Genomic DNA, 72,089 nt, shown 5'->3' on the forward strand with positions numbered 1-72,089 from the left:
TATAAGAGTGGAGAGTCAAGAATACAAAATATTCAAACTCCAATCTCAACCTGCGTAGTTAAGGCTGGCCGGAGAATATTTACTTACATACATATAATCCTAAGACTAAAGAACTCAAAATAAACCCTAGTTCTCCATCAAAAGCCTCTATGAGGTATAGTAACAAAACATAACATGGGAGAAGTCTATACATATATATATACATATACATAAAACACCCCAAAAAGTAATATCCCACTATGCTACGATAGGAACTTCAGATGCCTAACGAAGTGCCTCTCGACCTGCATCTGAAAAACATAAATATCTATATGGGATGAGAATTGGGGGTTCTCAGCATGGTAAAGGTGCAACATACATAAGATATAAGGTCCCGGAAAAGCCAGAAGTAATCCTAGAATTCTAACACTCAGATTTAAATCTTAAAGTTTATAAATTAAAGACCATTAGTAGGGTAGGTTATCTAAGGTTCTAAATATTATTCAAACTCTAACTAAAAACCCTCAACTCTTCGCCTTCCTCCAAACTATGGTGGAACCTCAAAGACAAACAAAAGCAGACAAAGGCAAACACAAATAGAGTATAGTTATTGCAAGTAGCAAGTGTGACAAATAGCATATTGATTCACAAAGGCAAACCCAATTAAATGCACAAACAAAAAAAGCAAACATATGCATATGATGCATGCCTGTCCTATGGCTGATGAGTCTCATCTGTCGGTTATAAAGCCAACCCGACATGTCCGGCTGCTAAACCCTGGACAGTCTCCCGCGCGTATATCCCCAAGAGTCTATGCAAAGCTTTTTCTCCATCATAGTCAAATTCTATTCATTGGGGGAATTTCCGAGGCATTAAAGTGCCCAGCCACATCTTGCGACGTAGGGCCAATAGAGTATTGAGTCTTGACCTGGAGCACGTGGTGGCAAGCTATTGCATCATACCAAGGGAAACTCGTATCTCAGACAAAAGAAGTGCATAAGCCACTGACGATTTGATTTTTGTCAGTAAAGAATTTTTATAAGAATAATCGTGTTGTAGGTATAGTTTCTAAACCAACAGAGAATCCTTTTGTACAAAAACTTGTTTGTCACTAAAGCAAACCCAATAAAATTAATAACTGAAGTATTTAAACCTCGGGTCGTCTCTCATGGAATTGCAGGGAGGTGTGTTTATTATTGGTTATGGAAAAAGATATATTTTTGGGTTTTTGAAATAGGGAACAAGGAGAAGAAAATAGCAATAAAGTAAATTAATTACTAGAAAAACTCTTGGCAAGGTATGAGAACTAAAAATCCCATCCTAGTTATCCTTATCAGGTGTGATGATAATTGTTTATTGCTCCCACTTAGTTAACCCTTACTAAATAAAGGAAAGTCAATTGGACCAATCAATTTGATCCTCAAGTCCTAGTCAACTCCTGTGGAAAAACTAGCTTTAGAGCGATCCAAATCAATCAGCAGTTTCTAATTCTCAATCAACCGCTGAGTTTGATAACTCAAGTGTTACCAATTACTTAACCAAAACCAAAAGGAGAAAAATCTAAATTAAATTGAAAGCATCATAAATAGAATAAAATAATCATAAATCTGAAATACCTCAAATTATATTAAATAGAATATTCAAACCTAACATGGAAAGATTCATAAGCCAATTTGGCAACATTAACAAGTAAAAGTATTAGAATAAATAAAAGTAGGAGAGAAACATAAATTAAAGGAACATTGAACCTAGAATTGGAGAAACAATCCTAAAACTAAAAGAAATCCTAAATCCTAAAAACCTAAGAGAGAGAAGAGAGCCTCTCTCTTTAGAAACTACATCTAAAACCTAAAATTATGAATTATGAATGTTGTCTTCTATTGTCTTGTTGTGATGAATGTATTTCCCCACTTTATAGCCTCTAATATGTGTTTTCTGGACCAAAAACTGGGTCAAAAACAGCCCAGAAATCGCTGGTTGCGAAATCTGCCACGCTGGTTTTTCTGCAGAACAACGTGTCCGGGTGATTCACGCGTGCGCATCATTTTTCTGTATGGCCAGTATAATGAATTATATATCATATCGAAGCCCTGAACGTTAGCTTTCCAACGCAACTGGAATCGCATCATTTGGACCTCTGTAGCTCAACTTATGGTCGATTGAGTGCGAAGAGGTCAGGCTGGATAGCTTAGCAACTCCTTCAACTTCTTGTATTTCTTCCACTTTTGCGTGCTTCCTTTCCATCTTCTAAGCCATTCCTACCCTATAATCTCTGAAAAAACTTAACACACATATCAAGACATCTAATGGTAATAAAAGAGGATTAATAATTAGCAATCTAAAGACCCAGAAAACATGTTTTCAATCATAGCACAAAATCAGGAAGGGAAATGTAAAACGTGCGAAATCTATGAATAAGTGTAAGTTTAGTGGATAAAATCTACTCAATTAAGCACAGGATAAACCATAAAAATGGGGTTTATCAACCTCCCCACACTTAAACATTAGCATGTCCTCATGCTAAGCTCAAGAGAAGCTATAAAGGAGTGAAGATGAATGGTAAAACTTATGAAATGCAACCTATCTATATGAATGCAACTAAATGCAAAATATTTTCTACCTACTTGGTTAAAAGTAAATAAATCTTTCAAGAATAAATATGAACTATATTTCACTAATTCAAATCATAAAAATGAAGTACAAATAGACTTGCAAAAGAAAATAGCTCATGAAAGCCGGGAACAAAGAATCAAGCATCGAACCCTCACCGGAAGTGTATACACTCTAATCACTCAAGTGTTTAAGATTCGACTCTCTCAAATCTCTACTAACCTTGCTTTCTAAGGCTTGCTTTTCTTCTACCAATCAATAAAGAATTAATGCACAGATACACATATCAAGAGGTCTTTTAAGGGTTGTAATGGGTTAGGGTCAAAGTAGGATTATATTTGGCCAAGTGGACTAAAATCTGAATCCTTAATTAACTTAAACTTTCTACCTAACTTTGGACAATCCATGAAATCACAATAAAACATCTAACTATCCATTAACCATGTTTTCCACATATTCATGCATCCTAATTTCGAGTACAGTACATATGCATTGCTATTACCATTTACTTTGGGGCATTTTGTCCCCTTTTATTTATTTGCTCTTTTTCTTTTCTTTTTCTCCTTTATTTTTCTTTTTTTATCAATGCATATGATTAAATTATTGAATGCATGAACATGTCCTAAATATTTCTTTCACATCTTCAGAAAATTCTAACATACTCGATTTTCAAACCAAATGTTTTCAAACCCACTTTTTCCACACTTAAATCATGAGCACTCTCACTAGTCTAAGCTAACCAAGGATTCAAATTTAAGGACATTATTATTTTCTTCTTAGAGTTAGTGATGAGCTAAAGTAAAGAACAAAGGGGTAAAATAGGCTCAAAATTGGTTTGCAAAGGATAATGAAAGGGTAAGGCCATATGGGTATGTAAGCTCAGTGAAACAAAGACCTCAATCATATAAGTGCATGCATACATCAAACCATGGAAATATAGAATTAATCAAGACAAAGATCACAATTTTAGAGAGAAAAACACACACCAAAAAAATATTGGTTGATTAAATACAACCAATCAAATAGGCTCAAAATCTCACAGGTTTTTTGTGTTCGAGCTGAAAACCATGTTCCAGTATAATATTTCTTCAAACAAGTTCAATAAAAATTTTAATTCAAATTAGTGAAATGCTATAAAAAGTTTCTTGAAAAAGAAAATATCACTTTAACCAAGTGGTGGTAAAATATGCATAAAATCAAACAAATATGAAATCAAACATGCAAATGCAACAACTAACAAGGAAAATAAACCATTGGTGTTGAGATAGAAGAGTAACTAACCCATGGAGATCGGTATCGACCTCCCCACACTTAAAGATTGCACCGTCCTCGGTGCATACTGAGATGTGCAGGTGGACGGGCTGCTACAACTGATGTTCTTTTTTTTTTCCTTTCCTTGCCGGTGGTTTGGGAGTAGCTTTCTCTTTGCCCTTCTTGGTGGCCATCCAAAAAAGGAAAAAAGTATGTAACTTTAAAAGCTTAAGGGTTAGAGCAAGGAAGAGAAGGGTACAAGTGATAATCAATGCACGGTAAAGAAGGATGTCGTTTACACATGGTCGCGAATCCATGTGAAAAGTTCATCAATAGAAATATAGCAAGTGTATGTGAGGGCAAATGAATGCAAGATGTTTATTGGCATACCGGCAAAGGCATGAGTAGCATAGATCAAGCATTCAATGTCCAAGTTAGATTACCAACCCTTTCAAACTAACAATCTATTTGTATTGATAATTATATTTAATTAATAAAATATAAAAGGGGTTTTATGAAAAACAGGCATTAGAGTAGTAGAATAGAATAGTTTAAAATAATGTGCAATGCCATATGGGCTTTTTCACAAACACATAGCATATATGATAAAGATGTTATGGAAGGTATTAAAGTGAACATGTAAGCAATCCTTTTAAGAAGTAATATTAATTGTCAAACAATTCCACAATAACTCACAAGCAAAATATAGAAGTAAATAATCACCCAATTAAATTTTTAACACCAATTAAAGTAAGAAAAAGAAAAGAAAAGAAAAGACATAGATAATGAAAGTAAAAAGAAAGAGGAAAAGAAAACATTAATAAAAATAATAAAAAGTAAAGAGGGAAGAAAGAAAGAAAAGAACCTTGATAATGGATGTGAAAAATAAGGTATGAGAAAGCAAAAAAAATGAGAAAGAATAAGGAAGGAAGAAGAGATAAGAAAGAAATAATAAAGGGAAGAAAAGATTTAGATATTGGAAAGAAAAGATAAGATAGTTGGCGCTGATCTGGATAAGATGTGCGTCGCATGTGACGCGGACGCGTGGGTCACGCGATCGCGTGGCAGACGATAATTTCAGGTGACGCGGATGCGTGGCCTGATTTGTGCTATTGGCGCGAGTGCAGCCTCGCGTTCGTGCAACTCTCTGTTTGAAATGCAATTTGCCAAAAGTATGGGTGACGCGTGGTGCACGAAATTGTGATCATCAATGGCGCCAACAACTTGGTACACACAATTGTAATCTCAACTCTTTGTCACAACTCCACACAACTAACCAGCAAGTGTACTGGGTCATCCAAGTAATAAACCTTACGTGAGTAAGGGTCGATCCCACGGAGATTTTCGGCTTGAAGCAAGCTATGGTCATCTTGTAAATCTTAGTCAGGTGGATTCAAATGGTTATGGAGAATTGATAATTAAAAGATGAATAAAATATAAAATAAGATAGAGATACTTATGTAATTCATTGGTGAGAATTTCAAATAAGCGTATGAAGATGCTTTGTTCCTCCTGAACTTCTGCTTTCCTATTGTCTTCATCCAATCATTCATACTCCTTTCCATGGCAAGCTTTATGTTGGGTTTCACCGCTGTGAATGGCTACCTCCCGTCCTCTCAGTGAAAATGGTCCAAATGCGCTGTCACCGCACGACTAATCATCTGTCGGTTCTCGATCATATTGGAATAGGATCCATTGATCCTTTTGCGTCTCTCACTACGCCCAACACTCGCGAGTTTGAAGCTCATCACAGTCATTCCTTCCCAGATCCTACTCGGAATACCACAGACAAGGTTTAGACTTTTCGGATCTTAAGAATGGCCACCAATAATTCTAGCCTATACCACGAAGACTCTGATCTCATGGAATGGAAGGCTCGGTTGTCAAGCGAGGAAACCATGCGTCATGAACCAGGAGGCTAAGAGATACGCACTCAAGCTATTGCAAGTAGAACGGAAGTGGTTGTCAGGAACGCGTTCATAGGTGAGAATGATGATGAGTGTCACGAATCATCACATTCGTCAGGTTGAAGAATGAGTGTATATCTTAGAGAAGAAATAGGCTTGAGTTGAATAGAAAAATAATAGTACTTTGCATTAATTCATGAGGAACAGCAGAGCTCCACACCTTAATCTATGGTGTGTAAAAACTCCACCGTTGAAAATACATAAGAACAAAAGGTTCAGGCATGGCCGAATGGCCAGCCTCCCAAAGAGGGTTCAATCATCAAAACATGACTAAAGATGTAAAGGTCCTTAAAGGATGAAAATACAATAGCAAAAGGTCCTATTTATAGAAAACTAGTAGCCTAGGGTTACAGAAATAAGTAATTAATGCAGAAATCTTCTTCTGGGCCCACTTGGTGTGTGCCTGGGCTGAGCATTGAAGTTTCCATGTGTAGAGACTTTTCTTGGAGTTAAACGTCAGCTTTTGTACCAGTTTGGGCGTTTAACTCCAGCTTTTATGCCAGTTCTGGCGTTTTGACGCCATAATTTTTATGCTGACTTGGAATGCCGGTTTGGGCCATTAAATCTCGAGCAAAGTATGAACTATTATATATTGCTGGAAAGCCCAGGATGTCTACTTTCCAACGCAATTAAGAGCGCACCAATTGGGCTTCTGTAGCTCCAGAAAATCCACTTTGAGTGCAGGGAGGTCAGAATCCAACAGCATCTGCAGTCCTTTTTGAGCCTCTGAATCAGATTTTTGCTCAGGTCCCTCAATTTCAGCCAGAAAATACCTGAAATCACAGAAAAATATACAAACTCATAGTAAAGTCCAGAAATGTGATTTTTATTAAAAACTAATAAAATATAATAAAAACTAACTAAAATATACTAAAAACTACCTAAAATCAATGCCAAAAAGCGTATAAATTATCCGCTCATCAACGTGTTCGCGTGGGTGATGCGATCGCGTGAATGGCCTAAATTTGTAAAACAACACGGCCGCGTGGGTCACGCTTTCGCGTGATATGGCTTGTGCTTCTAGCAACATTCCAGCCCAACCCCATCATAACTCTCTGCTATACACCTCTTTACGTCGATTTTGCATGGCCACGCATTCGTATGGGTGACGCGGACGCGTGGGTGGCTCTTTTTCAGAATGATGCGGACGCGTCATTGACGCGGTCGCGTGGGCATGTTTGTGCCTAAGGCACGCCTCCAGCCACACTCTCGCGTGACTTTCTATTCAATTCTCTTTTCTTCCGAATGCACCTATGACGCGGACACGTCAGCGACGCTTGCGCGTCGCGTGCGTTTTTTTTATGCAGTATGCATATGCAAATGCAGAATGCAGGTGAATATGCAGAAATCATGAATAAACACTAGTAAAAATAATCAATAATAAGATTAAGAATAAAAAGGAATGATTATACCATGGTGGGTTGTCTCCCACCTAGCACTTTTAGTTATAGTCCTTAAGTTGGACATTTGGTGAGCTCCTTGTCATGGTGGCTTGTGCTTAAACTCGTCTTGAAACTTTCACCAATGCTTGGACCTCCAATAAGCTCTATCAATACCAAGTGAATTCCTCAAGCTTTGATGGAGTTCTTCACAAGCTTTGAGCTCCCAAATTTGATCCTCATGTATGCCTGAATCCCAAATCTTGTTTCTGCACCCGTCTTCAAGTGGAACATGATGATTCCATCTGGGTGGTAAGCAATCCGAATTCTCACTACGACATCTAAACAGCTTCCTAGACCCATTCAATCGAGCTCTACACCAATATTTGCACTTCAACTTGGAGTGTGCAACCGTATTGAACCTTGCAGGACAACTCCTACCACTAACCATTTTCCTCTTACTCTTAATGCCACAAAGAGCTCTAAGTTGACCATCTGTCTCAAGTAAACCATATTCAAGTGGGATGAGAAAGCTAAGGGATATGAATTTTACCCACTTGAATGTTGTGAAGGATGATGGTGACTTAGGCGGAGAGGTCTCCAACAACTTTGGCAAGGTGATTTCAAGCTCCATTCCCTTGAGCTCTTCCTTGACAACTTCCACCTCTTTGCAAGCTTCTTTAATTTCAACCTCTTCCTCTTGGTAGCTTTCTTCCAATTCAGTCTCTTCTTCATTGCTTAACAAGGGCATGGGAGGTTGTGCTTCCTCTTCTTTAATCTCTATCTCTTGATCAACCTCTGCAAAGTCTTCAACCATGATATGCCTTGGAGGTGGTACACCTTCCTCAACATCAACATCAAACATCTTGGAAGGAGGCTCTATGACTGGACTTTTCCATGGAGGTTCAGCATCTCCTAAGCCTGCAACCTCTTCTTCCTCTTTAATAATTGCTGCCTTGTCTAGTTGTTTTAGTATAAAATCATACTCCTTCTTGATGATTTCCTTTCAATGACAACTCCCTTCAACTATTCCTTCATCTTCAAGGGTCTCTTCTACCTTCACCTTTTGGGCCTCCTCTTGCTCTAAGACAAGATCAGACTCCTCCTTGATGTCTTCCTTCACTAATTCTTCAACCATTCCTTCGACTTCAAGGGTCTCTACTACCTTCATCTGTAGGGCCTCCTCTAGCTTCTTATGAAGTATGGATTCGCGAAGATGATTCCTTCTTTCTTGTTCCATATCAATAGCATAGCTGGGATCATCTTGCTCTTGGATTGATGGATGTGGGTGCTCTTCCATGAAAGGTGGTGATGGGATAGGAAGATTATTATGTGGTAGAAAAGGAAGCGCACTAAAGCTTGAGGGTTGAATATTAGAGGTAGAGGGTTGGTCCATGTGGGATATAAGTGTTTGAAGAGTAGAGGTGAGACTAGTGATAGAGGCAAGTGTGGTATGAAGCTCTGTTTGCCCTTGGTGAATAACACCAATGGTGTTGTCATCCAGTGGAGGTTGGGGTGGATATGGGTTAGGGTCATATGGAGGTGAATGGTGTAAAGGGGCTTGTGAGTATGGTGGTTCAAAGGTGTGTTGGGGAGGTGGTTCATAAGCATATGATGGGGCTTGTTGGTAACTACAAGGGGGTCCACCATATCTATCATCTTGGTATGCACCTCGGAATGGCTCTTGACCATAGTAATTTGGTGGAGGTTGGTTGTCACGAAAGGGTCCACCATAACTATTGTCTTGGTATACATCATAGAATGGTTGTTGGTTATAGTGCATTGGAGGGGGTTGTTGCCAAGAGGGTTGATCAAATTCTTGTGGCTCCTCTCATCTTTGATTCTTCCAACCTTGATGCCTATTTTCATTATAGTTTCCATTCCTTACAACAATATTGGAACCAAACTTGAAACCAGAGGGGTGAGAATTCATAGTAGCTAAAGAAAATAAAAACAAAAACTAATAAAAAAATTAATGAAAATAAACTCCTAAAACTAGAAACACTGACAACAATATAAGATAAAGATTTGAAAAAGGTTTAAATTTTAAAATTTAAATTTTAAATTTTGGAATTTAAATATTGAAATTTCAAATTTGATTTTTGAAATAAGATAAGATAAGATTTTGAAAAAGATATGATTTTTGAAAAAGATTTGAATTTTAAAATTTAAAACTAAGATAAGATAAGATAAAAATTTTAAAATAAAAATCTGCAATTTTTTTTTGTAATTTTCGAAAAAAATCAATTAAAATAAAGAGAAAAGATATTTTTAAATTTAATGAGGAAAGATAAAAAATAATAAAATGACACCAAACTTAAAATTTTTAGATTAAAACGAAGAAAACAACCAAGAACAACTTGAAGGTCAAGATGAACACGAAGAACAACTTGAAAATTAAGAAAGAACAAGGAACATTATTTTCGAAAATTTTAATAACTAAATAAAAACCAATAACCTCTTAATTTACGAAAAAGAAAAAATAAAAACAAATAAACAAGAAAAAAGCAAATATTTACAATAACCAATAATAAGGTACACGTTTGCAATTCCCCGGCAACGGCGCCATTTTGACTATTTGATTTCTGTCAGTAAAGAATTTTTATAAGAATAATCGCGTTGTAGGTATAGTTTCTAAACCAACAGAGAATCCTTTCGTATAAAAACTTGTTTGTAACTAAAGCAAACCCAAAAAAATTAATAACCAAAGTATTTAAATCTCGGGTCGTCTCTCAAGGAATTGCAAGGAGGTATTTTTATTATTGGTTATGGAAAAAGATATATTTTTGGGTTTTTGAAATAGGAAACAAGGAGAATAAATTAGCAATAAAGTAAATTAATTACTAGAAAAACTCTTGGTAAGGTATGAGAACTGAAAATCCCATCCTAGTTATCCTTATCAAATGTGATGATAATTGTTTATTGCTCCCACTTAGTTAACCCTTACTAAATAAAGGAAAGTCAAGTGGACCAATCAATTTGATCCTCAAGTCCTAGTCAACTCCTGTGGAAAGACTAGCTTTAGAGCGATCCAAATCAATCGGCAGTTTCCAATTCTCAATCAACTGCTGAGTTTGATAACTCAAGTGTTACCAATTACTTAACCAAAACTAAAAGGAGAAAAATCTAAATTAAATTGAAAGCATCATAAATAGAATAAAACAATCATAAATCTGAAATACCTCAAATTATATTAAATGGAATATTCAAATCTAACATGGAAAGATTCATAAGCCAATTTGGCAACATTAACAAGTAAAAACATTAGAATAAATAAAATTAGGAGAGAAATATAAATTAAAGGAACATTGAACCTGGAATTGGAGAAGCAATCCTAAAACTAAAAGAAATCCTAAATCCTAAAAACCTAAGAGAGAGGAGAGAGCCTCTCTCTCTAGAAACTACATGTAAAACCTAAAATTATGAATTATAAATGTTGTCTTCTATTGTCTTGTTGTGACAAATGCATTCCTCCACTTTATAGCCTCTAATCTATTTTTTCTGGGTCGAAAACGGGGTCGAAAACAGCCCAGAAATCGCTGGTTGCGAAATCTGCCACGTTGGTTTTTCTACAAAACGATGCGTCCACGTGATTCACGTGTGCGCGTCATTTTTCTGTATGGCTACTATAGCGAATTATATATTATTTCAAAGCCCCGGACGTTAGCTTTCCAACGCAACTGGAACCGCGTCATTTGGACCTCTGTAGCTCAAGTTATGATCGATTGAGTGCGAAGAGGTCAGGCTGGAGAGCTTAGCAACTCCAACTTCTTGTATTCCTTCCACTTTTGCGTGCTTCCTTTCCATCTTCAAAGCCATTTCTACCCTGTAATCTCTGAAAACACTTAACACACATATCAAAGCATCTAATGGTAATAAGAGAGGATTAATAATTAGCAATCTAAAGGCCCAGGAAACATGTTTTCAATCATAACACAAAATCAGGAAGGGAAATGTAAAACATGCAAAATCTATGAATAAGTGTGAGTTTAGTAGATAAAATCCACTCAATTAAGCACAGAATAAACCCTAAAAATGGGGTTTATCAGCCACATTATCATTCATATTCATTCATTATGCCCATATTCATCATATATATACATCATATATATATATATATATATATATATATATATATCACATTTCTGCACTTCTCATTTATAATTCATCATATCTCAAGCCTTCTTCTCTTCTAAGTTACCACCCATTTCTAGTTCAAACCCTTCACAAGCATTAGAAAACTCATGTTTAGAGGTTTAAAGGTTTAGAGGATCAAAATCATGTTTAAATCATAAAACTCAAGTTACTGAAAAACAGGGCCCCACGTATGCGAACCATGTCCCGCGTACGCGGCAGTGTGATTTTTCCCGACTCGCGTATGCAATCTTTGCTCGTGTACGTGAGTACTCTGGACAGAGGTAAATGACCGCGTAAGCGGCCGTGTCTCTGCTTACACGAGTGCCTCATTTTTCCATGCCGCGTATGCAGCACTTTCCCGCATACGCGAGTGCACCGAAAAGAGACGAATGGCCACGTGCGCAGCCATAAGTCCGCGTACATGCCCACTTCATTTTCTTTAAAAAGCTGCTAAGTCTTGCAAAGTTGCCTTTCGTACACCAAACTTATAACGCGTATAACTTTTTCGTAAAAAATTATTTTTCATCCGTTCTTCAAATGGTGTAAACTTCACGGACTCAATTTTCATATGAAATAAATTTAAAAAGGTTTAAGGGTCCGGAAGTCAAGTTATGGCATGCCGAAGTTTGGTCAAAAATAAGTTTTTCTCAAAAATTCTCAAACCTCTATTTTCACCAATTCCTTTTACAAAATCCAAATTCTTACCATTCAAAATGACACCAACCACCTCCAACATAGTCCATGTCCTATCACATCCATCCACACCTCAATTTAATCAAATTCATTGATGCATGAGATAAGGAAAGTGATGCTGAAATTATGAATGGTTGTACGATGATATGACAGGGTACTAACCCTGCGAGAGATACAGGCCTGTGTGTCTACAAGGTGTACAAAGCACTTAACTCTGTGAGTTTCCCTCTATTTGTGAGGTGTACAGGACACTCACCCTGCGAGATATACATAGTATTAACTCTGCAAGGTGTACAGGGCACTTACTCTGTGAGGCTATGCTATATAGCGAGTAAACAGCAGAGAGGACAATGTCCAGGTTAGCTACCGAATGTGTCGAGTGTTGCGTGAGCATCCTGAATCCATTTTCCCCTTGTTTTCTAGTCATTTTTAGTTAGAATTTATTAACTTTTATTATATTTTAGTGAAAAAATCCTCTTTGGATGCTACTTTGAGCTATTTTAGTATTTTTATTATTTCAGGTGAAATTCAGGAGAATTTGGCAGAGTTTTATGTAAAAACAAAGGAAAAAAGTAGATGTTATCAACCCTGATCTCCTTGCATTTCAACGAACATAACTTGAGCTACACAGGTCTAATTGATGCGGTTTTGATAGCGCTGGAAAGCCAGCTTCCAGAGCTTTCCAACTATATATAATAGTCTATACTTTTCTTTTGAAATCACTACAAAAAGGGCACTAAATGCCGAGCCTGGCGTTTAGCGCCCAGGAAGGACAGAACAAGCGCCCAAACACTGCCAATTCTAGCGCTGAACGCCAATTCTGGCACTAAACGCTAGCAACACGGGTCAACCTCACCCAAAGGAGCATCTTTAGCTAGATTTAGCTTTTAATTATTATTTTATATTTTTGTAATTTTTATTTACAAACAAAATCTTTTAGGTTTAGAATTGATTATTTTATTTTAGTTTCAAATCAAATTAGGTTAGATATAAAAGGAAAAAGATACACCCTTTAGGGGATCTTGCGACTTTGGAATCTTTTCTCTTCGACACTTTTTCAGAACCCTAGTTTTTCTTTGTAAGTCATGAGCCACTAAAACTCTTTGGTTAAGGTTAGGAGCTCTATTTATTTCTATGGATTGAGAATATTACTTTTCTATTTTAATTAATGTACTGATTCAATTTCAAGGATTACTTTCGTTCTTAATTTTATGAATATGGGTGGAACTAGAGCATGACCCTTATTCTAGATGAGTTCTTGTGATCCTCGAGAGAGGTCTCTCACATGAACAACAGCTTGAAAGTAAATTTCTCCTAAATTACTAATTACTTGAACTAATCTGGATACGTGACATATAATCTGTTTAGCTTTAAGTAATCAGGGTTTTTGTGGCCATAAACTAGCTTTGCACTTAACCCTCTAATCGAAATCAAGTGACCAAGAGATTGGCAGTTGATGAAGTTTAGAGGGGACTCTTAGGGTTTGGTAATTACAGTTTGCCATGAAATGAATCTTGCATGATTAAAATAGTTAGTAAAAAACCTTAATCCAGAAAAGTAAACATCTCCGATACCTTAACTATTTCTCTCGTTTATCTCCACACCAAACTCACTATTTGATTTCTTTACTCTTGTTTTATTGTTTAATGGTTTTAAAAACCCACACAATCAACTTTTCTATTCGCCTGACTAAGCCGATCAGTTGACCATTGTTGCCTAGTTCCTCTGTCCTCATGGGATCGACCCTCACTCACCTGAGGAATTACTTGGATGACCCAGTGCACTTGCTGGTTCAGTTGTGGACATTCTAAAACCTGCACCAAGTTTTTGGCGCCGTTGCTGGGTACTGACGGTGATTGACAACTACTAGTTGTCTGATTGCTTAGATTAGGTATTTTTCTTAGTTTTGCTTGTTTATTTTTCTTTTAATTTTCGAATTAGGTTTGATTATTTTTTCTTAATTTCTGAAATTAAGTTTGGTGTCTCTTTATTTGTTTGTCTTCTATTTTTCTTTTAATTTTTTTCTCTTTTTTATTTTTCGAGAACACTAGTTGATTTTCTTTTATCCAATTTTCAAACTTTTATTAATTTATTTTCCTATTTATTTTTGAATTTTTTAGCAATATTTCTTATGTTAATTAATTTTATTCCTTTTTAAAATTTTTGAAAATATTAGTGTTTCTCTTAGTTTAATTTTCAAATTAATAGTTTAATTTTTTCTAAATATTTTTAAATTTTTTTTGAATTACTGCTTGTGTTATTTTATTTTATTTTATTTCTTTTACACAAGATACCTCACTGGGAATTCTCTACACTCTGACGTAGAGATTCCCACTTTTTTCAGTTTTGTTTTTGTGTGAGCAAGAACAGGAAGGAGTTCACTATGGATCCGAATGGGAATGAGCAACCTAGAAGGACCCTAGGCTCAAACACTGCTCCCACTCCTGATTTCAATGGTAGCAGTATTGTTGTGCCTCCCATTGGAGCAAACAATTTTGAGCTAAAGCCACAGCTGATCACTCTGGTGCAACAAAACTGTCAATTTCATGGACTTCCACAAGAAGATCCAAACTTATTCATCTCCAACTTCCTGCAAATCTGTGACACTGTGAATACAAATGGAGTGAATCTTGAAGTTTATAAGCTAATGTTCTTCCCATTTATTGTGAGGGATAGAGTAAAGCAGTGACTTGATGCTCAGCCCAAGGAGAGCCTGGACACTTGGAATAAGGTGGTTAACAAGTTTCTAAATAAGTTCTTTCCTCTTCAGAGGCTGACTAAGCTGAGGACAGATGTTCAGACTTTTATGCAGGGAGGTAAAGAGTCCCTCTATGAAGCTTGGGAGAGGTACAAGTTGATGCTTAGGAAGGGTCCTCCTGACATGTTCTCAGACTGGATCAGGGTGCATATTTTCTATGAAGGAATATCTGACATGGCCAAAATGTCTCTAGACAACTCTACAGGTAGTTCTTTGCACATGAAGAAAATGCCTGAAGAGGCCAATGAGCTAATTGAGACGGTTGCCAATAATCAGTACTTATACTCTTTTAAGAGGACTTCAAGGAAGAAAGGAGGCACAGAGGTGGACACTGTAGATGCAATCAAGCTCTTATCCCAACAATTGAGCCTCATCATGCAGCAATTGAGTGGCATGCCACGTCCAGTTGCTAATGTTCATAGTGCTCCTCTAGATGCTCCTTATGATATAAATGGCAGCTTCCCTCTAGGTGAGACATGCAATACAGCCAGTATACACCTGAGCAAGTTAACCACATGGGGAATTCCTCTAAAAATCCCAATGATGCTCTTTATTCTCAAACTTTTAATCCGGAATGGAGAAACCACTCAAACTTTGAGTAGAGAGAGCAACTTCAGAGACAACAACCAGATTATGCCAACAATTTTTAGGGCGATTTTAATCAGAATCAATTTAAAAATCTTCATTTTCAACCCTCTCAGCCCCAGAATAGCCCTGACTTAGCATCCATGATTGCAGAAGTCTCTAAAAGCCAAGTTTTATGCAGAAAACCAGGCCCTCACTTAGGAATCTAGAGATAAAAATGGATTAATTGAGCAAGCGAACACCTAAAAGACTTCTTGACAATGTTTCCAATTCAAGGGAAGAATGTAAGGCCCTCACAAGGGCTAAGAAATCCATACTGAAGAAGGAGGTACAAGTTGCTAAGGGGTCAGAGGAGAAAGAAGCTCCAGAAAAGGCTGAAGCTACACTGTCACACTCCCCACCTAGAGCACCTATACAAGAGCCTGAAGTGTCACCCCCTCAGGAGCTCCAAGAGGAGACCAAGGACGAGCAGTTCTTGGAAGTCTTTAAAAAGCTACAAGTCAATATTCTTTTTGCTGAGACTCTTGAGAAAATGCCTCTCTATGTGGCATTCATGAAAGGCTTGCTCTCTAAGAGGAAGGCCTTAAAAGGAGATGAAACGGTGGTCTTGACTAAGGAATATAGTGCACTTATTCAGAGCAAGCTGCCAAAGATGATGTCAGATCTAAGGAGCTTTTAGATTCCTTGTACTATTGGAAATATCACCTTTGACAAAACCCTTTGTAATCTTGGCTCAAGTATCAATCTGATACCCCTGTTTGTGATGAAAAAGCCGCAAATTCAAGAAGCACAACCTACAAGGATAGCATTGGAGATGGTTGATAAATCTCTGAGGCAGGCAGATGGACTAGCAGAAAATGTCTTGGTCAAGGTTGGAGAGCTCTTTTTCTCCCTGCAGATTTTGTGATACTTGATATGGGAGAGGATGCAAATGACTCATTAATACTAAGAAGACCATTCCTGACCACTGGAAGAGCTCTGATTGATGTTGAGAGACGTGAATTGGTTCTGAGGATACATGAGGACTACTTGGTATTCAAGGTTTTTAGACCTTCACCACTCTCTGGAAAAGAAGGCACCTGTAGGCAGAATTCACTGCTTAAGCCTCCTCCTTTAGTGAGAATCAATACAATTTCCCTTGACATCAAACCTAAGTTTGGTGTTGGGTATTCATCACCCATTAAGGAGGGAAGAGGTCCCAAGAAGAAGGTACCCAAGGGCTGAAGGAATAAGAATATTTCCACTGAAAACTTCTCACCTAGGATGAAAGTGGTGTTCACCAGAAGTTTAGTCCTACCTCATACAGTGAACAGGATCCTGTCTCTTGAGCATATTAAGTTGATACATGATAGCACAGGAAAGAATTTCACAGTGAGGGGTGAGGACTTAAGCCCCTATGACCCTCCTCCTTAGAGGAGCTGACCGTCAAGCTAGTGACGGTAAAGATGCACTTATTGCGAAGCAACCCAACCATGAGTATCTTTTAGTTTTTATTTCAGTTTGAGTTTCAATTATTTTTCATTTTTTTCATAGTTTTTCCTTGGTTTACTTTTGTTTGTGATCATGCACAATGCTTAGAACAGGGATAGGACGACTCAGAAGGAAGAACAGAACACCTTGGAGCAAGTTGACTCGAAGTGCTTGGGCGCCAAACGTCAGGGAGGGTGTTTAGCACCAGGAAGGGAGCAAGCAGAGGTTGGCGTTAAATACCAGGAGGGCGTTTAACGCCCTAAAGAACATGAGGAATCTGGCGTTAAACGCCAGGTGGGCGTTTAACACCCACAAGGAGCATCAATTCATACCTCCAAAGGCGCTAAACACCAGTTTCTCTTTGCTTGAGGACAAGCAAAATTTTAAGTTTGGTGTTGCAGAGCGAGCTCTCTATTTATATTATCATCAATGGCACCAAAAGGAGGTGAATCATCTTCCCGGGAGGGAGCAGCAGCCACCATGACTGAGGTGGTTGAGTTTCATTATCTTCTGCTTATTTTCTTTTCTGTTTTTTAGTGCTTTATATTATTTCTTGTCTCCTGTTTAAATGCCTTTGCATGATTAGTAGTAGTACTTTATTGCTTTCTAGTTTGGTTATTTATTTTGATGTTTTATTTTGAAAAATATCTCATGTATTGCTCACTAAACTTAAAAAATCAAAAGAAAAGAAGTAGTAAAATGCATGAGACTTGAGTTATATATTATGATATTTTCTAGTTACTTTAATGTGGTGGTACTATCTTTAATTCTGAATGTGTGAACTAAATAGTGCATATTTGATTTTGAAGTTAAGAATGTCAGTTCTTGAGGCATAGGAACTTAGAAAAGTATTATGAATTCTCTAACAAAGTGAGACATTGATCCTTGAAGCAAAAGAAACAGCAAAAGAAAAGAAATAATAATAATAATAATAATAACAATAATAACAATAATAACAATAATAACAATAACAATAATAATAATAATAATAATAATAATAATAATAATAATAATAATAATAATAATAATAATAATAATAATCATAATAATAATAATCATAATAAGAAGAAGAAGGGTCCAAGGCTCTGTACATCAATGGTTAGGAGGGTCAAAACTGATCTAAAGCTCAAAAAAGTGATTTTTTCTAACCATATGCTTGTAGTGGAATGTGGCAAGTAACCCTTGAGACAGAACACTAAGAGTTGTGACCAATTGCAATTATAGAGTATGCCAAAGGCTCTGAGCACCACTGATTGAGAGAAAGTTAAAGAAAAATGAGAACTCAAGAAATTCCTCAGTTAAGTGCTTTTGGTGTTTTTGTATCAACTTAAACTTGAGGACAAAACACTTAGAGTCACGGCTAGGCTCAAGGTGCAAAGCACCAAAAGAAAAGAGAAGAAAAATATGTGTTCAAGGATTAATTAGAGCATAAAGAAGAGAATACATAATATCATCCGAGTTCCAATGCTGAAGGTTATCAAATTTTCTGAATTTCAAAGGATAGTGAGATGTCAAGCCTATTCAGAGTTAGAGTGTCATAAGCCACATTCAGTAACTAGACTTGAGCTTAAGGGAATACTTAAGTCTTGAGCATTTTTCTCTTCTTTTCTCAGTCCTATATTGTTTTAGTTGCTTGAGGACAAGCAATAGTTTAAGTTTGGTGTTGTGATGCGTGAGCATCTTGTACCCATTTTCCCCTTGTTTTCTAGTCAATTTTAGTTAAAATTTATTAAGTTTTTGATATATTTTAGTGAAAAAATTCTCTATGGATGCTACTTTGAGCTATTTTGGAGTTTTTACTATTTCAGGTGAAATTCGGGCGAATTTGGCAAAGTTTTGTGCAAAAACAAAGGAAGAAAGTAGATGCTGTCAACCCTGACCTCCTTACATTCAAATGAACATAACTTGAGCTATAAAAGTTGCAATTGACACGATTCCAACAGTATTGGAAAGCCAACTTCTAGTACTTTCCAATAATATATAATAGTCTATACTTTTTTTTTCTGGAATCATGGCCATGAAGGGCGCTAAATGCCGAGCCTGGCGTTTAGCGCCCATGAAGGACAGAACCAGCGCCCAAACACTGCCAATTCTGGCTCTAAACGCCAGTAATACGGGTCAACCTCACCCAAAGGAGCATCTTTAGCTAGATTTAGCTTTTAATTATTATTTTATCTTTTATTTTTGTAATTTTTATTTACAAAAAAAATCTTTTAGGTTTAGAATTGATTATTTTATTTTAGTTTCAAATCAAATTAAGTTAGATATAAAAGGAAAAAGATACACCCTTTAGGGGATCTTGGAACTTCGGAATCTTTTCTCTTTCACACTTTTTCAGAACTCTAGTTTTTCTCTGTAAGTCATGAGCCACTAAACCTCCTTGGTTAAGGTTAGGAGCTCTGTTTATTTCTATGGATTGAGAATATTACTTTTCTATTTTAATTAATGTACTGATTCAATTTCAATGATTACTTTTGCTCTTAATTTTATGAATCTGGGTGGAACGAGAGTATGACCCTTATTCTAGATGAGTTTTTGTGATCCTTGAGAGAGGTCTCTCACATGAACAACAGTTTGAAAGTAAATTCCTCCTAAATTGCTAATTACTTGAACTAATCTGAATACGTGACATATAATCCGTTTAGCTTTGAGGATTTTTGTAGCCATAAACTAGCTTTGCACTTAACCCTCTAATCGAAATCAACTGACTAAGAGATTGGCGGTTGATGAAGGCTAGAAGAGGCTAAATCACTAATAGATTGGGGTTTAGTAATTATAGTTTTCCATGAAATAAATCTTGCATGATTAAAATAGTTGGTAAGAAACCTTAATCCAGAAAAGTAAACATCTCTGATACCTTAACTATTTCTCTCATTTATCTCCACACCAAACTCACTATTTGCTATCTTTACTCTTGTTTTATTGTTTAATGCTTTTGAAAACCCACACAATCAACTTTTCTATTCGCCTGACTAAGCCAATCAGTTGACCGTTGTTGCTTAGTTCCTCTTTCCTCGTGGGATCGACCATCACTTACCTGAGGTATTACTTGGACAATCCGGTGCACTTGCCAGTTCAGTTGTGGACATTCTAAAATCCGTACCATCGGGTTCTAGAAAAATAACCGACATGTGAGCTCATGGCCAGTAGGACAGACATGCATCATCTGTATTTGATGCAATTGTCATGGTTGTTTACTTGTGCATAATATATAACTATGTGCTAATTGCTTTACTTAAATTTGCTTGTGTATTATTTGTTTGTCTTGCTTGTGTTTGCATAACTGAGAGGTCCCTCATGCTGGTGTCGGTTGACACTAAGGGCTATCTTTGTTGAGATGAAATGATGAAATGATTGAATAAAAAAGATAAATATTAAATGAGATTATTTGAGCTCCCTGGGTAGATGTAGTAGAGTGATTCCACTTGCTCCGGGTGGAGATTTGATGTGTTGATATAGAATCACTAAGTCAAATTATCTGAGGGTTGTTCTGTTTGAAGTTGGAGTGATGTCGAACTAAAGAGGAAAGCGAATTAGAGTAGAATCCCTTTATAATAGTTGCCTAATTACGGATTAGTGAGAACCTAGGATGGAAATATTGATGTATGGAAATTAAGATTGCTTAGCGAATTTTCTATTGCCTTAGATTGTATTTATTTAGAACTTTTATCGTATTGGAAAACCATGGGTCGGGGGTTCTCTTTCCGTATATCTCCTTTGTTTTTCAGATGCATGGAGGTCCTAGTGCTCAGCAGTGAGTTGTGACTCGTCTGGAAGACGGAAAAGTTTACTTTGATTTCTATTTTGTATTTTGTTTAGCATCTCTCCTCTCTTATTTTGGAAAAACTTGTATCATGTAATTGTTTCTTTTGAAAACTTGCCTATAGAGGCGTATGATGTATTCGTGGAGAGACAGGTTATATTTATCAACTGCTTTACTTCTATAACTCTAGCCAGCTTAAACTTTGCTGCTGAGACTAGTAAATATTATACATATATACTTGTACAGGTCTCCTTATTCTATTCTTCCATTAAGTTCTTATTTTTGCTCTGCTTTGCCGATCGCACGATGTTCGATACGTGTGTCTTTCCGCTCGCGATTTTCTTTTGTTCATTTTTCAGGCTTCTCGATTAATAAATTTTTTTAATTATATATATATATATATATATATATATATATATATTATAGCTCCACTTTTGAGTCGTACCACCTTGTTATCATTGACTTTTGACTCAAGCATAAGGATTTGAATGATAGGGTGTTACATCAAGAGGGTCAAAAAATGCATTGGACCCTACATCGACAAGGACTGTATTGGCCATCAATGATGAAGGATTGTATCAATTTTGTTCGACACTGTGATCATGCCAAAGGCATGCACCAATTTAGAGAGTTCTTGCCTCCAATTTACATGTTAAAATCAGGCTTTTACCATTTAGAAGTTAGGCTCTTGACCTAATAGGAATGATCCATCTTTCTTCGAATAAGGACACAAGTTTATTTTGGTAGCAGTGGATTACTTTACAAAGTGGGTGGAAGCTGTGCCCATGAAAGAAGTTACACAAGCCAAAATAATTAATTTTATTGAGGAATGAATCATTCGTAGATTTGGCATTCTCCAAACTCTGACTACAGATCAAGGGACTATGTTTACTGGTCGACAAATAAAAGGGTTTGCTAAGTCACAAGGCATTAAAATAGTACACTCGACTCCCTACTATGCACAGGATAATGGCCAAGTCGAAGCCATTAATAAAATTTTGATAAGTTTGATAAAGAAGCATATAGGGAGGCAGCCTCGAAACTGGCATACTATACTAAGTTAGGTGTTATGGGCTTATAGGTGTTCTCCAAGAGAATCAATTATATCGACATCTTATGAATTAGTGTATGGCCGTAAGGCTATCTTGCCACTTGAATAAATTTGCAAAGCATAAGGGTGGCAAGGCATGCAGAATGATTTGCCAGTCGAACAATATTGGTCGAGTATGATTGATGAATTAGATGAGCTGGACCAAGTTCGACTTATGCCGCTAGACAGAATGATAAAACAAAAAAATATGATAACTAAGTCATACTATCAAAAAGTGAAAGGTAAAACATTTGCAGTTGGTGACTTAGTATTGAAATTAGTACTTCCAACTGAAAAAGTTAAAGGCAAATGGTCTCATTTATGGGAAGGACCCTTTGAAATAGAAGACGTTTCCGATGGTAATGCATATAGAATAAGAGATACAAATAGCTATCGAACCATGCATGTAAATGGTAAGTATCTCAAAAAATATCATTGTTACTAAAACAAAGTCAGTCGAGAATACTAAACAAAATAAGTGTAAAAGAGAGATAAAATAAGCTGTTAAACATGAGTTTCAGATCCTCTTGACGTTGATCCAGGCTTGGGACTCTTGCATTGCTTCTTGGGCATTGGTGGCTTGAGTGACTGCTTCGACTAAAACATCTCGACCTGAAACTTTGGAAGCATGAGCCTTTTTAATCCTTTGCACTCGGAGAGAGAGAACATCATTGGTGGATGCGATTTTGTCTTTCCCATATTTTAGTTTAGCCAATTCTCTCTCCAAGATTGCAATCTTCGACACCATTTGTCGTTCCATTGCATGACCCTCTGACAAAACCTCAGTAACCTGAGACAGCCATTTCATATTTTCAGTTGTACATCACAGTCAGTTAAAGCCTCAAGTGACTTGTTCAGTTCTTGGTCAGCATCGTGGATTTCAGAAAGATGGGAGGAGACGTCCTCAATAAATGAGTTAAGGGCTGAATGTTTGTCGAAGGAAATACGTTGATTGAGAAAAGCAAGCACATCCATAAGTCGAGCCTTTAGGACAGCAATTTCAATGATATCCTCAATAGAATGGTTTAAGAAATCAAGGACAATGTTGATTCTATCGACAACTTGAGAATCTGGACCCATGGCCACAGGCGAAGTAACTTCTTACTGTTGAGCTTCAGATAGGATATGTTCTAGGTCAAAGTCCATGTCATCAAAATCCAAATCTCCAACTTCTAGAAAAGAAAAATTAAAAGGTGGTTCTGTTTCTTCATCGACAAATTTCTGTGTCAACGGTTCGACGAATTTCTGTGTCGAAGGTCCAAGAATAATAGTGATAGTTGCACAATTGACCCTGATCCATATGCAGACCCAGATTCTTAGTGAGTTTCCGCATCACTAAGAAGAGGCATATAGTGAATCTGAAAAGGGCAAAGATATAAGGATCATATGATAGTTTAAAGGAACTTAAAGTTAAAAATCTAAACAAAAGAAGTACCAGAGGAGAAGAGGTTGAAATATGAGATGCTGTTGTTAATGATGGATTTTGAGTCGAAGTCGGAACAGGAGTAGATGGACTAACAATCTGAGTAGTCTGAATAGGCTGAAGGAATTCTATTTCAGCATGAACTAGTTGATCCACTTCTCGATCAGAAGGATCGTTGATATCAGCAACTTGAGAGGAAGTCCCTTTTTGGGATTGCTTCGACTTCAATATATTCAAAAAAATAAAAAAATTTGCAAGTACAAGGTGAAAACAGTTGTGACAGACATCATTAAGTATATACCTTTAAGGTTGCAAGTCGGACTCTTTGAAGCTTTGGTGATTCAGATCCCGTTAGAATATCAATAGGGCCACGCTTTCTTGGAGGTAAGGGTTGTACCACTCAACCTTCTCTGCTCCGACCTCTCCCTTGTTTGGTCTTTGTCTTAAGTGCTACGTCCTCATTAGTATCCCAGTTTTTCTCAACTGGTTGTGGGTCAGCAGCAACTTTAGAAATGATTGTCTGTCGAGCAACTGAAAAAGGAATTAATTGACTGAGGAGTGCTCTATTCAAGGAATGGCTCATTAAAGCCCCGGGAACGTTATGTATTCCCAGAAAAAACATGTGTTATTTTAAATAATGCGTAACTATCCTTTAAAATTTTAAGAATTTGAAAAGGTTGCACGTGTTCAGCATGAGAAATATTAAAATTTGTATTTTTGAACAAAATAACAAGTTTTAAAGGGACAATTGTTGGTACAAAAAATAGATTTTCTCGATAAAAAGGCATTTTCGACTGCCAATGGTTTCGACTATAGAAGCAGTATTTTGACTATAGAAGTAGAAACGGGTAAGCTGAAGTTGAAAAAAGATGGTGCAAAGAACGTCAAAGTTGAAAGGTAGTTATTGTCTTTCCTTGAACATCAAGACTTGTTACTCGACCTTCAAGTTGAATGGTGAACATGGGTGCAAAATTTGAGGAGCAAGTTGAAAAAAATGTGGGAGTTAAAGACCAAAGAAGACGTGGGTATCAAAACATCGGAGTCAAAATTCTTCGTGGTCAAGGCAATGTCATAGCTGAGAAAAAGAAGGAAGTAAGATCGTGGGTCAAGATTCTCCATGACAAGTCTATCTCCATGATCTATAAATAGAAAAAACTCCGAAGAGTTCTGAGACTTCAATCAAAACTCCGCCAAAATTTCCAGTCTTCGCGACACAACGGAAGCCAATGGAGTGCAAGTGCATGTGAGTGTCTGAAGTTCATCTTTTATTTTCTTTTGTTTTTCTTTTCCATTTCTTTTCATTTATTTGTTTTCTTTTCATTTATTTGCTTTACGCATTTTATTTGTACTTCTTTTCTTCAAGCATTTTGCTTTCTATCAATTTCAATTTTTAGGCTTTCATTTATTTAAAGCTTTTATTTATTTTTTTATTTCTTTATTTTTAATATTTTATTGTTATTTTTCTTTCTTTCAATTCCAATTTTACGCTTTCATTTATTTAAAGCTTTCATTTATTTTACGTATTTCTTTTTATTTGCTACAATTTGTCGAGTTAAACCCTAAAATGGTCCCTGAAATTAGCGTCGTGCACTAAAATCGTCCATGATATTCTAATTGCACCAATTACGTCCCTGAGATTGAAAAAAAGTGTACTATATTAGTCCCTGACCTATTTTCCATTAACGACGTGATGACATGGCATGATGACATGGATTGTAAGTGACACGTGTCACTTCATGATTTGGCCACGTGTAATGGTATGATGATGTGGTGACCAGTGACACGCGGCATGCTGACGTGGATGGTTGTGCCGCGTGTCACAATGTTATTTGGCCACGTGTCCGTTTGTGCCACGTGTCGCAACAGTATTCGTCCACGTGTCATCCACTATGTCATCGTTGTATATGCACCAAATTAATCCCTCACTTTACATTAAGTGACTCATTTTAGTCCTTGAAATTGAATGTTGTGCACTAAACTAGTCCCTTCACCAGTTTTTTCTCAATTTTTTCTATAAATTCAAAATTCTCAATATTTTTGAATGCATTAATTTCAATTCTATTTTTTCACATGTTCTTCAAATAAAAGTATTTTTATAAAATATTTTTTCTCTTGCGAATACCCTAACCGTCGACTTAGAGTTGACGTGAAGGCTTTTCAAGCACCTTCACTACCATCTCTGACCTCTTTCAGTACTTTTATAAAATATTTTTTTCTTGCGGATATCCCTAATAACCGCCGTATTGGAGTTGACGTGAAGGCATTTCAAGCTTCTCTCATTACCATTTCCGACCTCTTTCGTCTAGACTACAGAGGTCAAAGATAGTAGTGAGGGTGCTTGAAGTGCCTTCAATCTAGCTCATTTACACATAACGAAAACGTGTATTTCATAAGATAAAAGATGTTTATTTTAAATATTAATTTATTGTTAAAAACACATATTTTTTTATGAAAAAAATGTGTCTAATCAATCATATAATTATTTTTTATAATAACATACTTATATATTACAAAAGTTACCAACGTTAAATTATTAAAAAAATTATATAATTAAAACTAAAATCTTAAAAATTTTTATGAAAGCACTTATATTTAAACGATATATGAAAAAATATAATTGAAATTAGTGGATCCAAGATATTAAAATTTTAAATTAAAAAAAAGAGAAAAAACTGATGAAGGGACTAGTTTGGTGCACGACATTTAATTTCAGGGACTAAAATGAGTCACTTAATACAAAGTGAGGGACTAATTTGGTGCATATACAACGATGACATAATAGATGACACGTGGACGAATACTGTTGCGACACGTGGCACAAACGGACACGTGGCCAAATAATATTGTGACACGTGACACAACCATCCACGTCAGCATGCCACGTGTCACTGGTCACCACATCATCCTATTACACGTGGCCAAATCATGAAGTGACACGTATCACTTACAGTCCACGTCATCATGCCATGTCATCACGCCGTTAACGGAAAATAGGTTGGGGACTAATATGGTGCATTTTTTTCAATCTCAGGGACGTAATTGGTGTAATTGGAATCTCAGGGACGATTTTAGTGCACGACGCCAATCTCATGGATCATTTTAGGGTTTAACTCACAATTTGTCACCAGTAGTTCGACGCAATTTGCTTCGATACTAACACTAAGTAGTTCTCAAGTTGAGTCCATTCTTTTTCAGAAGAGTTGTATTTACTCTCCAAATTGAGATCTTGATACAAACTTGATTCGACGCCCTATCGAAGTTTACCAAAATTCAAGTGAAAAATAGTGTTAATAAGCTATTAGATCAACTTAATTGAATTTAATTACTAAAATAACTTGATAATGTAGCATCATCATTTAATTTTGGACAATTCTACTCTTTAAACCTGTTTATAAAGTTGAATTAAACTCACAAATAGTTTTAATCTTAAAACTTTAATATGTAGGTATGATAGAGAAATAATAAAAAATCAATCCAAATTTATTTTATTTAAAATTTATTAATTCTAACAACAACTAATAAATTTTAAATAAAATAAGTTTTAGCTATTTTGATTACTTTTTTATTATTTTTAAATATTATTATTAATATGCGGCTAATTTTTATCTTTATCTTTTGTGTTTAATTTCATTCATTTACATTGTTGCATTGAATGAAATTAATTCATAAATGTACATGACAACCATTATTATCGGTTTAATGATTAGAAAAATAAAAAAGAATATTATTATTAAAATAAGGATATTATCATTTTTTAATGATTATTAATTAATTAGTGACAAAATAAAATTTAGAACTGTACTGTAAAAATAGATTCTCTCCATTTTTTTAATACTTGAGAGAATAAAGTGTGATTTCTCACCTTTAATTCTATAAGAGAGACTAAAAATAAATAGGTTTAATTACTCTGTTGGTCCCTATAGTTTCGCGAAATTTTCAATTAGGTCCCTATACTTTTTTTCCTTTTAATTGGATCCCTATACGTTATTTTTTTTTTAATTTAGTCCCTACCGTGACAAAAACGTCTAAAATAACATAATATTCTCTTAAAAAAATGAATATTCTCTCTTTTAGAATAGCAAAACACTCTTATATTTTTTAAAATTTTAAAAAAACCCTTCTCACTTCCACACTCACATATCCTTATCCCTAACCTCTTCATGGAGCTCTCTCTGAATTCCGCTGTTCGCAATTTATATATAAACCCGAACAATAGGGGCGCGTGAGCTCCACCTCCTCAACGGTCTCACTCTGACACACTCTCCCTCCCTTCGCTTCCTTCTGCAACCTCTCTCTGCGGTTCTTCCCTCACCACACCACTACTCTCTCCTCTTTCTTCTTCTTCTTTTTTCTGTTTCTGTTTCACAGTAATAGGGTTTTAGGATTCATCTTCTTCCCACACATTTCAATGCCGGAAAAGTCCAGGAAGGTACCTTTCACGGAACACGACTCAGCAAAGCTCCTAGAAAGGTATTATTATTTATTTCTTTATTTTGATTATTTTATTTTATATTGTTATTTTAGTGATTTTTGCGGTGAAGTTTGAGCATGATTGGGGATTTTTTTTCATCTGTTTTTATCTAGCAGGTATGACGCAACGACGGTGTTAACTTTGCTTCAAAAACTTGCGCACTATCCTCACGCGAAGATCGATTGGAATGAGTTGGTGAAGAATACATCAACTGAAATTTCCACCGCCAGAGAGTATCAGATGGTGTGGCGCCACTTGGCCTACCGTCATGCCCTTGCTGAAAATCTTGAAGATGGTGCTCAACCTCTGGTTTGTGATTTTAGTTATATTATTTAATTATAAAAGAAAAAAATTTCTTGGGGTCATAAGATGAAATAATAAAGTACATTCACTAACAGTGATCAAGGTGTAACTATGGCAGTGATTATAGTTGAATTTGTCAGGGATATGAATCTATAGTTACCACTTGCAGGAAATAAAAACTTGTCAATGCTTGTGCACATCATGCTAGTTCAGGCCTTCAGGGCCATATATCTTGTTTATGGAGACTATGTAAAATCATGGTATACTAAAGGTCCTGAAGGAAAAAGAAACATTGATGCTCTTCTGCTTGAATCTTAGCTTCTTGTGTTTTCTCCTTAGCCTTGTGTTTTATTGAATGTAGCAGGTCTATTCAAGTTGATTCTTGAATTGAATATAATATGATATAGCAGTTCTAATCAGATTGATCCTTGAATATCATCTTTGACTTCAAAATGGGTCTTTAAAGACCATTTTGAAGTATAATTTGCTTTCAGATAATTTAGCAGTACACACAATGAAAGATGTGGTTGAAAATTTGGAGAAAGCACGGTTAATGTTTGCGATCTTTACTCCTATCTGGTTTGCATTGTGATGCATGCATGATTTGATTACAATGTTCACTTTGATAAGGCATTGTTAGATTATTGTTTCTAGGTTCATGAATCATGACTATGAATTTAAGTTTATTATTTGATTTACTAAATTGGTGATTTTTATACAGGTCTGGAAAAAGTGAGGTTCAGGATGGTTGCATATATTTACTGATGAAATGAAGTCTGCTCTCTCTGCTCTCTCAGAATTCTTCTCAGCTCAAAACTGTCCGTTATCAATGTTATTATTGATCTCTATGCTAGTTCAGGGAGTAGGAGGCTGCAACACAAGAACTGATTTTCAGATTTTAAATTTTAATAACACAAATTACATAGCCTTTTGGTTTTTTATTGTGTATCATGATATGATAAAGACAAAAATTATATTCTATGAATCCACACAAATGTAAAATGTTACATTATCATAATGAATACTTGAAGGATGAAAACTGAATTTTATATATGCTCATTACTATTATTTCTATTTCATTTTATCCATTCTTTTTTTTAGGTTCTTAAGATAAGGTATTTTGAAAGTCAAAAAAAGAAAAAAAATGTATTTTTGGTACAATTTGTATATAAATAAGCAAAAAAATGATAGTGACAAAATAAAATGGATTATAAGAGTACTTTTCATGTCTTAGAATCATTGAATAGGGATTATAGGAATATCTTTCATTGAATATTTATAGTTTTACCGAATTTTCAATTAAGTTCCTATATTTTTTTTCTTTTCAATTAGGTCCCTAAGGGTATAAAAGTAATTTTACAATTCACTAACATTTTTTTTACGTTTAACGTTAATAGGGACTAAATTGAAAAAAAATAACGTATAGGACCCAATTAAAAAGAAAAAAAAATATAGGGACCTAATTGAAAATTTTGCGAAACTATAGGGACCAACAGAGTAATTAAACCAAATAAATATGAGAGAGAGAGTAATAAGGGGTTAGATTTAACATTGGATACCATCCAGTTTTTTTGTCACTGGAGAGGATCCACTCTCCTATACTGTACTGATGAGTTTTGACTTTAGAAATTTTTTTTTTAAGTTTTTTTTAATGCTAGACTTTAGCATGTGACTAATTTTTTTTATATGGAAAAAATATTGGTATTTTTATTTAAAATAAAATTATTTGGTGAAATTACAGGTAGGTGAATTTTACAGGTAAAAAGTCAACACACATGGTACGTGTTGCAATATACAGGGTGTGTATTGAATACGTATTATCACTTTGGTAACATGCAGAATGCGTGTTGAATACGTGTAATCATCCTGACAACACACAAAATGTGTTAAACATTTTTTTATACATTCACAGTACTGTCACTTCAAATATCAATATTCAACCAAAACACCATCTTTATTTCTATATTAAAAATAATTTCTGTTAGCATGTCTTGTTAATTAAAATATCGTGATTGCTAAGGAATTTAATTATCAGTACGTAGTGGAGAATGGATTCTCTCGATTTTTTTAACAATTGAGGAAATAAAATATAATTCCTTACTATTAATTTTATAAGTAATGAAATCAAAAATAAATATAAAAAAATAATAAAAAATTAAAATTACATTTTATACTCTTACTTTTTTTTTTTAATAATTAAAAAGATCTATTCCCATACCTAGTGGGGACTGCGGATGGTTGCAAGCAACTTGGAACCTGCAACAACTATGCAAGTACAGTCAAAAGGAAATTTGTGAGTGAAACGCACCCAAGCGCACATGCACTTTACTGCTTCAGTCAAAAACCTCGTGGCCTTGGGAACACATACATAGAATAATGTTCCAGGGCATAGTTTGAGAGTCATAGTAAATCATATTTTTTTTCATTTTCTTATATTATATTTTTTAATTATTATTAAAGTAAATAAGTAATTTTAGATATAATAAATATATAATTATAAATGATATATATAGATACAATTATAGATTTTTAAATTAAATAAAAATTTTGTATTAGTATATTTTAAATATTATTTATATTATAATACAAGATGCAAATAAACAAATAAATAAAATAAAAAAGAAAAAGAGTAAGCCTCTAACAATTCACAAGCAATAATAAACTACAGCATAGATGTCAGATGTGGAAGAAGAATATGCTTCTCAGTTCTCACCATCACCTTATATATTTTTCTACGCTTATGGTGCCCATGATTTTGTTTTGCCGCCAGCTTTCTTAACCTTAATTAACTAAAGTGAGACATATTAAGATCAGACGTCCATTTGCTAGCTTAATTATTGAAAAAGGACAAGGGAAAAATTGTAGGGACGGAAAACTTGAGATGCAAGAATCAAGTCGTAGAAGTTAGAACTACCTAGACAAATTTTTAAATGTTCTTAGCAAATGAAACTTAATTAAATTAACAAAACCTCGAACAGCTACGTAGGCTTTTCTTTTTATTTAAATAAAATAAATTATTTATTTACTCAAATAAATTGTAATACACGATTTTACCGTTTTAAACGTAGTTGTGTTTTTGCTAGCAAAATAACGAAAACAAAAATTACAATATTTACACTGACAACAAAAACAATACTAAATACTTTTTGCATTTTTGTCCGAAAACAACAATTTTTTTTTTCATATTTTCTCAATCACTGCAAGCAAAATGAACAAAAAAAGAAAAAATATATATCATTGTCAATTAATTTAGGTTCAAATAGGGACAATTTTTTTCCATATGAAAATAATTATGATGTGTAACTCAACGAAATGGACGTATATCAAATATTTGCACTGCTATAGTGTTAATCAAAATCGTAACTTACGTTTTGCTTTTTCATTTTGTTTTTTTATTTTGTTTATGAAACAAATCAAACGCAGGTTGCGTTTTATTACTCCTGTCAGCTTTTTCATTTTTTTTTTTTGTTATTCAAATAAACTAAACGCAAGTTGCGTTTGTGAGATGGGTATTTTTTTTTTTTGAAATACCAAAACACAGGTTGCATTTTAAATGTGCAGAATTTTTTTATTGGAAACTGCAAAACGCAACTTGCGTTTTGTACAGAAAAATAATATTTTAATCGAGAGTCTTGCCTATAAATATGAAACTCAATTCATTCGGACTTGTACCTCACTTCTACTCCCATTTGTCTTTCTTTCATATATTTTATACTTGTGAGTTTTTTTGGCGTTGTGTCAAAAAAATCGGGTTAGGTGAAGTTGAGGTTATGAAAGATATTGCAAATTTGCGAGTGTATTTTAATGGTGAGATTATACCAAATACACACGAAGGAGTGACTTTTGTTTGTGAATATCCGTTTTCATTTGCTATTCCATGCACTATGAGTTTTGTAGAGTTGTAAAGTGGTTTTTTGTGAGAACATACAAAGCTACATTTCCAAAAGAGTGAGCAACATTATTTTATACAGGAATTCCTGTACAAGTATTTGGTGGGTTGATACAGTTTCAAATAACGTCCATCACTGATGAGCATGTATGCAGCAGATGTTCTATATTTATCAACAAATCCGATTTCACGTGCCGATAATAGAGCTGTAGGTTGAGTTTGAACAGCATACGGGACTGAACACGGTTGGCAAGGAGATCAGTGTTGATGAGCTTGGGGGTATAGATTGGGAAGAAGATAACAACGATAGTGAAAAGGAGTTCGAAACCAACTACGAAGTCAATGACGAAAACGATGACGGAGACCTGGCAGGCAATCCGGCGGTGCAAAATGAAGCAAATGCGATTGTAAACTAGCACTCCTTTGGTGTTCTATCTTTTATGCGGACTCTAGATCTCGCAGCCATGCATGCCCGGAATTTTTTAAGTATGTGAATATGGGTATGTTATGGTTATTAATAAAAGTTACCACTACCATTTTTTTATTTGCCTTGACCGACTAACAGTGGTTCGCATGTCATAGGTGAAGGCAATGTTGCGGCAGAAGATGGTCAGTTTAGTGTCGGAATGGAATTTAGTTCTAGAAAGTCAGTGATATCTGCAATCAAAATTTGCACTATCTCTAAAGAAGTTGATTACACTGTGTATGAGTCTGAGCCGCAGACATTCTATGTAAAATGCAAGGGTTATGGTGCAGGGTGCGATTGGCTTATCCGAGCTAGTTTGATTCGAAAGAAAGGTTGTTGGAAGATCAGAAGATACAGTGAAAAACACACGTGCACCATGTGGACGATTTCACAAGATCATGCCAAGTTGGACTCAGATAAAATTGCAGATGCTATTATGTCGTTGGTTGAAGCAGACCCAACAATAAAGGTGAAGTCTATTATTACAGAAGTTCAATCCAGGTTCAACTACACTGTAAGTTACCACAAGGCTTAGTTGGCAAAGCAAAAATCTGTCGCAAAAGTTTTCGGTTATTGGATAGTTTCTTACCAGACTCTGCCAATATGGTTGAAAACAATGACTGCGAAGATGCCAAAGTCTCGTGTTCAAATAAAAACACTCCCCGTCTATCGTGAGAGTGAGGAAGTTCAAGGTGTAAGAGTTCTTCATCGTGTTTTTTTGGAGCTTCTATCTGTGTATTGTAGCATTTAGACAATGCAAGTCATTGGTGCAGGTTGATGGTACACAACTGTACAGAAAATATAAAGGTGCACTTTTAATTCTGGTGGCACAATATGGGAACCAAAATATTATGCCTATTGCATTTTCGATCGTCGATGGTGAGACGGCACACGCGTGGGAGTTTTTCCTAACTAATTTGCGGAGATATGTTGTTACCATTGATGGCGTGGGCATTATTTCTGACCGTCATAACTCCATCGACGCATCAATAGGTCACAGTAACTTGGTCTGTTCAGTGCTACTCTATACACTAGAATGACACTAACAGTGACTTTGTGGAGCACATAAACAAGTTTACGGCTAGATCGTCAGGAACCACCACTGCCATATACGGCCACCATATAAATTACACATCAGTAACCACAAGGCCGATTAGTAAAATTATTATTCTAAATAAACAGCTTAACATAAATTGTTAAAACATACATCGTTGTCTCCCATGTCATCGAGTTGTCGCCTAAAGTGTGTTGTAGACCGTCGTGTATATCTTGTTAGTCGACGCTAATGACTCCATCTAAACAATATTAGAATGGTTGTAATCAGAACAACAACGACAACGACAACGACAACGACAACGACGACAACGACAACGACAACGACAACGACAACGACAACGACAACGACAACAACAACAACAACAATAATAACAACGATAAATAATACCGGCGCGCAAGTGGAACACCAACATTGGTGAGCTAATTGCAAGGAATAGGTGCCAGAAACGGCATACGCTCCCATGCCCAAACAAAAAGCAGAACGAAAGGTTCATCCATCTCTTTACAGTTGTGATGTACGACACAACGATCTATACAGATGTGCCAGACTAGCTGCCCCCAACTGTATAGTGGAATGCAATGGAAATCTTGAAGTAGAGGCAAAAACTTCGAGTTCAAAGAATTAGTCGACTTATCTGAAAATACAACCGTTCCGAGCACGTAGAAAATATGAGCTCGCATGTACCGCTCGATGGACTCTTGCGTGTCACACGGTTCGGTGTCTCTACATCGCCGGACCCATGCAAGATTTATCTTATCCAATATGTGATCGTCCGTACCGGGCAACTGACCAAAACAAGCGAAGTAGTTCTCCACCAAAAACTGGTGACTGCTGTTCGTTTTACCCGTAACGGGATCCCCATTAATCGGGAGGACAAGTATATGTGTCACGTCTTCTAGCGTCACAGTCACTTCGCCAACTAGAAGGTGAAACGTGTGGGTTTCAGGCATCTATCGTTCCACCAAGACACTCAGGAGTGTAAAATGGCCTCTCATTTTGTCTACTCGCGAAACGTGGTGAAACCTAATTAATGCTAGTGCTACTGCAGCTATCTCATTAAAGATTTTTGACGGATCAAGTTTTTTGGGCAACAAATTTCTGATTGCCTGCAAAAAGAAAAATAATAATTATTAATAATATTTGATAACTATAATTAGTGTTAACAATAGCATTAATTAAAACATTAATAATTAGCCACAACAACAACAACAACAACAACAATAACAACAATAATAATAATAGTACCAATAATATTATTAATAAATATTTTTATAATACTTAAAATATTTTTATTAATATATTAACAATCATAAATTATTATTATTATCATAAACAGTATTATAAAAATTAATAATATACTAATCATAATAATAATTACTCATATATATAACAACAACAATAACAACAATAACAATAAAAATAATAATAATTTCATGATTCTTAATCAGAATACTATTCATGATCATAACAAAAATAATTAACAGCCATACTATTTTCTTGTTATTAAAAATAATAATATGCTAATAACATTAATATATTAATAATAATAGTTAATAATATATTAATAATAATAGTTAATAATATATTAAAAATAATAATAAGAATAAAATAATGATAATAATTAATAATAATAAATTATTATTGTTATTATAAACAGTATTATAAAAAATATTTTTATAATATTTAAAATATTTTTATTAATATATTAATAATAATAAATCATTGTTGTTATCATAAACAGTGTTATAAAAATTGAATAATATACTAATCATAATAATAAGTACTCATATATAATAATAATAATAATAATAATAATAATAATAATAATAATAATAAATTAATAATAAAACTAACAGTTAAAACATAAATAAATAAAATACAAATAAATAAAATTATTCATCACAAAAATTTAAAAAAATATTTATCTATTGAGAATAATCTAAGTATTCAATAATATATTTTTGGTAATGTAAAATTACAAACCATTTTTTTCTATAAATTTCACTCTTCACTCACTAAAACTATCTTTTTTATTATTCTTCTTATTCCCTCTCTTGCAATCAAATCCCTCTCTTACAACCCAAAATACTGAAACCCTTTTGAAAGTCAAAAACAACAAACCCTCACTAGTAAAACAAGTACACTTCCCCCAAACTTGCGTTTGCGTTATAAAGATCTCCTTCAACTTTCTCTTTTAACATGTGTCGGACATGTAGTCATACACTATGCCAATCACAACTTGTATTTGAATAGTTTTAAGGTAGTCAACCGGCTGGTCTTATCCGCATGCAGGGGACATGGGATACGTTTTAATATGTGGTTGTCCCTCATGTCAAATCAGTTTGAGTTTTGTAGTTGCCTGTCTTTTTTTTTTTTTTTATCCAAAACGTAAGTTGCGTTTTGTAGATCACTGAACATACAGATCCATATATGTGGATAACACACCATACACCAATATAGTTAAACATCACTATTTTTTACTCCATTAATAAATTAATTTTTGACAAAGAGAATGAAAATGACAATAATTTTTTTTTCCCTTTTTTTTATTATCACTCACAATAGTTGAGAAAATACGGGAAAAAAATTATTTTATTTTCACTAACAAAATAACAAAAATGCAAAAAAAATTCAGTATTGGTTTCGCTATTAGTACTAATGTAAATATTATAATTTTTGTTTTTGTTTTTTTATAACTAAAAATACATTTAAATGCATAAATTAATAAATTTTGTATTTCAATTTAAATTGATAAATAAAAAATTTATTTTATTTAAATAAAAAAAACCCAACTACGTATGACTTATGCAATAATTAATTTGTGGAAAAAAACAGCAGCAATTTGCATTGCGGCGTTAGAATTAATTAGGGTAAAAAACCTATTTAAGCCAAGGGAGGAAAGTTGATACGCAAATCAGCCAAATACGAAACTTATACACCATTCAACCAAAGCAAACTTTAATGTAATTCGAATCAAGTAAATTCGAATTACAATCCTTAATAATTCGAATGGATTAAGCTCGAATTATTCCCAACCATGCTATCCAAGTAATTCGAAACAACTTGCATCGAATTAAAGAAGCATAATTCAAATTATATCAATTCGAATTAGTAGGAAGAGGTTAATGAGAGGAAGTTCGAATCAATTCGATTCGAATTACTCACAACTCGAAACAAATTGTAATTCGGGATGACTTGATTTGAATTACTCAGATTTCGAAAGCAAAGGTAATTCGAAACTAGTTGATTCGAATTACAAGTGAGTGCCCTATATAAGGAGTTCGAACTTAGTTCATTCGAATCAGTTTTCTATTCTCAAACCCCACCAAATCCCAGAGAAAACGACCCAAAACCGGTCCGAGAAAGTCTGGTGCGGCATACTTAGGCGATGGGGGACGATCCGGGAAGGCTGTATCGACTGGATGGAGTCGCTCATATAGCCGGGGTGATCAACGACGAGGTTAGTGGTTTATGATGGTGGTTTATGATATTCGTTTATGTTAGTGGTTTATGAAAGCGGTATTTCAAGTGGTTTATGATAGCGGTTTTGCGTGCGATTTTATTGGCAGTTTATGTTAGTGGTTTGGGTTAGTTCTATTGCATGCAGTTTATGTAAGTGGATTTGCCCGTGGTTTTCGTAAGTGGATTTGCCCGTGGTTTAATGAGTGGTTTTGCCCGTAGTTTTCATAAGTGGATTTGCATGTGGTTTATTTTTTTGATTTTTTGGATGCGGTTTGAGTATGCGGTTTTGCTAGCGGTTTACTACATTTTGCTTTTGCATGTGGAATTTAGAAGCGGTCTATGTTTGCGGGTTTTTTTTTTTTTTTGCAATTTCCGTACTGGACTGATATATCTCCTATTGCATGTGTTATTTGTTACTTGTTTACGTTGTGAGTTTTATTTGTTAGTGGTATTGTAAATCGTTCTAATTATGCGGTCCATGTAATGCGCAGCCCCGGCGTTGCATATCGAGCATGCGGCGGCAACAGAGGATGCGACTGGATGAGAGGTACGTTCCGTACTTGCAGATGGCCGGATTATACCATCTTGCGAGACTGAACGACAGATTGTTCAGATTGGACGAGCCCCTTGTGAGTGCCTTCGTGAAGCGGTGGCGTCCGGAGACGCACACGTTCCACATGCTGTTCGGAGAGTGCACGATCACACTTCAGGACGTTGTGTACCAGTTGGGGTTGCCAGTGGATGAACGTTACGTCAGTGGTTGCCTGACAGACTTCCACGTATATATAGAGGGTGACAAGCCAGCTTGGCAGTGGTTCCATGAGTTGCTCGGTGTGTTACCTCCCGCGAACCAGATACAGAAGTTCGCAGTGAACTATACCTGGTTCCAGGAGACTTTTGGAGAGTGCCCTGAGGAGGCAGATGAGGAGACGGTGAGGCGCTTTACCCGTGCCTATATCATGATGTTATTGGGCACCCAGCTGTTTGACGACAAGTCAGGCAATCGTATACACATCAGATGGTTACCGTTTGTGGCTAGGCTTGAGGAGATGGGTGGCTATAGCTGGCGGTCGGCGACACTAGCATGGTTGTACCGGTGCATATGCTGAGTGGCCAACAGACATGTCGTGAAGTTAGTTGGGCTGTTACAGTTACTTCAGTCTTGGATCTTTTAGCGTTTTCCTGGTTTTAGGCCTGCTGGGTATGATGCGTTTAGCTGGCCCCTTGCCTCGAGGTACCACTATCGTATTCTACTATTTATCTTTATTTTATTTATTTTCGATTTCGCATGCAATTTTATGCCTTTTAGAATCATTCATGAATGCAGTACCATGTTTAATTTCCTACGCAGGTGGTCAGGTTACAACACCGGATCGAGTTTTTCTCTTAATCGATCCTTTGTGGTGAACCAACACTAGAAAACTATCCTAACTAGCCATCTGACCCCTCTATTGAGAGCAACTCACGTACACATCATATATATAGGGCTCTGCTTCACAGTAATTCGAATCATATGAATTCGAATTAGCCTTAATTAGCAACCTATAGTAATTCGAATCAATAAGATTCGAACTCCCTCCTTATGCATGTGATGCTAGTAATTCGAATTGAGTTAATTCGAACTATGCTTCTTTAATTCGATGCATATTGATTCGAATTACTTTGGCACGTTACTAGGGAATAATTCGAGTTATATCAATTCGAATTACATACAAATCTAATTCGAATTGTATTGATTCGAATTACATTAATTTATTCTTTAGTGGATTGATGTATCAGAATTTCGTTTGGCTTATTTGGGTAATTTTAAATTCCCCTTAACGTATATACGTTTTTTACCCAATTAATTACTACACGCCCAAAGATTACTACTTGTTCTTATTTTTAGCATCCAAAGCAACACAAAGATATGGGTGGATTGGAAATGAATTTTTTTAATTTTTTTATTTGAAAAATTAAAATGTAATTTTCTTATCATATATTTATAGGTGAGATTAAAAAATATAAAAAAATATTAAAAATTAAAAATTATATTTTATATTTTCAAATAAAAAAAAATTGAAATGATTTATTCTCTGGGTGAATTGATAATGTAAGGTCCATTTGTATGGCTCTAACCTAGCTTGGACTAATTACACTGCCGTAATTAAAGGTCTAGATCATTTCTCGAAGCGTAATAGTAATATCTCCAATATATATTCTATTAGTTTGGCGTGTCCTACTCTTTTTTCATACTCTATTTATTAGTGTAAAATAATTTTGTGTGTATTATTATATTAGTAGAAGATAATTAATTTTAAAATTTATTATTTAAAAATGATTTATTTAAATATAAAACTATTTAAATAAGTATATAAAAAATATAAAAATTAAACATTTAGAAGATACTTATAGGTTTTCTAGATAAAAATAAAAGAGAAGATAATATAGTATCAAAGAGCAATCATTATGCCCATTTAAAACCAAATCATATTTGCTGCAATTAGTGATTTTAACCGAATGATGATCTTCATAATGCATATTGTCTTTCAGTAAGGGCCCTACGACCTTAACACAAAGAAAACCAAAAGGACCCAATACACAAGAGATTCATGCTGTATAATGGGAGAGGTCGGTTGAGGATGGTGAATACGACTGATGAAACTTTATTTTAACATTAAAAAAATATATATATATTATACCCATAGCTAGAAAAGCTACTAAATGTGTGTATAAAGCAAATAAGGACATAGTGGGGAAAAAGGAATAATTTTAGCTAGCTTAAGATTCACTCAATGAGTACTCCAAATTCCATATAAGATCAAATTGCTGGAATGATGAGTTCGAATTTGAGGATGTACAAAAATCGAATTTGTGCGTTAATTTATTTTATTTTTATCGTAAAACAAATTGATAGGTTAGATTTGTAAATAAAAAAAATTAATTTGAAATTAAAAAATATGCGAATCAGATTTATAAAATTTAAAAAACTACGTATCCTCCGATTTCATATGAACAAAAATTGACATTTCAATTTCTTCAACTGCGACGTCCATAGTTGAATGAAATACATCAACCTCCAGCAACAACGCAAAACATAACTCTCTCTTTAATATTAAGGAATGCTCCTATAAAGACGCAGAAAACATCTTTTTTTAAAGATATTTTTTAATAATTAAAATTTAATACATATAATCACTTAAATTATGTTATTTTTGTCAAAATTATGCCAGACAAATTAATTTAATCGAAAAATAATGAATCAAATTTTGAATCCGTCTAAATTAATATTATTTTTTATAAAAAATGACTATAATACTCCTATTATATAAAATGACTAAAATACTCTTATTATATATATTAATTTTGAGAATTCTAAATTTAGCTCTTTTCTTCTCTATCGTTATAAGGTTAAATTTTAAAATTTTCAAAATTAATATATATAATAGGGATATTTAAGTTGTGTTTTATAATAAGAATATTGTAGTAATTTTTTATAAAGAATATTAATTTATACCGGTTTAAAATTTAACTTATTAATTTTTTTGCTAAACTGATTTGTCTAGTCTAATTTTAATAAAAATAATACAATTTAATTAATTATATGTGTTAAATTTTAATTTTTAAAAAATATCTTTAAAAAAAAGATGTTTTTGACATCTTTATTTAAATGGCTCCCTTAATATTAAAATTAAAAAGTGTTCCTTTTGTTTCTCAGTGAAATTTTTTTAGATTTTTTTACTTAAAATAAAACCATGATTATTGCTTGTATAGTGAGAATTGTGGGTGTTTGTAATTGAAGTGTTTAACATCAAAATCGTGGTTCATAATAACTTTTTTTTTTCAAACCAAAATCACATTTTTTAATCACAATTTACGCTATCCAATTACATTTTATAAATCGTAGTTCTTAATCGCCATTCACACAAGCAGCCATAAACCATAGTTTTGTTCAACGATTTGCATATGAGTTTTATATATCAAATTCGTGGTTTTATTCTATACGAGAAGTCTCTGGTACGGGTTGTAAGATGGATGAGGACTTGCGAGTCGAAGCGGACGCCAAATTATCTGACTGGAGCAATGAGGGTGGGTACCTGTAAAGACACTTCGACGCTCAAGTCAAAATGAATCTAAGAGATATAAGGTGTGAGGAATGAGTGACTACTTGAGGGGGCTTCTGGCTCCCCTTTATATAGTTAGTTGTAGTTATCTCATCTGATCTTATATATCTAGCTAAGATAAGGGAGGTATTCGAATTCGAATGTTGGTTAGAGATTGTAGGGCCGGTTTAGGCGTCATCATCTTATCTTATCTGGTTAAGATAAGGGAGGTATTTGAATTCAAATATTGAGTCAGGATATTGGAAGTTATTGATCTGTCTTTGGGCCGTGAGGATGACCTAATCTTAGGATTGTCGAGTTCGGTGACCGTTTCAAGGATGGATCAGGAGATCGGGTCCGGAACAGTTGCCCCTGGAGCATGAGAGCTTGCTTGCTTGGTCTCAATGCTGAGTTGTTGGGGATCCTAGTTCTCTGTAGTTTGGGAGACTGTGAGGAGCCTGGAAAGGACGTGACGTTCTCCTGCGCCAATTGGTGGGATGTTGGTGAGTTCTGCTTTCTGCGAGTTGGAAAATCATTAGCTTAGACCTTAACGCCGCTTTTGTTGACGAGTTTGGTTTTCTATTATCTGGATGTTGTGAAGGGCCTGGAAAGTGCGTGACCTCATCCTGCGCCGATTGACGGGATGTTGATGAGTTTGGCTTTCCGCGAGTTAGAAGACCGTCAGCTCATGCTTGCTTTGTGTGGCCTTTTTGGGCCGTTATTGTGAACTTAGTTTAAGCCTCTTGGTGGGCCGATTTCAATACTTTGCTTATTGAGTTTATTTGGATATCCGTTTTGTTGGCCTCGGTGGTGACCGGTTTCTAGGGGTAGCCGTTTAACTTATTTGGATATCTGCTTTGTTGGCTTCGCGGGTGATCGATCCTCGGGTCACCATTTTTTGTTATTTAGATATCCGTTTTGTTATTTGAATATCTGTTTTGTTGGCTTCAGGTTTATCGATCCTGGGGTATCCGTTTACTTATTTGGATTTTCGATCCGTTTATTTATTTGGATATCCGTTTTGTTGGCCTGGGGGTGATCGATCCCCGAGTAGCCCTTTACTTATTTGGATATTCATTTTGTTATTTGGACATCTGTTTTGTTGGCCTCGGGTGATCGATCCCCAGGGCACCGCTTTTTTTTATTTGGATATCTATTTTATTATTTGGATATCTGTTTCATTGGCCCCGGGCTAATTAATCCCTAGGACGCTTTCGGTAGTGGGTTGCTACGAGGTGTCGTGTTGCCGTGCTTCCGTTTGTTGGCGGCCACGACTTGGCTTACCTCTTCGTCATTTATATATTTCCTCGTGACACTTTGGATTTCGTGCATAGTCCAGACTGGCTTGGTGGTGAGGTGCTTTCGGAAGTCTACATCCATGAGTCCATTGGTTAGACAGAGACCAACTACCAAGTCCGTGTGTCCATCGATCGTTAGGCACTCATCGTTGAATCTGTCGAGGTATTTCCTCATGGATTCGTCTTGTCTTTGGGTAATTCCGAGTAGGTTGATCAGGTGCTTTGCTTTGGTGATCCTGGCAGTGAACTGGTCCATAAACTTTCTAGAGACGACGTCAAAGCTGGCTATGGAACCATTCGGGAGGCCGTTGAACCATTTGATTGCATAGCCGGCTAAGATTATCGGAAAGGCCCTGCATCGGACCACATCGGCGGCTCCTTCCAAGTTCATCCTTGCCTCGAAGGCTGTTAGGTGTTCCTGGGGTTCCTTGGTTCTGTCATACTTCATGTCGATGGGTTTGTCAAAACCTTTAGGGAGTTTGGCCTTTAGGATTTTCTCGGTAAATGGGGTAGCTCCTGTTATTTCGTGCTCGTTTCTTGTTTGCTTGGCCTCCCAACTGTGCCTTCAGTCATCCTCATTGTGTGGGTGCTCCAAATCTCTGGATTCACTCCGATCGTGCCGTTTCCTGTGTCGTTCTTCGGGTGACCATTCTTGTCTGGCCTTTCGATGCGACCGGGTTCTAGAGGTTTCTTGGCTTGCATGTTCGGAATGGTATCGTTCTTTGGAAGTAACTTAGCCCTCGAGGTTTTGCACTTTAAGGCATGGCTCTTGGATTATCTGGTTGCTTTCTCTCCTAGGCCGTCGGGCACTCGAGCTTCAGTGGGCGGCCGTTTGTCCTCCTTTGGTTGCTGCTAGACCGGGGTTGGTTGGCAGTGCACAGTGCTTGTTATCCTCCCGTGGATGGAAGGAATGCTATCTCAGAGTTTGGGTGTTTGGCTTTGCGGGTTTGAGGAAGAGCTTGAAGAGTTCAGGAGAATAGGCGACCACGATGGGCATGGAGCCAAAGTAGAGGGAGAATATAGGGCCATGGCGCTTGGAGAGACGGATGAGAGAGTGGTGGATGAGAGTGTCCAAGAGGGGGAGGTTTCCCACTAAAGGGAGGCGGGGCTTTGAGTTTCGCCGTTGGGGTAGGGCGAAGGTATACAAAGAATCTTATCACTAAGAATGTGATTACAAGTTGAAGAGACATTGTTCCTTTTTCCTCTCAATTACAAGCAAGAAATAAAGTGAGTGAGTTTGGGGGTTACTCCTCGAGCTTCTCCATCATGCCGCCACGACTTGGTAGTCCCCACAGACGGCGCCAATGTACAAGAAGTCTCTGGTACGGGTTATGAGATGGATTGGGGACTTGCGAGTCTAGGCGAACACCGGATTATCTAACTGGAGCAATGTGGGTGGGTACCTGCAAAGATACTCCGATGCTCAAGTCAGAATGGATCTAAGAGATATAAGGTGTGAGGAATGAGTGAGTACCTGAGGGGACTTCTGGCTCTCCTTTATATAGCTAGTGGTAGTTATCTCATCTTATCTTATCTAGCTAAGATAAGGGAGTTATTCGAATTCGAATGTTAGTTAGAGATTATAGGGCCAGTTTGGACTGCCATCATCTTATTTTATCTGGCTAAGATAAGGGAGATATTTGAATTCAAATGTTGGATCAAGATATTGGAAGTTATTAGTCCGTCTTTGGGCCGTGAAAATGACCCAATCTTAAAATTGCCGAGTTCGGTGACAGTTCCGAAGATGAATCAAAAAATCAAATCTGGAACATATTCCATGATTTATATAATAATAAAAGTGGACAATGCCAGAGATGGTGGTCCGATCGTAGCTGCAACAAAGGAAAATTAAATTAATTCAATTCTTAATTGGTTAATGAATTACAGTTTTATCCAAAAAATAAGAAATCGATCTTTTTATTAAAAAGCAAAGAAAACAAAAAGCAATTTTAATTTTTTTTTCTAATTTTAATGTAATATATTTTTTTAAATCACTGTTCTTTTATATTTTCATTAACATCATCTTGTTTTCCTTAATTTTGTTATCTTATGCGTTGCAGTTTAATACAAATCATACCAAAGTTTTAGTTAAGAGTAATAATTAGAAACCTAATTCATCCTCCTAATTATTTTTAAAAAAAGGTAAAATATGTCTAAAAATATTTGAGACAATAAAAATCGGTCTAAACTATTCTAAAAATTTTTATTTTGTATTCTTTAATTACTACTGAAATAAATAAGAAATTTTAAATATAATAAATATGTAATTATAAATATAGTCCTGTTACATATAGAAGTCTTTTTGGCAACTAAGTCCAATTAAGTTAGTCCAAACCTAATAAAAACCAATCTCAGATTAGAACGCGTATAACCACGCATTTTTCCCAACTGTTAAATAGAGCGAACATTTTATGAAAAATGGTTCTTCTCCGCTCATCAAAACCGCAATGCTCATAATTCGAACCAGGCTCAAAATCTCTCAAAAATCTCTCAAAATCGTCACGAAAAGTCAAGAAAATTTAAAGCTAAATTTGAAATCTTCACCAAGAAACACAGTAAGAGAAGACGAAAGATTCTTAAAGGTACTGTTCACTAATCGTCTAGTTTTCTCACTTTTCTCTTTTTTATTTTGATTGCGAAACACTACATAGTGATATTTCTGTTTATTTAGTAGATTTATTTTGTATTATTGCGTTGAAGTACGTATTACTGTTCTCATTATACGCTTTATTTGGTGATAACTGTGTTAGGTCGGTGTAAAAATGTTACATATAGTTTAAGCTATGTTTGCATGTGTTTGAGGAATTTGCATTTGTTTTTGTCCATTTTTCAAGAATTTTCTTTATCGATTTGTTGTAACAATCCATAGAATTTTATTGTAGTGCTTCTGGTATCATGAGTTACATATCTTTTTTACCTCACATTGTATTTAGTTTGCCTTTCGGTGTATTTCATGTAAATTGAAGTGTACATGGTGCTGTTATCCTCTTTATGCTGTAACTAGATAACATAGTATTATTTTTGTACTTCTGATATTATTTTGTATATATTTGAGTGATTTGCATCTATTTTTGTCTATTTTTTAGGAATTTTTTTCATGGATTTGTTGTAACTACCCATAAAATTTTGTTGTAGTGCTTCTAGTACCATTTTATGTATGTTTGATTGAGTTGCATGTCTTTTTTACTTCACATTATACGATGTAATAAAAAATAATAGCGATGTATTTGATTTATGTTTTGGTGTATTTGGTTTGTGTTTCAGTGTATTTGGTTTGTCTTTCGGTATATTTCATGTGAATTGAGGTGCACTCTTGTTACCTATTAACCTTTTTTTTATTCCTTACAAAAAAAATGACAAAAAAAGCATGTAAATATAATGTAAGTATATATATATTTGAACAACTCAATTTTTTTGTATAAATATAGTTTATTTACACAATTCTCATTTATTTATAGAAAAATCATGATTTGAAATGCTTCACAAGATTCATTCATGATAAATACCACAACATGAGCGATGACAAGAAAGTCGTTGTTCAAGAACTGAGATTTGGTGGTATGATGCATATCCCTCCCATGAATGTGTTACATAAGCTCTTGAAAGAATTGGCATATTCATTTGATATGTACAATAATACACTGAATACACGGTATGGTATAATCAAGATCACTCAAGAAAATATAGCAGCTACCCTTGACTTGACTGTATCTAGTAAAAAAATATATTTTATAATATATTTTTTAAATCAAATTTTGGTGTATTATTAAATTATTTCTATGTTATTGAAATATTTTTGCTGCTTTTGCAGGGCCAGGCTATCCAGTCAAAGTTAATTTTCAAGAACTTAGTCAGCAGAGTAAGGAAGTTATTAGAAACTTCCAAGGCAAGACTTTGTCAGAATTGACAACCTCTATAATAGAGATGAGTGGTGGTGGAGAGAAAAATCGGCTAAAATTCAAGAGGATATTCATCCTCTACATTCAGATGTGCTTCTTGTAATACCCTGACTACCAAAGACAACGCTTCCGACTGCGCAACTCTGATAGCTCGGATATTACGACGACACTTATACTAATTAATACTAAAATATGAGCCTGTTTGAAACTTTAAACCGCAATACCGCTCCCAACAAATACTTTTGATATACAACGTACATCCATACAACTTACAGAAACTCATAAAGAGTATATATATATATATATATATATATATATAGATATATATATAGATATATATATATATACATACATATATATAAGTATTATTACAAGCATAATCCAATACAATTTCCTATCCCTCTTACAGAATATATCAAGATGAAGGCGATGGTACAATAAACCATAACTAAAACAATACAGGGCATCACAACAACAATTAAATAAGCTCTTCGTGACTTCTGCGCCCACATCCTGAAAGGGGAAAAATGTAGGGGGGTGAGAACATCATCCTCGAAAGGGTTCTCAGTAGAGGGTTTTTGGGAATTACTGTAATAGGATACGTGAAGATAACCGCGCCAGTGATTCATAACCGTCTTATGCCTCTTTTCAAAAACAACGGTTTACAATGAAAGTAAAGTCAGAAATCTTTTCGTAAAGAAGAACCGTTCAATTCTCAAAAACTCAAAAGCCTTTCAAAACGGTTTATCTATGCGGAACCAAAATAGCCTTTCATAATTTTATTCCAAACCAGAAACACAAAACCGAAATCAACCATCAGTTCATCTCTTTCCAACCACGGCCCTAGACCCAAACAATCCAACCAACAACCAATCACCACCATCCAACAGAGTCCCAGATGCAAACACAGATAGGAAGTTCAAGCACAAACAAACAGTTATTACAAGTAGAATAGTTAGCAATTAATCACATAGGCAAACCAAGTATAATATGCACACCCAACCAATGTCACACAAATGCATATGATGCATGCCTGTCCCTAGTGGCTGATGATATCATCTGTCGGTTATAGAGCCAACCCGACAAGTCCTGGTAGCTAACCATTAGACTGTCCCTCTGTCGTGCATCCCCAACTCGAGTTATACTCATCATAAACTTGATCATAATCATGATCCATATCCATCACCCTCACTGGTGAATATTTATCCATCACCATCACTGGTGAATATTTATGGGGGCGAGCTCATCCGGGCCTTTCACAGTGCCCGGCCACACTTACGACATTGGGTTAACAGAGTTTCGAGTCTCAACCTGGAGCACATGGTGGCTAGCCATTGCTACTACCCAGGGAAACCCTCATCTCCAATAGTGGAAGTGCAAAAATCACAATTATCAATAATTCAGCATATACATGCATTCATTCTCATCCATGGATCAACATCCATCTCAGCCATCCGGCTTACGGTTCAGTTCAGAACCAGCCAATATTGATAATCACACACAGCCATTCTGGCTCACGGTTCAATCCAGAACCAGTCAATATTCATAATCATACATAGCCATTCCGGCTCATAATAAAACAACACTTCCACATTCAAAATCATCAAATTCATGAAATCGGCATTTAAGCCTTAAATCATTTTCTCAATTCATTTCACTTTGAAATCAAGTTTCAACTCTTTTCAGCCTTGGCTTTAAAGATCTCATTTCTCAAATCATCTCAGACTCATAAGCCACTTTTACTCAAGGTAAATTCCCCTTTTAAAACGATGCCATTCTCGGCATCCTCTTTCCAAAACTTCCATAATCATGGCAAGTTAAAAGTCTCTTTGAGATATTCAAAATCACCCATCCAACAATGGGATTTTATAACAAAAGTTTCTCGGCAGAGTCCCAAGTCTTTAGGGGAGAATAACATAACTCACTTCGCCAAATTCATTTAAAATCATTAAAACATTGGCTTTCCGATTTGAGTAATAAAATAGGATCTAAGCCAAACCGAGTCACGTAATCATTTACTTCTTTCAAAGCCGTTTCCTTTACCTAGGCAAATTCAGCTTCAACCCGCATGATAAATTCTAAAGCATTTCAACTGTTCAAAATTGTTTTAGTCTTGCAAAAATTCAGAATTCAAAGAGTACCTAAAACCTTTCTCAAAACATTTCAAAATGAAACTTGTCAATAGACATTCAGGTTCTTTCAAAGTCATTGAAACTTCTTTAATTGAAACCCCCAAGTCAAATTCAAAGGCATAAACCCTTTTCACGTTCAAACAGCTTTAAAACACAAGTTTCACCTAAATAACTTTCCCTTGAAAGAGATACAATGCCTTTCTTAAGAAGCAAGACTAAATTACAATTTCCCCTTTTACTAACTCATTTCAAAAGCATGAATCATCCTTTTCTTGATAATTCAAATAAAATAGTAGAAGTCTTTAACTCATCATTCTCCAAACAACATTTCAATAAAGACTCGGATTTTATAGAAATTTCGGCAGCACCTCCCCTAAAACTTGGACTTTGCCACCCGGTTCGGGTCCCAACTAAACCGTTTCACAATCCTTTTCAACAGCCCAAATTTTAAAATCAGTCCAAGGCAAGCCAAAATCCAACAGTCATCTCAATTCCATATTTCAAGAAAGCCGTTTCAACATCAAATCATTATCAGCCGAATAAACTCATTTCTAAAGATTTAAAGAAACGGTTCAGCAACAATCATTTATCAAAAAAACAGATCATTTAAAGCCAGCCAGGCTGAAATCGAGAGTGTATTCTATTTTACACATTCTCAAGAAAATCCATTCAACTCAAATCAATTTCCAACGGATTCAACTCGACCTCAAAGCTTTAAAAGAATCAATTTCAAAAGCATTTCGTTTCACAGAGCCACACAACAGTCGAGTTAAACCAACACCCATAATCATACAAAACAACCAAACAATACATAGGACTGATACAATCACCAAATACACATCCTCACATCAGTATCCATATGTAATAATTCCAATATACAAAATATAGTTTTTGGAAAGCGCCCCTACCTCAAAACGCAATTCCATAGCCCAAATGCATCACATAATCCCTTCTGCCTCGACCCGAGATCAACAATCAAAATCCCGGCAGCCAAAACCTCGGTTCCAAGCCACTTTCGCAACAGTCTCAACAACTCTAATCGCAACATACGACAACCAAAACTCAATCGTATAGCAATTAATGCCACAACCTCAGCGTATGATAACAGAAAAGGACATTTAAATCAAAAACGCTTACCGAACGAAGAAGGAGCAGCTGAACCGAAACAGCGACGATCTCTAAACCGGTTCGGTAGCAGCCCGGTAGCCACCTCAAGTAGCAGCGGCGACCGGACTCTGACAATGGCGCCTGGAACCCACATACAGAGACGTTAAAGCTTCCAGAATCTTAAATGAATGAAGACCAAATTCAAAAACCCTTACCGACAGAGTTTTCCGGCGACGGCAGCGGGGTTTTCCGGTGGCCAATCATGGCGGCGTAGTTTCCTCCTCTGGTAGCAACACTCGTGGCAACAACCTCCCACCATGGCGAGCCCAGCCACGCGGTGCGATAGCAACCCCGCGACGGCTCCCTCTCACGTCTCATCTCCCTCTGCGTGCGAGTTCAGTGACGGCGCACAGCCCCTGCCGAGCTCCGTTTGACATCTGATGAACGCTTCCCTTCCCGATCTCTTGCAGCAGATCCGGCTGACACAACTCCACCGACGGCACCCGAAAGCACGAGGCTGACAGTGGCGCTCGTGACGGGCTTCACGGTGAGGAGCGATCGCAACAACTCAAGCAGCGAAGACGACAGCAGCAGCGGTGGCATTTCTCGGTGACCCATCATCTGCGGCGGCGCTGGGCAGAGACGGCAATGACGCGACTACCGGCGACGAGCTTGGTCGACGATGGTAGCACGAACAGCAGAGGCGGCATGACCAGGATGGCTCCACGGTGCTACAGCTTAGGGACGGCGACTCGCGATACTCCCTTTCCCTCCATGGTTCGGCGATGGCGCGACGGCGGCGGTGAGGTTCAGCACGCCAGCGCGGTCCCTTTCCTCCCCTCCTCTCCTTCTTCTCCTCCACCGATCTGTTTCTCCCTTCCCTCTCTATTTCTTTCTTTCTTCCATTTCCGCAGCTATTGCTGCTGGTTGGATTGGGGGAAGGCTGCGGCTGTGTGTGTGTGTTTTGGTTAGAGGGCAGCAGTTGCTGCTGCTGGTTTAGGGAGGGGAAACGGGTACCGGGTCAGGTTTTCAGGGTTAGGGTTTTTCTTTCAAAAATTAGGGTTAGGGGCATTTTAGTAATTTCGAATAAAAATAGGGATATTATAGTAATTAGAAATAAATTCTAATCCATTAATAATAATGTATAAAAATACTATTTGCTCATCAATTTCATAAATTATTTTCAATAAAATGCCCAAATCTAAAAATTAGAAATAATATACTTAATTTCTTCATTTTCCAAAATAGCAGTAATAATATTTAAAATATTACTTATCTAATCCAAATCATATAAAATCCTTATTATTTCATAACTATCAATCTTATACTTTAACTATAGAAAATAATCCAATAATTATAAAATTAGATAATAATCATAACTTATCTCAAATCCAATAAATCAAAACTTACCTTAATTATCTTTAATAAAATAATCTCTGAAATTAAGGCTATAAATAACTGTAGGATTTGAGACTTGATCATAATAAGACTTTTCAAAGATTCTGGGTCTTACACTTCTTGTTGTCGACAACGATAAACAAAGTTTCTACATTTCATTTGCCGCCCATTCTTCACATGGACACAATACGTGAGCAAAATTGGGGTGGTCATGTGCTCAACTTCCTCATCAAGGGCATCAGAAAGCACACATTGCACAAGAAATATGATGTTAATGGCTGCCTCTATGCTCTGATGATTGTATATTTTCATGAATCTACATACAAAAATAAGCCAGTGCATGTAATTTTTGGACCACCGTGGATGCAACATTGGACCATGGAGTTGTTGGTTGAAAGAATACAAGCTGATATTAAGGATGATATGGTAACTCAATAGAATTTTTTTCTATTTTAGGATATCGTGAAAAAGAGCACAGTTGAGAAAACAACCAAAAGACAAAAAGAAGGGAGAAAGAAAGGAATAAAATAAGAAACAAAAGAAGCTACAAAAGAAGAAGACTATTTTTTTGAAAAGTAAAAGTATTGCTAAGTCTGAGTCTGATTCTAAACATGACTCAAAAGAGACACAAAAAGAAGAAAACTACCTAAAAGAATGACAAAGAAGTAAGTATTATTTTTTAGTGTATTTTGTCAATTTTATTGTATTTATTTGCCTGATATTTGTTTGCTTTTTCAGGATAGACTCCAAAAAAAGAAGCACGTTATTGAGGATTCATCTTCAGAGAAAGAAACTAAATCTGATGATGAGTAAGATTCAAAATCTATCATTGTAATGCTATGTTTTGCTTTTTCATAAAACTTTTATTTATTAACATAATTTTTTGTATGTGTTGTCAAAAGTGAAGAAAGCAAGAAAATCAGAAAAATAAGATTGACCAAAACAGTTCACGAGCTTGCAAAAAAGTGAGTATTATTTTTTGGTGTATTTTATCATTTTTATTGTGTTTATTTTCCTGATGATTGTTTTCTTTTGCAAGATGAAATCCAAAAAAAGGAAGCATGCTATTGAGGATTCATATTCTGAAAAACAAAGTGAATCTAATGATGAGTAAGATTCAAAAACTATCATTTGTAATGCTATGTTTTGCATTTTCGTCAAAATTTTATTTACTAAGAGAATTTTTTGCATGTATTGTCAAAAGTGAAGAAAGCGAGGAAATAAGAAAAAGAAGATTAAAGAAAAAATATCAAAAGCCGACAAAAAAAATAAGTGTTTTTTTTGTGTATTTTGTCAATTTCATTGTGTTCATTTACCTGATGATTATTTGTTTTTTTAGGATGCAGGAAAAAACCACTGATATTCCAGAAACTGGGCTCCACTCCACAAAATCTCACTATGATTCTTCGCAAACGTAAGATTCAATGTTTGAAATTCTTTTTTTGCTAAAATTTCCTAAAACTTGATGTAATTACTCTAGTTTTACTTAATAATGTTTATTTTGTCCTTAGAATGCCACATGTAAATTTGGCAAGTGAAAATGATGCTGTGTTTCAAACACAGACAAGCTATCAGAGCAGTGTAAACCAACCAATTGATAACATATAATTTTTGTTTCTCTTACCATTTCTTTAAGGTGGCTACTCCAATGAAGATTTCATGATTGTCATCGTGTGAAGATACTTCATTTTGATTATTGGATGATAAGTTGTAGGGCTTGATTTTTATGTCATAAATGTGTTATTTTTATTTTAAAGTGTGGTTAAACAAATAAGTCACACTTTTTAAACAAAACAAGAAAAAACTACAACTATGTAAGTTTTCATACAACAGAAGTTCTGTTTTTATTGATTATTTGAGGTGTAGTTGTGAGATGATTTCGGTATATTTTAGGTTCAATGAACAAGAAGAATCATTGAATGAACCAACTCCTGTTCAGGAAGGAATAATATATGATGATCCTAATGGACAAATGATTGTTCTTCGGAAACAGACTCATTCTCCATCACAACCACTGGACATGTGAGTTTTTCAATTCACTTTCAATATTCTATTCATTGATTTAATCATTTGTACTTGAATGTTTACTCCGTATTAACTTTTTACTTTTGTTTTTTTAGAATTTCACTTCAAGTATGTGCTCCCCCTTCGAAAACACTTGCGTCAAGCCCTCCCCAAACTCAACAAACTACTGAAAAGTCTTTTGAAGAGGAAGATATAGAAGAAGAAACTATTAATGCATAAGTATTACATAAAATCCTTTTCTAATATTTTTGGTGTATTTAGTTTGTCTTTCAGTGTATTGCTTCTGATTTGAGGTGCACTTAGAGTTCTTGTCCTCTTTTTGTTGTAACCAGGCAACAAAATATTGATTTTGTCCATTTTGAGAGATTTTATTGATGCATTTGTTGTAACTAGCCCATAAAATTTGTTGTAGTGCTTCTGGTGTCATTTTGTGGATGTTTTATTGAGTTGCATGTCTTTTTAAATAGCAGTATATTTGGTTCATATTTCGATGTATTTCATGTGAATTGAGATATACTTGATTTGGTTGTATTAATTAAATTTCTTTTCTGTAATCCTGCAGTCCTCCACAACTTCAACAACCCGAGCAAGAATCTCATGAGAAAGTAGCTCCTACTAATGTGTAAGATCTATGTAATAAAATTCTTTTTCAATATTTTATGTGTATTCTTAAACTATTTTACGTGTCATCATGTAGTCATCCATCCGCTCAAACTGTGAATGATGGAATAATATTGGTTGCCAACACTGCATTGAAGAATAACTTTCTTGCAACATCATTTTGCTTTGCCTTCTCTTAATCAAGTGAGAAAGCTACACTTACTCAAGAGGGTGAACCACCAGCGGACAAGGAAAAATCTCAAGACATATCAATATTGGTGAAAGAGTTGGAAGAGTTGGTTGAGGTCATAAGTACTGGGATTGCAGCAGCATTAAATTATGCTAAGCAAAAAATTTCTCATAAAAAAAGGTGCAGCCTACACTAAGCTTCCTTGACAAGTTCAAAATTTTCTGAGGCAAAAGAAAATAACAGACGATCTTAAGGAGAAAAGCTTTCATTGGGTCACAAATCTCAAGTCTTATGATGATGAAAGCTCTCATGAGTGGGAGACGATTTTTAAGCTGAAGCATGAATCTCACCTGGAAATAACCAGAATGTACTTTGATTCTCTAAAATCTAAATTAGATATTGAAAATCTGGTAATACTAAAATAACATTAATGATTTTATTATGAGTTGTGCATATATTATTAAGTTTGGATTTTTTATTTTCATAGGTTGTCTCGGCAATGTGACAAATTCTAAACAACAAAAAATTGAAAGATTTGATAAACTCATATACTGTCTCCTCCTGATATTGTGGTAAGCTATAGTACATTGAAATTTTGGTGTATTTTTAAAATATATTGTTTGTTGTAACTATTTCTTTCGATGTATTATACAAATTTTGCAGAATGTCGCATTGTCGAGTCATTAGGACAAGTTCATTCATCCAAAAACTAACAAGTCCTTCCAAATTAAAGACTATTAAGACTACATCTCGTTTTTAGACAAGAAAATGCTTGCATCTCATCCATTTGTAAGTTTTTATTTATAAAGCTTCTTAAATCATTTTTACATTAGGTGTCATTAAACTAAAAAATTATTCTCTCTAGCCAAACTTCAGATATTTGTCTTAGTTTGCTATGCGCAATGGTGGTGAATATGGGCGAATGTTGAAAAGAAGAAATTTCATGTCCTTGATTCATTAAAAAAAAAATCTCTTTCGGAAGACAGAATAAATCTTAATAAATTTGTTGTAAGTTGTTTATTTGATACAAATTTCTGTTTTCTCTATAAATTCTCTTATTTCTGTCTATTTGAAATAAAATGCACTGATAATTCTTTGAAAAAAAATAAATTTTATAATACATCGAATTGCTTCCCAAATACACTAAAAACTATTCAAATAAATACCAACTTTGAAAAATATAAACCAAATGAAAACTAAACACCCAAGAAGAAAATCTATGTTGAAAGATAACAAATGTGGTTTTTAAAAAAGTACTTCAAAATATTTAAGTATTTTTCTGTTTAACATGAAAATGAATTTATTCTTTTACCAATTATTCTTTATAATTATTAACGTAAATAAAATCATACTAATACTAAAATGTTCTCTTAATAAGTAATTGGATCTAATGATAATACTAGATGGTGACAAATGCGAAGGAAGATGACTCAAACAATTTCTTTTTATTGAACACTTTTCAAAATATAGAAAACTTTTGGGCTATTTAACAAAAATAAACATTATATACATGATAAATTTCCTTTATATTATTATTGTTGTTATCATTATATATACTAAATGTAACACTCGATAAGCACAATTCTAACATCGTAGTAATTTATATGTTTTATATATTAAAAATAAATGATTGTTTTTTCTTTTGCAAATCATTGAAATCATACAAAATAAAAAAAGGTAAATTATATTTTTTGTTCTTGAAATTTGATAAAAGTTTTAAAAATACCCTTAAGTTTTATTTTGTTTCAATTTTATCCTAGAAGTTTTCGATTTGTATCAAATATAGCCTTAACAGTTAATTTTTCAAAAAATTTAAGACTAGTTCAGCAACAACTTCATAAGAACAACCCCTCAATACAAACAAATCAAGTATAATTTTCATGTATTATTCTTAGACTAGTCTTAAATTTTTTGAAAATTTAGCCGTCGATAGTATATTTGATGCAAATCGAAAACTTTTGGGATAAAAGTGAAACAAAAAACAAAACTTAGAAGTATTTTTAAAACTTTTGCCAAATTTCAGGGACAAAAAATATATTTTACCCTAAAAAATATTACACGCTAGTGTATATATACTCCTATTAAGTGGGGTCGACTATATGAATCAAGTGACGTTGTTGAGCTCTATTATGTATCATGTATACAGAGGACGTAGATCTCGTTTAACCACTCCATGGATGGTCTTCCTAGATTTTTCTCTGCCTTTCATCCCTTATCCATCTTCCATCTCATTTACCCTGATAATTGAAAGCTTTGTCGATCTTCTTTTCACATCTCAAAACCACCTGAGGCGTGATTCTACCATCTTTTCCACAATAAGTGCTACTCCAACTCTCTCTCTTATATCTTCGTTCCTTATTCTATCCAATTGCGTATGACTACTCATCCATCTCAACATCATCTCTGCCACACTTAACTTATGTTTGTGCTCTCCTTTGACCGCCCAACACTCTGTACCATAAAGTATAGCTGGTTTGATAGCAGTGCAATAAAATTTACCTTAAAATTTTAAAGGTACTTTTTTGTCACATATAAAGTCAGACGCACTCCACCATTCTGATCAACCTGCTTGGATCCTATGATTTACATCATGTTCAATCTCTCCATTATCCTGTATGATGCACTCAATATACTTAAAACTTTTTACTTTTCATAAGATGTTTTCTCCAATCTTCACCTCTATATTAGGATTTTTCCTTCAGCGGCTGAACTTACATTTCATATATTTTGTCTTACTACGGCTTATGCACAGACCATACACTTCTAGAGTTTCTCTCCGTAAATCCAACTTCTTATTTAGGTCTTCCCTTAATTCTCCCACAAGGACAATATCATCGGCAAAAAACATGCACCATGGGAGAAGCTCTTGGATATGCTTTGTGAGTAATTCCAAGACTAATGTGAAAAGATATAGACTTAAGAATGATCCCTAGTGTAATCTTACAATAATAGGAAATTTCTCTGTCACACCACATTGAATCTTCACACTAGTTGTAGCCCTATCATACATGTCTTTAATTGCACGAATATATGCGATCCTTACTCTCTTCCTTTTCAAAGCCTTCTATAAGACCTCCCTTAGCACCTTATCATACGCTTTTTCTAAATCAATAAACATATGTGAATCCATTTTATTACTACGATACCTCTCCCTTTTATTACTATGTTACTTGTGTCCCTTGTCTCAGCATCTGTTCTATCACCTTTTCCATAACTTCAGGTATGACTTATGAGCTTGATCCCTCTATAGTTTATGCAACTCTGTATATCTCCCTTATTCTTGTAAATAAGTACTAAGGTGCTCTTTTTTCACTCATTTGGCATCTTCTTTGACTTTAAAATCTCATTAAAAAACTTGGTTAACCAACTGATACCTTTCTCTCCAAGGCCCTTCCAAACTTCAATCGGAATATTATCAATTCCTACTGCCCTACCATTTTTCATCCTATTTAGAGTCTTTTTTACCTCGAAGTCTCAAATCCTTTGATAGTAGTCGAAGTTCTGATCTTCTCTCGTGCATAACCGACCAAGGCTTGGAAAAATCTTCTATCCTTCATTAAATAACTCGTAAAAATAGCTCTTCTACATTTTATTGATCTTGTCATCTTGAGCCAAAACCTCTCCGACTTTATTCTTTATGCACTTAACCTGATCCAAATCTCTCGTTCTGCTAGTGTATATATATTGTTCTTATTCTTAATACAATGTTTTTTCTTAGAGCAATACTACATGACCAGTAAATATTATTATTTTTTGTCAGTACTTAACCAGCAATAATTTACACCCATATTTACAGACGTTTTGCACACACGAAGCATACAATTTGCACTCATATACCAGAATTCTACACATGAATTAATACAATTTGCACCCACATCTTTCAGAGTTTGCACACATAAATTAGTAAAATTTATTTGTTAAAGACAATTTAATATTTGTATTGACCAAATAATAACAACAAAATACTAAAAATTACTGCACCCAAAAGTTTCTCTTTTTATATTTCTTTGCTCAAAAGAGTACAAGTATTCGGGAGAAAGAATTGCTGTCATGGCTTTTCAACCCATGAATACTAATAAGTAGTTGAATCTACACTAAGAGTAGTAATTGAGTCTTTAAAGTAACATACATAAATTCTATATTGTATTGTCCAAAGCCTCCACCTAAGAAAAGAAACAGCATAATCTCAAACTTTATGTGGCAAAAATACTATATACCAATTTTTGTACTGACATGCAAAAACTAGTTCAAACCAAGATAATAATATCTCAGATGTATTAGAATCATGAAGAAAAATCTATCATCTTTAAATCCACCGAAAAATTGATTTTCATGCTTTTTTTTAAGGGTTGTGTATAAAGAAATTGAAAAAGAAAATATTAACTTTGAGAAATCTTGCTTGTCTACTTTGTGCTTACCATCATCTAGATGATTTAATTTTATTTTAATGAGATGTATAAAAACGAAAATGACCATCAATAGCTAAACATGTTTCCCCAGAAGCTATGCATCAAAATTCTTTGATAAATATTTTTCAACTTGCAATTAATACTTGACAACCTTAAATGGCATGGTATTAATCCTTGACCTCCCAAGAGAAAATGAAAAATGAAATGAATGGTAGTTTAGGAAGTTTACCAGCATAAATAGATATCGAAGACACTAACCGAATCAGTTGATGGAGCTCATTTACAGTCTACTTTTTGTCTGAGAGGCAAGTCAAGTTTGAGCAACTTGGTGAACTACAAAACATGTCAGCAACAATTGATGCAATCAATTTTTGTCACATAACATTATATCAGTTTTAGATCGATCTCATTCTCTCTCTTATTCTATTATTTGTCTCAATCTATATAATGCTAACCTGTCTCAACTTGCTATATTAGTATTTAACCTGTCACGTTAGCATTTACTAAGCATAGACAAAACCAAACATTTTAAATAATGATCTATGAAAAACTAAAACAAATGTTTAATCCTTTTTCGAGTTGTCAAAATAGCAAAATCAGCAATAAAAGATTCCACCTACAAAATGAGATGGTTTTTTTTTTTTTTTTTTTTACAAATTCACCTGAGATGTCTTGAGTTCTAGTTCATCCCACTCCAAGTAAGGATTGCTTCCTTCCACTATCCCTGTTCCAGCATATATCAATACACCATGATCCTAAAAAGAGATTGAATAAACTCGTATGATTTGCTTGCTTTTAGAGATTTAAATATTATTGCTAATACTAATAATGGGGTACTTGAAATTATAGGTATTTCTTGAATTGTTGTAAATATCATTCCTACCAGTTTCAGCGGGAAAACAGAAAAATTTTGTACAATAATAATAATAATAATATTAAGGGTACTTACTGCTACTTAAGCAATAGAATTATCACTTTTTCCCTTTATATACGTGTTACAAACACTAATCACTTATCAAAATCTGATAATAATATCAATCTATGCAAACTATATGTGGCAGTGTGGCACCTCTTTTTTCTCCACTAAGGAGGAAAAAACCCTAAAAATTACAGCTAACCTTTTCCACCAATGCTGACCTGATGCCAACAGCAAACTCGCTCTCTCCACCGCCGAACCAACCAACAGGTCCGGCATACATCCCTCTATCAAATACTTCTGAACATCAATGTAAAAAATGAAAAAATTAACTTAAGTTTACTCAAGAGAATAGAAATCATAACTTGGTCAAACCAAACTTGAAACATCAACCACATTTTCTTTTTTTATCACCTCATTGACCATCATGCTCTAAGATGATTAATACCAATCCAAACATATCACATGTTTCATAAATGAGTGAAGGTTCATTTGCTCCTTGATTTTGTTGTTCATTTTTGTCCCATCTTTATACCAAAATGCTCTTTTTGAAATTTCAGAGACTAAAATGTATCGCCTTACAAAATTGAGGACCAAAATGAACCTTAGATGTTCATAAACTAACACTCAATTGGAAGGCATGTATAAGCTTGTCTACCAAGGCATGAATTATTTCCCAGAAAATCAAGAAATTCCATTTTCACGTATTGAAACAGAATTTCTCAACAACAAAAAGATTTTTTTAATAAAGAAATAGGGTTCTAGGATTGTAAGTCAAGAAAATTCATCCAACAGAAATTGACATATTTTCAGTAACAAAATTTACACTGATTCATATTAATCAACAACTCTGATTCCTCTAATAATCACTCTGCCAAATCACAACATTTTCTAGTTGCATAAAATATGCAGTCATATTAGAGTGAAATGCATGACCACCAATCACCATTGTCAACAAGCTAGCTTGCATGGATTTTCAGGCCCTACAAAAATTTATGTTCCTCTTTTAGGTTAAGTAAAGAATATTATATTAAAAAAATCTATAAGAAAATGTAACTACTGCTAAAAGTACCCTAAAAGAAAAAAAGGATTAAACATCAGAAATAATAATGGTGTAGAGAAAATGGATGCACCTGTTTTTGCAATTAAAAGTTGTGCCTCTTCTGTTGGAAACCCACAAACTGCTGGACTTGGGTGAAGAGATGACAAAACTTCAAACTATTAAAAGAAAAAAAAAAAGAAAAGAAAGCAAGAAAGATTCACAACCTTGTATTGTGGGTACTAATAAAATTACTTCATTTGAAGAACTAAAAATTTGAACATTTAAAGGAGTAAAAGTAGGGTACATAGCACTCAAATTTTACTATGATTACCTCGTCTTCTTCACTTCTTAACCTGCCGGCTAATTGAGCAAATAAATGTTGGATCCTAGGGAGCTTTCTTATCATTTTCTTTGGCTTGATTACAACTTTTTCACACACTCCCTGTTGACGAAAAAAAAAAAAACAGATACCAGTTTTATCCTTATCATAATCATAACCATGGAAGGTATAACATAACTACAAGAAGATGGAGAAGGTAATATGGTAAATTAAACTGCATACTGAGTTTGGCATTGCACAAAAAACAAAATACTCCCATTGTCAATGACAATTTGTTTTGAGTTTTACTTGGCAAATGCTAATGCGCTCCGGAGAAAGTAAGGAGTGTACCCCTCTTTGAACTCCATAAATCCTAAAACCTAAATTCTAAACTCTAAATTCTAAATTTTAAATTTTGAACTCTAAATATCTGAACTTAATCTCTAAATCCTAAACTCTAAACCCTAAATCATAAATTCTAAATTTTAAATCTAAGTCATTGATATAAAATATAATAAATAGAGAGCTAAGATTTCCAATTAACAAGGAGTACAGCACTCCTTACTTAGTAAGGAGCGTCTAGGAAAACAATATTTACTACAAAAAGTGAAATTCACCAAGAAAAAAAAGTCAAAGAAACTCACCTCTAATTTTCTTCTTATGGTATCTCTTACTATGGTGAACTCAATATCATCCTTTGGACTGTAAATATGTGAGAGAAACTTATACAACAAACTTGGGGAGCTAGACACAATGTAAATAGTGGTAACCACAGGCATCAAGGAATATAAGTTAACCTTGTAAGCAAGTCGAGTTCTATTTGACGATCCAATGCCATCGACACTCCTCTAGCTCGAGTTCCAGCCAAAGCCTCACTAGTAATGTGGAGCCATTTTCTGTGAAATAGTTGCTCTGGCTACTCATCAAGTTCATAGAAATTAAAATGGCAACAAAGCAGAAGAATTCATTATTGTTGATATTCACTGAATATTTCTTAAACAGGTTATCCATTGGATGACTCAAATTATGAAAACTAACAACAAAGTAAAATTCATGTTTTGGATATAAATTCTGGAATTTTCAGCATGTAGCATGCAATGAAATAAGTTATAGACTTATAGTTAGATGTGTCGGACGGGCACACTTACTGTATTTCCAATAAATGCAGGTGCATCTGGCGGCTGAAGGAGAAACTGGTATGCATTTTCGCTCTCAACCTACACACATTTGAAATTCATTACTTCTTGATGTGAAGACACCATTTTTTAAGTGTCAAAATTGAAAGAAGATTTCAATACCGTTAAGCAAGCTAACCACGTAAGCGGATCAATGTTAGTAGTAGGCACTACTCTTGTGCTACGAGCTAGCACAACCTGAATTTCCAATGTAACAAAAAAAAAAGTGTTTTAAAATGACTTAAAAAGTTGATGAGACAGAGACCCGGATGATTTTTTTTGTTTTGACCAATGAAAATAGTACTCCTATATATATATATAAGATAAAAGGTAAAGAAAATAAATTTGTAATGTAGTACAATTCTTGGAATCCTATCTTGTACTACCTAGTTGATCATAAAAACAGTAATCGACATGCACGCATATGAGACAGAATGATTACACATGGTTAAAGAGAGTATTTTCAAATGAATTCTTGTGAGGCGCAAGTTATGATATCAATGTAAGAAATCAAAACATGGCAGAAACAATTATAGGTTTACCTTGGTTAGTAAGGAGTTGTTTTTCTTTATCATCTCCAAAGCTCTGTTAACAGCAATATCCCAATCTATTTTACTTGGAATATCATGGCTACTTAATATTAATGTTGGAGGAGCTTGTTTTGGGAACCTCACAATCGAAGCAGAAACCTGCAGCCCAAAATTGTAAAGTTTGAACTCTGAACTAAATCTCTGCCTAATAATAAGTAACACAATCTATTTGGAATAACCTTGCTAAGGGTGTCTTGGAGAGCATTGATTGCATCTTCCCATGACCAAGAAATTGTATTGTCCCACGCAATGGTCGTAGTGAGCATCGATCCTCCTTCAAGCTCATTAAACTCAACCTGTCAATTTTTTTGGGCTTGGTATATCTAGCTGCTGATGCTATAAATACTATCAACAATGGAATAGTAATTAGTTGTTTTCTGAAAGAATACAATGTATGCACCTGAGGAATCATGAAGTAGAAAGAACCAAAAGGCAGCCACTCTACTGACAACTTAGCTTTTGCGTCGAATCGGATGGCTCCGTATGCACGAATCAATGGGCAGCTCTCGGAAAGAAACCTTGAAAGTAAGTTGTTTTATCAAGAACTAAACACAAAAGCAAAACAATAATAAGCATTCAATGGAAGAATATCAGGGGCTGCTGCTGCATATAAGGATGGTGCTGAAAAGGTTTAACTTGATTATCAAATTTTAGGTTGGTCTTTGTTAAACTGTTTTCTAGTGGATAGAAAGTTATCTAAGAAACTTTCCACCTGTAAGCAACATTATTGATTAAAAAGCACACATCAAAGAATTTCATGTTCTCTTACAATATGAGATTAATCACTCTTATGTCACATTCAATTCTTCTCCCTTTCCTCTAGTTCTTGCTCTCTACCACTATGTATGTTCAATGAAAGGGGTCCCTTCTTCCTTTTTCTCAATCATTTATGTTGGAATTTCAAGTTTTAAGTGGTTAAAAAGTCCCCATCGGCTAAAAAAGAATAAGGTGTATATAATTTAGAAAACCAATAAACTTTTTGCTTTAAGGTTTTGGGTCTAAATGTGGTATCTGGTTTGGTATTATGGTTTTTCACTTATAGAAAAAAAAGAAAAAAGAAAAAAAAGATAGATACAAGTCCACACAAGCATCTTGCGTTAACGTGAGTCACAGGCCAAGAAAAGGGTGTAATATAACTTCCATGTTAGAAGTGGGGATGAGTAGAATAGGATAAGTTCCATCCTAATCATATATGTAGTTGTAAAATCTTTCTAAAAGCCTACTCAATTCTATCTGCAGGTTTAAAATCTCTCTACCCAAATCCTAACTACAAAAATAACTCTCTACAATACTGGACACGTCCAACCCGTTACAAAAAAAAAATAATTTAAAAGCAAATGTTATTACTTTAACATTTTACAAACATGATAATAATTAATTTGTTTCTTGAAGTAAAAAAATGACTTACCTCCTAATGGATACCCAATCCCAATAGGAAAACGGGTGTGGCTGGCAAAAGAAAACGGCAGAGCCAACACCAGCAACGCTAACCAAGCTTCTGCCATTAGAATCAAAAGAATTGTGTTCCCTGCCGGAGAAGAAGCAGCGAGGAAGGAGCAGGTGGTTCTGTGAGTGGAGCCAATCAATGGCCTCGACCTCTTCCTCCTCAATGGAGACCTGCAGCCTCACTATGCCTGAAGAGCTCCGAAATTGAGGCTCTGATTTCATCTTAGAAATTGCCATTTTCAGGCTGTACAAAGCCATTGAAGTTGTTGCAACCGGTTCCAACGTTTGTGTCTCTATTGTCCCAACAGGCTCTCTTGAATGTCCTTTTCTGCAGCCATTCATTGAAAGATAGCATCCATGGCACAATGGTCTCTACCAATAACATAAAAAACATATGACTAGTGTAAATATTTAAGATAGCGACATAATTAAGAGGAAATTTGGAAGATAAAGAAAGAATTAAAAGTGAGAGAGGAGTATTACTTGGTGAAAATGAAGAGTGTAAATAGAGTGTTGCTTCTTGGAGAGAGGAAATAAGAGGAAGATGTTTGTGCATTTTGTGAGAGACTTGTAAGTAGAAGCTGTTGCCATAAGCATAGTTGTCAGAACCGAACCGGTGATTGACTCGATTAGATTACTGAGTTATTGGGTTATTGGTTCAACCGTTGGGTCACCGGTTGAACCGGTTAATCCGGTCCCATTTAAATAAAAATAAGTAGTCAATCAACAAGTATTAAACTTATATTAGTAGGAAATAAATGTCTTCACTAACACTATAACAACAATCAAATCTTAATTTCTAAAAATAACTAGTAGAAAAATTCCAATTAGCATTAAACCTATATTAAAACAATCATATAATAGTAACAATAAGAGTAACAATCAAGTATTAAATCTACATTAAAATAACAAGAATCAAATATTAATACAGCAACAATCAAGTATTCTATACAAATTCCAATTAACATCAAATTCCTATTCTAACCATACATGAAAAGTTTAAAACGGCAACAATTTATATACAAATTTCAATTGGCATCAAATTCCAGTTGCTTTCAAATTTGCTTTCAAGTGCCATTCAATAAAACATCAAATTATCTATTCTAAATCTACATTGAAACAGCAACAATCAAGTTTTAAAAATCAATATACAATAACTAAAAAAAGCAGAAGTCCAGAAGCAGAACCATCTCACAGTGTTTCAATAAAATTGTCAGTGTTCCCATCACAGAACCAAAGTCAGAGGAGGCACAAGGTGGATAGGGCCAGAAGCAGAGACAGAGGAGGCACGAGGCAGAGGCAGAGGCCGAGGCAGAGAAGAAGAGCAACAATATAGCCCAGCAACAAAATCAATCCTAAACACCAATAATCAAAAACGTAAAAACATCAATCAACCACTAAACCTACATATATTACACTGTAACAAAAATTTAAATAATCTGCCACAAAACCAACAAATTATAATCAACAACAATCAAGAATCAACTGAATCAGTTAACATCAACATCAGTTAATCAAATTATAACCCAATAACTGAATAACTAAAAAAAATATAAAAAGCATACCTGATGATGTGAAGGCGGAACGCGGGCAGAGAAGAGGGAGACCAAGCACGGCGAAGCAGAGACTGGCGAGGGAGAGGCAGCAGCGATGGCGAGCCACGCTGGACGAAGACGCAAAGGCGAGCCACGGACGGAGGCGATGACGCAGTGGCGGAGATGCAGAGGAGCCGGCGACGTGGCAGCGACCGTGCCGTGGCGGTGGTGGTGGCGGTGGCAGACTGAGTGAGAGAATGAGAGGCTGAGAGCGTGACCGGATTGAGTCTAGCCAAAATCAGAAAATCTTAATTTGACGCGAACTAAAATTTTGTTTGGACGTAGAAAAGAAAATAAAAAAAAATTAAAAATAGAGTTATTTAAATTTTATTTGGATGAATAAAAAATAAATAAAAAAATTTGTTTGAATAAAAAAATAAAAAGAATCATAATAATATAAAATTATATTAATATTTTTATTATAAAATAAAATATAAATATTTTTATTTATTTATGTTTTATTATATTTTATAAATATTATAAAATATTATAATTTTATATATTTGATTTAAATTATTTATTTAATATATATAATATTTAAATATAAATCTCTATTATAATAATATATTAAAATTAAATTTATATTAATAATTGTTAATAATAATATAATTAAAAATAATACTGAAAATATAAAAAATATAATATTTTTTATTTATGATGGAAAGAAAAATTTTTTAGTGGGATATACATAAAAAAAAATTTTTGATAATCAAATAAAAAAAATATTATTCTTTATTCTTTTTTTATTTTTTTTATTAATTTTTTCTCCAATCAAACATAATGTAAAGATAATCAAGAGTGAAATAGAAATTAAATTAGTGATATTTCAATTCCAAAAAATAAAAATTACTTAAGAATATTTTTTTTACTTTAAACTGCACATAGAATTATCATATTTCTATCTTAAGAATTTTGGAAATAATCTGTAATTCCTTTAACTACAAATTTTGATCTGTCTCCAATTTGGTTATTTTTTAAAACAAAAAGTACACACACGATATATATTTTTTAATTCTTAAATCCCATCTAATTTTTAAACGATGTAAAATCCTAAACCAAATCGATATAACATTGTTTGAATCAGATTAGATTGTGTTTTTATTTATCTATTCTTAACTCGTTTGCAAACGAAATAAGTGAACATTTTGCTTTACTTGTTTGTCATGCGGATGAGATTTATTTTTTTCGTGCACATGTGAATGAGATATGATACCAAATGCAAAATATAATTTTTTCTTTGTCCAAAAGTTCATATATGTGTAAATACAGTATTATTTTATTTAAAAATCCATACATTACTTCAAATTTTCCCGCATAGAAATGCATCTTTTTGGGTTGAAACTAGAAACAACTAGGCCCTTCCCCGAAGGAAATGTAATGATAATGCACCCTTTCGAAAAGATAAAAAAATAAAAAGGACAAAAGAGGTGATAATGCACAAGAATTGCTTAGTGGCAAAAGTTTGGCCGATAATATATGAAACATTTTTTTGTTGTTGTACATCGGGCCTAAGCCCAAACAGAAAGAAAAACTAGTAACTACTATTCACATGAACCAATTTGCATTAGTCGAGTGGTCAGTTTACTCGTCCGCTTAAGCAAATATCAGGAGTTCGAATCCCGCCTTGTGCATACAGCAACTCATTGGCCAGCGGCAAACCCTTAAATGGAGTTCAGATCCACAATGGATTAGTCCTTGACCTGTCGGTTAGGGGATATCGTGGACAACAAAAAAAAACTACTATTCACATGGGATCTATCCATTCCCTTAGCCTCATCACTCAAGATGGTCTTTAGTTCTTCTGGTGGTGCGTCGATGAATTGGAACCCTTCTTTTTTATTCATTCCATATTTTGCAACCAGTCTGCCGCCTGATTTGCTTCTCTGCATATGTACTTGAATTGAATCTCCCAAGGTCTTTTCTTCCATTCTCTTATTTCTTTCAGCAACGGATTAAGACATTGGCTTTTCTCGTCGTCCATGTTTATAGAATCGACACCATCTTTGAAATCCAGCTCAATTACCATTCTTCTCATGCCTAATTCCCAAGCGACGCTCAGCCCATGTATAACTCCCCAGAGTTCTGCTTGCACCGAACTGCATTTTCCCAGGTTGGCGGTGTATCCACTTATCCATTCTCCATTGTGAGTCCGAATAAGTCCACCACACGCTGCTCTTCTCGCCCCAATTGACACTGCACCATCTGTGTTAAGTTTAACCCACCTTTTGTATGGGGGTTTCCAATTGAAATTTATTTTGGTACTAAATGAGTTGTGTGTTCCTTCCTCCTCCTTATCCAAGGCTTTCCTGTAATCAGCAGCAGCTCAGTAAATTATCTCAACTGCATTATTGGGGATCTAAAAAGGAGGAGAATGAATCTCCTGATTCCTCCATTTCTATAATTTCCAACATGTTATAAGAAAAATATCAATCCATTGTTGTGAATTTTTTGCCCCTAAATTATTCTCCAGATTGAGAACTAGCCACTCTTTGAATGGTAGATTAAAGAAAATGGGGGTTGCAATTGGGGACAGGACTTGGATCCAAATTCTACCTACTTTTTGACAGTCTCTGAACACATGAATCATTGTTTCTATCTTGTTTGAGTATGAGTGGCAGGCTGAATTAAGCCCGAGCACTTTAGCTTTCCTTTCTGCAGTGAATATGCGCTCATGTGCAACTAACCAGGTGAAGGATTTGATCCTTTCAGGACCTCTCCATCCCCATATAATTTTTCATATTCTTTCTTTATCGCTTCATTGCTTAGTTAGCACTCTATATGCCGAGGATAATATATGAAACATTATTCGGCCTTTTAAACAAAATCTAATGGCCCAAAACTAGGTTGACAAGTAAAATGAAACATTTATTCTTGGACAAAAAAAATTTGTCATTTGTATCTAGTCTCCCATATGACGATTTTGTATTAAGCCATTATAATTGGAGTAACTATAAGATGATTTTTTTTATTTAAATTAAATAATTATATCATTTACGAAAATACATAAAATATAAAATAATTATTTGAATATACAACATACCACATTTCGAGTACTATGAGAGAAACTCGAATATGGACGTATCCCGAGTACTGAAACTCTGGGCTATAACACAACAAAAATCTAACATATCCTGGGTGCACCCAAGATACATGTCACGTGGAAAAATAGGTACTGAGCACCCGAGATGCATTCAAAAACTTATCAGGATCTCAGTATCCAAGATAAGGTCAAACGCAAAAACTGGGTCAAAGCATTCGAGATATAATCATATACATAATTGCTATCACCATGTCTAGTACTCTTATGTCAAACAAGGATCAGGGATCCCATCGATGATCACCAAGTGGTGTAGTTGGTAACATCCCCTAAATAAGTCGTACTACTCACGGTGCACGTCGGGCTACCAAACATCATCTTCCCTCATCGTCTTGAATAGAAACTCGTTGACATTGGCCGGATCTGTTGGCCTATACTGCTGCTTGGGGTGGCAAACGGACCTAAATCCGCCGGGTCGGCCTGCGTAACCCGCCAAAAGGCAGGTCAGGTTGAAAAATTGAGACCGCCACACTTTGAAAGCTCGCCTAACCCGCACCACTTAAACCGTGGACTTTGACGGGCGGGGCGGGCCTCCCTGGCAAGCCCAACACTTTTTTTTGCTAGGGACATTTTATGAAAATATTCTAATTTAGTGTTTTGGATTATGTTTTACGTTTGATTGATTATGTTCTAAACTTGTAAATGTTTAATTATATGTTTTGGATAATGTTTATTTTGTTTTGGACAATATTGGTTTTATTATTTTGTTTCAAAAAATTTAGTTTATGAATTTAGAAATTATATTTTTATGTCTTTAGAAATTATATATATTGTTTAATATTTAATAATAAAAAAATGAGATTTGGCGGGCTGCGTTAGGCGGCGCGGGGTGAGGTTTTAGGACCGCCTCATTAGGCGGGGCGGGGCGGACCAGCCCGCCAGAGGGCAAGCTTTTGGCGGGGGCGGGGCAGGCTTTCCCGTTCGCCACCTCTAGCTGCTGCTATTGAGATGTCTTTTTACTCTGTCCACATGATGAAACTCTACAACGTAAAAGCAGACAATCCGGACAACAACCCTCCATGTATAAATCTCTCCATCACTACTAAGCCAGTCAGGAGCAATCTGTTGTAACTGGACATCCTCATATGGTGTCCATCAAAACTAGAGAAATCGCATAAAGTACAATAATTAGGTATGAATCACCAATTCCTGAAATAAAGTAGAAAACAAAACATCTCGTACTCATCAAAGGTGAGGCCATCGATACGACAGCGTAAACTCTATATTCTGCCATCGTGCTGATCCTGTCTTTGTTGTCCTAGTCTTGCCAACCTATGTATAATAAAAATAATTAACAGTAGAAACTAATTATTTGCAATAATTAACTTTAGTCACTATTTATAAGATGTTAAATTAAAATTTTAACAATAATTATATACCCAGCTGCAAGTGAAAACCTAATGACGTCATATCCTGGCAGACAAAATGACAGAAACTTATGGTAGATCCAGGACACAAGAAGTGGCATGCACTCTGCAGTGCCAGTCACATCATGCCCAACAGCAGTGAAGAGTGAGTGGTACGTGTGTACCAACAGTGCAGACTCCCAAGACAACTGCCTGCAATGATCAAAATCCATCAGCAATGGCACCCATCTCAAAGGAATAAGTGTAGTTGACTTATCTGTGAAAAGAAACCCCCTAATAAGCATCATCAAATAGCACCTGGCATACTTACGGAGTGTATCCAGATCTGTCCCAAGTGGAATTTGTGAAATCATGTTCTTCAGTCAGGTCATCCTCAAACTAAAAACATGCTTCCTTTCCTATAGCAGTGGTGGCGGCATGTCACCAAGTAAATTCTCAACCCACTCTCACGTGGGGTGTCCATGGTACTGCTGGAAGTCTCTGGTACAACCCCCAATCGACTCACCCTCAATGTGTAGACCAAGATGGTAAGCAACATCTTAGAGCGTAATGTTGACCTCACCCCATGGATGGTAAAAGTTGTGGGTCTCAGGCCTCCACCGCTTGACAGATGCATAGATCAAGGAATTGTCAAACATAAAATCCCTCAATTCTACTGCATGTCCAAATCCAACCTCCCTGATATAAGGCAATAAAATGTCCGGCAGAGAGATACCCAAGGTCACATGGTGTGGCAACAGCAACCGAGGCATCTCCAATAGTTACAACATTTACTCTCGCAAATTAATCTCGTCTAAACCATTATATAGGTTTAATAATTATTAAATATTGTAAACTAGTAAATAAATATCATTAATAAAATATTATATTTCATACAATATTAATATTCATTACTAATGTTCAAAGTATTAAATAAAAAAGGAACTTGAAGCAAGATTTAAAAAATAAATCATTCATGTCGCACTATTCTAACATAACTGATCTCTTCTAAATGATATCAATCCAACGATAGATTTTAGTAAAAAAATATGATCTAACAACTATTTCATTTGAATAATATATTTATTTAATTTAACTAATATATTATTTTACGTTTAATTATGATATTTATCTTAGTTAAATTAAAATTATTTTTAAAAATATTAAAACCTACTCTACCTACCTAAGTTGATAGAACTTTTAACTAACAAACTCAAAATACCTAACACATTAACTAAAGTAATAAAGTCTAAATACATAAACAAATTATTTACTGAAAATAAAAGAGAAAAAAAAAACTAACCTCAAAATTCAAAGCTCCAGCTATGTACCAGGTCGCATTCAGTCGGTTGATATTTCTGTGCAAACATATTGTCGGGGGATCATTTGTACTTAGAAACTCAAACTTAAGGTGTTACAAAGTTACCAAATTTTTCAAAACTCTTCAAATAAATGAAAATCTCGACTGCAAGCCTGCAACCAATATATATAGGCCTCTGACTATATCTCAGATGCTGTGATCTCATTTCTGTGTTTGACCTTATCTCGGGTACTGAGACCCTGATCAGTTTTTAATAGATATTGGGTGCTCAGTACCCGTTTCTCCACGCGACATATATTCTAGGTACACCCATGATACGTCATATTTTTGTTGCGTCATAGTCCAAGGTCTCAATACCCAGGATATGTCCATATTCGAGTTTATCTCACAGTATCCAAAATGTAGTACGTTGTGTATTTAAATAATTATTCTATGTTCTCACAGTATCCAAGCATATGTGAAACCTTGATTTGGTGTTCTTTTATGATGTCAAATTTAACATATATAAACGTCATTTTCTTTCCTTTGGCAAGCAAAGCTGGAATTGAAAATAATAAAAATTATTAAGAAAGAAAAGATACTAGAGTTTATTTGCTCTGTTAAATTTCAAGTAATTAGACTAAGGTTTATTTGCTCTCTTAATAAAAAAATTATGAGTTTAAACTTGGAAATGAAAACAATCTATTTTAAGAAATTTTTACGGTTTTAATATTTTTAATAATTAAATTACTAAATATTTTATTTATCAATATATGTATTATTAAATATATTTACATTTTTATATTGTCATTATACATCTCAAATACATAAGGTAGAAGACAAAATTTAAATAATAAATATTGTGCATCTGACATGTGTAATACTTCTATATATATATTCCAAGTGTACTCGAAATTTGTTACATCTATGCAGATGTACATATTTAGGGTGCTGAAGTTGTACACTCGGGATAAAACCAACTTAAAAAATAAACGTACTTGTATTACTATACAAATAAACATACTCATATTATTATACTTGTGGTTAATTATGCTTACATATTTGATTTTTAAAAAATTACCGATCTAAAGTTTTTAAATTAAAAAAATAATAATTTAAAATTTTAAATGCATTTAAGATATGTGCAAAACCAACTTAAGACCTAATATGCCGATATAAAGTTCTGGATCGTGTTGTATTAGTTTGATTTTTTTTTTTTATTTTATATAATTTTATCCAAATTATTTAAATTTTCAAAATTACAAATTTTTAATTTAAAATTTAAATAAATATAATTTAAATTTTTAAATTATTTGAAAAATATTATATAAAATAAAAAATCAAATCGAATTATATCGTAATATATTCAG

The 72,089-nt window shown here is 34.7% G+C and overlaps 3 protein-coding genes and 1 long non-coding RNA gene across 13 annotated transcripts; 2 read left to right on the forward strand and 2 right to left on the reverse strand.

The window, feature by feature from the left end:
* The first annotated feature begins 26,998 nt into the window (after positions 1-26,998).
* LOC148568669 (uncharacterized) lies at positions 26,999-28,947 on the forward strand. Of its 2 annotated transcripts, none has more exons than XR_015881073.1 (3): positions 26,999-27,575; positions 27,690-27,885; positions 28,601-28,947. It is a non-coding gene; the product is annotated as an uncharacterized LOC148568669 (long non-coding RNA). The 2 variants fall into 2 exon arrangements; XR_015881074.1 differs by having other exon boundaries at positions 27,693-27,885.
* Positions 28,948-32,264: 3,317 nt separating this feature from the next.
* On the forward strand, positions 32,265-33,675 carry LOC107636717 (uncharacterized). Its single transcript, XM_016340211.1, has 5 exons — positions 32,265-32,268; positions 32,351-32,748; positions 32,827-32,928; positions 33,008-33,241; positions 33,559-33,675. The coding sequence occupies exons 1-5, from the start codon at positions 32,265-32,267 to the stop codon at positions 33,673-33,675; spliced, it is 855 nt and encodes a 284-aa protein (XP_016195697.1).
* An 8,363-nt stretch (positions 33,676-42,038) lies between these two features.
* On the reverse strand, positions 42,039-42,581 carry LOC107636715 (uncharacterized). The gene has a single exon (XM_016340208.1). The coding sequence runs from the start codon at positions 42,579-42,581 to the stop codon at positions 42,039-42,041; it is 543 nt and encodes a 180-aa protein (XP_016195694.1).
* A 14,879-nt stretch (positions 42,582-57,460) lies between these two features.
* Positions 57,461-65,256, reverse strand: LOC107639513 (isochorismate synthase 2, chloroplastic). Of its 9 annotated transcripts, none has more exons than XR_015880870.1 (18): positions 64,947-65,256; positions 64,577-64,736; positions 63,865-63,962; positions 63,344-63,753; positions 62,336-62,453; positions 62,115-62,231; positions 61,888-62,034; positions 61,469-61,543; positions 61,319-61,387; positions 60,968-61,086; positions 60,815-60,872; positions 60,183-60,293; positions 59,943-60,027; positions 59,756-59,792; positions 59,012-59,109; positions 58,556-58,648; positions 58,152-58,226; positions 57,461-57,647 (listed from the first exon to the last, which is right to left on the reverse strand). XR_015880870.1 is itself a non-coding variant. In XM_016343034.3 (17 exons), exons 2-16 carry the CDS (start codon positions 64,605-64,607, stop codon positions 58,170-58,172), a joined length of 1,686 nt encoding a protein of 561 aa, XP_016198520.1. In that variant the 5' UTR covers positions 64,608-64,736; positions 64,947-65,256; the 3' UTR covers positions 57,461-57,647; positions 58,152-58,169. The 9 variants fall into 9 exon arrangements, 3 of the variants coding, with proteins under 3 accessions (XP_016198520.1, XP_016198519.1, XP_088340126.1); XR_015880869.1 differs by having other exon boundaries at positions 58,123-58,226; XM_016343034.3 differs by lacking the exon at positions 59,756-59,792.
* Positions 65,257-72,089: the final 6,833 nt, after the last annotated feature.

The sequence above is a fragment of the Arachis ipaensis genome, chromosome B4 (assembly GCF_059453495.1).
Source record: "Arachis ipaensis isolate K30076 ecotype BB chromosome B4, ASM5945349v1, whole genome shotgun sequence".
In the NCBI taxonomy this organism is placed as follows: domain Eukaryota; kingdom Viridiplantae; phylum Streptophyta; class Magnoliopsida; order Fabales; family Fabaceae; genus Arachis; species Arachis ipaensis.

Coding starts and splice junctions, on each gene's coding strand:
- LOC107639513 (XM_016343034.3), bottom strand. CDS start 64,607: ATGGGAACACTGACAATTTTATTGAAACACT. Junction 62,035..62,114: donor TCCAAGACACCCTTAGCAAG/GTTATTCCAAAT, acceptor TTTGGGCTGCAG/GTTTCTGCTTCGATTGTGAG. Junction 60,028..60,182: donor TAAGAAGTGAAGAAGACGAG/GTAATCATAGTA, acceptor TTCTTTTAATAG/TTTGAAGTTTTGTCATCTCT.
- LOC107636717 (XM_016340211.1), top strand. Junction 32,749..32,826: donor AATCCAGGTTCAACTACACT/GTAAGTTACCAC, acceptor GTTTCTTACCAG/ACTCTGCCAATATGGTTGAA. Junction 33,242..33,558: donor CAATAGGTCACAGTAACTTG/GTCTGTTCAGTG, acceptor GGTTGTAATCAG/AACAACAACGACAACGACAA.
- LOC107636715 (XM_016340208.1), bottom strand. CDS start 42,581: ATGAAGTATGACAGAACCAAGGAACCCCAGGAACACCTAACAGCCTTC.